The 72089-nt window shown below is 45.5% G+C and overlaps 2 protein-coding genes across 9 annotated transcripts in view; one reads left to right on the top strand and one right to left on the bottom strand.

The window, feature by feature from the left end:
* The first annotated feature begins 16141 nt into the window (after positions 1-16141).
* Positions 16142-64337, top strand: LOC132389960 (NACHT, LRR and PYD domains-containing protein 3-like). 3 transcript variants are annotated; one of them, XM_059962529.1, is made up of 15 exons: positions 16142-16242; positions 21037-21204; positions 38984-39076; positions 45297-45463; positions 46362-46533; positions 46632-46697; positions 50096-50259; positions 51149-51320; positions 51420-51485; positions 60053-61790; positions 62804-62890; positions 63038-63208; positions 63364-63534; positions 63690-63857; positions 64022-64337. In XM_059962529.1, the coding sequence occupies exons 3-15, from the start codon at positions 39016-39018 to the stop codon at positions 64107-64109; spliced, it is 3291 nt and encodes a 1096-aa protein (XP_059818512.1). In that variant the 5' UTR covers positions 16142-16242; positions 21037-21204; positions 38984-39015; the 3' UTR covers positions 64110-64337. The 3 variants fall into 3 exon arrangements, with proteins under 3 accessions (XP_059818512.1, XP_059818511.1, XP_059818513.1); XM_059962528.1 differs by lacking the exons at positions 16142-16242; positions 21037-21204 and adding exons at positions 28288-28355; positions 44826-44935; XM_059962530.1 differs by lacking the exons at positions 16142-16242; positions 21037-21204; positions 38984-39076 and adding an exon at positions 39965-40067.
* Positions 64338-71656: 7319 nt separating this feature from the next.
* Positions 71657-72089, bottom strand: part of LOC132389962 (zinc finger protein 239-like) — a 10549-nt gene continuing 10116 nt past the window's right edge. For all 6 annotated transcript variants that reach the window (XM_059962534.1, XM_059962536.1, XM_059962535.1 and 3 more), the window contains exon 2: positions 71657-72089. This exon is cut by the window's right edge. The gene's annotated coding sequence lies outside the window, so the exon portion shown is untranslated.

The following is a 72089-nucleotide window of genomic DNA, read 5'->3' as shown; positions in this document are numbered from 1 at the left end:
TGGGAACGAATTGATTGACCTGTCTGAGGCTCATTATAAACCGAACATTGTTTCAGCTAAACTAACGAACTCAAGTATATTGAATTCGATTGAAGAGAAATCTGCCGATTTACAGCAAGGCACTGACTGGAGATGAAACAGTTAGTTTTGAAGTTTAAGAATTTATCTCCCGATCGCCCAAAACGAACGGCAATAGCTTTCCTTGATGTCGATGTCGGTCATGCTAAACCGATTAAACAATATGCTTATCACATGACATGCAAAAATATAAACTTGCTGAACAAGAAATTGTGTATTTGCTGAAAAATTGTATTATTAGGCCTTCTAACTCAGAATGTTCGCCTTGTGTTATTGTGCCTAAACCAGGTGGTAGTGTTAGGTTTTGCATTGATAATAGAAAGGTGAATACTTTAACAAAAAAAATGCTTATCCTATCCCCAGAGTGGATGATTGCATATACAAGGTTGGAAAAGCTAAGTTTCATACAAAGATTTGTCTGTTTAAAGGGTACTAGTGTGTTCCATTAATGGATAGAGGTAAATAAATTTCAGCATTTGTAAGACCTTCTGCGTTGTATGAATACAATATTTTGCCGTTTGGAATGAAAAATGCACCTGGGACATTCCAGAGAACGACTCATTCAGTAATTCAAGGGTTAAAACACTCAGATGCCTATATTGATAATTTAATTACAGAAAGTAACACATGGGAAACACATCACCTGGACATGTTGGGATAATGGAACAGCAGAGAACAGGAACAAGCCCTTTGACTCACTACTTCTGCACAGAACAAGATACCGAACAAGACTAAACTCTGATGACTGTACATGACCCATCTCCCTTCATTCACTGGATGCTCATGTGCTTTGACTGAAAATTTACCGTTATGGGAATCGAGAGGTTATATCCCAATAAAAGGCAAACCTTTATTATCACATTGATGTGTTTACAAGGTGGAGGCTCACTTAACGACATCCCCGTAAGTGAGCAGGGGTGCTGGTGAATTAGCCAAACTATAATCACGTTAGATTGTGAAATGGAATCCAGATATAGAGGGAGGAATGACAGAAAAACCAGCAAACCGTACACATATGGACTTTGTCATGACCCAGCAACAGAATCAGGACTTAGCAAAGGCGCAAACAGGAGAGAATTCTGAAGATCATGGGACATATCGATGGATACAGGCACGGATTTGGATTATACTCGATAGTGGTAAATTTGAGGAGCGGAATTGTGAAACAAACCAGATGATGTATTGGCACCATGACATTTGTAGGTATCAAGGATCAGATAGAACTGTGGATCAGTTGAATAATCTGTGTTGGTGGACAAAACTGCGAGGAGATGTACATTAATGTAAGATTTGCTTGATTTGTGCCCAGTGAGGACCCAGATAATTCGGCTAGAAAAGCAGTTTCAGGATACGTCCCGTAGAAGCACCATGTGTTAACTTGCAGGGTTATTTTGTTGGATCGACCGCTCCATCCTCTGTAGGACTGAAATATATCTTCGAGATAGTGGATGCGTTCACCAAGTGGAGAGAGGCTTTCCCAGCTAGATAATGAAAACTGCTGTCGTTACAGCCAGGAGTTTGTTGGACAGTGTTCCTTCCAGTTGGGTATTGCAAAGCTCCCTAGCGACACAAGTTGGTATCCCTTATCGACCATAATAGAGTGCAATTGCTGAACTGGTGCTGAGAAATTTAAGGACAATATTATCTAAAATGATATGGTTAGAATCCCTCTTTGGGCTAGATTTATCACAGACCGTTTATGATGTTATTGCAAAAGACAAATGCAAGCAGCAATTAATTGCCTCTATTAACTAGGCTCATTATGATGCCGCCCATAATAAGGGACGGAAGCAATAGCAAAACAAAGCTTATTTCGAGGTGCGAACAAAACAGCGGGAATCGGAAATAGGACAGTAGTTTAGGAACTCACTACATCAGACAAACCCCTTTACAGCTTCGCAATTTGTAGGGACAAATGATGTCTCTGACAATTCAAGTCCATCATTATATTGAATCCAGACCAATCCAAACCAATTGGAGTGATATCATATTAACCAACTCAAGCCCAATGGAGAGACTCAATGTCCTCTCGTAGCTGAGTTTCAGAAAACATATTGTCAATAGGATGCCCTGGACCGAGATGAGATGATCCTCTTGGAGTTACGTCTCAGGTAATTGACGGTGATGTGGATGAAGGAGCTGGGTAACCACTTCCAGATTGCCCCCGGAGGATGAGGATAATTCACATCTTTACACTCGCGCGAGCTAAGGTGGAGTCAATGGAAGAGAGAAACGGATGGGAGAACGTGTTTGTTGCGTGGTCTTCTGGAAATAAAGTGGGGGATAATTGATCAGATGTTAATGGATTTTAACATGGCGTTAAGGTTAGCCGTGATAGGACCATTCATAACGTCAGAAGGTTTGGTATACAGGGATACAGAAGGCAAAGTAAAGGCAGGGGTGATACTTTCTCGAGTCAACCAATTGTTGCACAATAGTACGAGTTCCATAATGGAAACAGAGTGATGAGACTTTCTCCAATAAGCCGAGGGCCGCTCATCGGTACGAGAACCACAATCGGCACGGAGCTGTACCCTGTAGGAGCAGAAGGAAGTATGATTAACAGGTGAGCTTGACCACATCCGCTGTTCTGCACATACTCATAGTGACGCTCGAAAGGCAATTTACCTGACAGTAAATCAGGAGCAGAGAGAAAAAAAAACAACCTCGTGCAAATAATAGAACAGCCTGAGGACCTGCGGATTTAATTGAATTCAAACTGAGAATGGATAGAGAAATAATAGTAGAGTGTGGCAGGTTTGAGAAAGCAATTATGTTAAATAGACGGCATCTCACGTCACGGGAATGGGAGGTCCAGTCATACACCTCAAACGGCCATTCAAACGGCCCATTTGTGCGCTGGAAAACATTGTTCTTCCGTCTGTCCTCAGCCCTCGCTAATTTCCCGAGGACACGCTCCATTTTTGTTCAGAGGTCTCTGCAATATCGATGTGGATCTTTTACAGTGTTTGTAGGAATATGTGCAGTGTGTTTTATTGTAACATGTGTCAGCTGTCACTGTGATTTCCATCACTCAAAACCGCCCGGAATGTCTGGAACGAAAGAAGAAAGGATGATGATAATCTAAATAAAGACGTGTTCTCCATTCCCCCTCCCAGAACAAACTCCTTCCCTGAATTTCAGAAGCGAATGTGCTCCGTCAAGTGATACAAAATAAATCGACTTCAAGATGAATGTCTACTTTAAAAACAACAATGATATAAAAATGTCCTATTTGGATAGGTAAAGCCAGGTATCATGGAAAATAACATGGGGAATTCGTATCATATTTTGTTTTAAAGTACATAGATTGCAATATCCCTTGAGGAGTCAAATTCATGACGGGGACAATGAGTAAAGTTAGGTTAACGTAAGTGTTTGTGTATTTGGTTGACACTAATGTCCCTGACGTAATAGCCACGCTAATTGCCTCTCTGGAATTGCTCTCACCTCAATAAAAGTCTGCTAAACAGAATACCAGTCCATCTGAGCAGCTGAAAATTTCCGTACAACTGAACGCTGCTTCTGACGGAATATGGGATATCCGGCGATTTACTACATCGCGAGCATTTTCTATCCCACACTTGTAGCTGTTGGTGTCCCCGGTAAGATGCCGGAGCTGGTCACTTTATGTATGGTGCCGTCGTTACTCTGCTGTTGTATCCGCACTGGTACTTAGCACAGATGTTACCATCGGCCGTATTGTGTTTAAAGCATCTAATTGTTTTATTTTCAATTTTCGTACTTTGATCGAATTGTTTTTTTCTTTTGTCAGTTATGTATGTGCGGACATTGACATTGTTTCATTATTTCACCTCGCTAGGCTTTCTGACGTGATGCTGGTCTCTGCATTTCAAGGTCCGAGTCTCTATCAGTGCAGACACTTCGACCTTATAGCAATGTGGCAGCTTATTTAAATGACGGTGCAGTCTATTTCCGACACGTAGGTCTGTTCTTACATAAGTCAGTAAATGATAAATTGTGTTTTGTATCTTTTGGTTCAACTTTCTCACCGCTGCAAACAATCCCTTCAACTGTTTCACGCTGAATAATGGAAATGGTGTTGTTGACGATCTTTCTTTCTCCGGTCCGTGAGCAGTGGAACTCAGATTCTTAGCTCTAAACTGTCCAGCCGGAGTGCAGCGACGGAGACCGCACACACTGTTCTCCCGCTTTTCACTTCCAAACAAAACATACACATGGTCAGAGAGATCATATTTCTATTTTGCTTTTAAATTTCTTGCAGTTAATTTAACGGCGATTGTGATCCTGTCTCGGGGAAAATGCGGACTCTCCAAATGCATCACCCGTTACCTGGTTGGAATGGCAACAGCGGATCTAATGGTGGTTATCGTTGCTGCTTTAGTGGAACAAACCAACAATATCCACATTTATTCCAGATCCCTGCTCATCACTCCTGTATGTGCTCTGACACTTGTATTTGTCCAAGTAACGCGGGACTGTTCTGTTTGGTTCACGGTCAGTTTTACCTTCGATCGCTTCATCGCAATATGTTGCCGAAAGCTGCGGGAGCGATACTGCACCGAGAGAACAGCAACGGTGGTTATGGTGACCGTGGTTATAGTGAGCTGCGGGAAATGTGTCCCGTTATACTTTGCCATTGAACCTTACGTCATCATTGACAACACGCCGTGGCGGTGCACCGTCACATATGAGTACGTTACTTCACCCGTGTGGAGAGGATACCAATTACTGGACAGTATTTTAACACCATTGTTACCAATCGGCTTAGTCCTGATGTTTAATGGGTTAACCGTAAGACATATCGTTGTGGCAAATGGAGTCCGCAGAAGGCTTCGGCACAGCAGCGACAATCAGAAAGATGCCGAGGTGGAGAAACGCAGAAAATCGATGATTTTGTTGTTTTCTATATCAGTTAATTTTATATTATTTTGGCTGCCCAATGTAGCCCATTCCCTGAAATGGCAAGTGCAAAACTATTTTTACCAGGACAGATATTTGAGTTCCCCGGTATACATCCTACAACAATTTGGGTTCATGTTACAATTTCTCAGCATGTGCACCAATACCTGTATCTATACACTGACACAGAGGAAATTCAGAGAGGAGCTGAGGAATGGAATGAAGTATGTGTTTACATTAAATGGCCATCTGTGTAGTTAACGCCCGTGTCCAATTGCAATTATGCGGAATTTTCAAATAAAGCTGTTTTACAAAGAAACAGGTTCGGCATATATGTCATAAATTCAAATAATTATATGCCTGGTCATCCGGGAATTGGAGAATTGGCAGAAGACTGCTGACTTCATACAGTTCAGGTAGGTAGCAATACAAACGCTCAATGTTGCTGACGTGATTGTTACACTGGTTGAAGTATGTTCCAAACTATCACAGACAATCGACTGTCAAAGGGCAGGGATGGCTTCAAAACGTTCCGGGATTTAGTTGTTTCAAAATGGTCAGGGTCGGGTAACAGAGTGTAAATGGGGCGCAATAGGAAAACACGGATAGTATCGCAGCTGCAGAAAGGGAGGACAACTTGGAGCGTTTGCTTTTTAATAGATAGTGTGACGAAGACTCAAACATGAAGCTGATCATTCCGTTTGGAGTATTCTATACAGCCGCCCACCAGATCAACCAAATAAGTGCAACGGGAACGGTAAAGATCCGATCGGGAAGCCGATACATGACATCGGCCATGATATTGTCTCGGGTAACTGAAACTTCCAGAATATTCCCTGGCACCTCCCCAGGGTAAAAGTTCTTGGTATGGCATAATTTCTCAGTTGTGTCTAGGAAGGTTTCATCTCACTATATGAACACAGGCGGACTGGCGATCATTCCATACCGGATCAAATATTAGAAAAGGAAACGGATCAGGTGACAGATATCTGGGTGGGTCAGCATTTCAGAGCAATAGGGCAAATCTGCCCTCTATTTAACTTGCACATGGATAGGACCAGGGAGCATTGAATGTGTTTAGTTGCGGGTCTGCGGTGTATGGTGCTACCTGTCAGGAACATGGGAACGTACATTAGGAAATGATGTACTCTGGGAAATGTGCAACAGATATGTGGAGATTGTTTAGGGACCACTGACATGGGGTTCAGTAAGGGTTTGTCTCATTAACACAGGGCAAGGATGATAGCATAAAGTAACCCCAGGTGGCAATAAAGTTGGAACAACTCGTCAAGAGGAAGAAAGAAAGGTACTTAAGGTTTCGGAAAAAAAGGATCTGGCAGGGATATGGAAGGTCACAATGCACACAGAAGAGAATTTACTAATGGATTTCAACATTTAGAAGTGGGATTTGAGAAATCCTTGGCGAGTTGCACTGTGAAGAACAGGAGGAGACTGGAGACAGTGTGGGCAGATCAGAGGAAAAAGAGGAAATCTTGCGTCTGGAGTCCAAGCTCCTCACTGAATACATTAATGAATGTGAACACAGCGTCAAAAGGCAGACATGCTCGAAAGTGCCGGCGCTGAGAAAGAGGATGCGCTGCAAACTTGGAAAACACTATGATAGATGATTCCCCGGTGCCGGAATGGATACAGTTCAGCTGATTTGGGAAGGGAAACGAAGATATTGCTGAGATTCCGGACAGGATATTTCTTTTTTCCTTGACCACGGAAGAAGAACTAGAAGATTAGAAGGTGGCAAATGTTATGCAAATTGCAACAATGCATTCATATCTTCAAAATATTTCAGAAAGTGACATGCTCTTATTTGTTCAATGGTTAACAAACATCTGTAATTGCAATCGTAAACCATTTAATGAAGCCTTTCGACTCCAAGACAAAGAGGCGCAGAAGGTAACGTATCGTCCACGAGTTAATATTCAACACAATTAAAACATGACGTCTCCAAACCTCCAACGACTTGCAGGATTACTGACCTGCAATTTCTGACCAAGGATAGGATTCGGATTAAATGAACCTTCGTTGTATAGTATCGCGGCTAATCATCCCTTTTACCTACTAGCACCTCTGAAGCAACAGATCTGTTCACCGTACTGAGACCACTGTCACACCCACCTCCAAATCGGAACTACAATCTTCATTTGTTTTCTGTATTCTTTCAAACTTATTTACATCTTTCCTGCAGGTAGATGAGCCCAACAGCACACAGTATTCCAAATTAGGCAGCAATGAAATCTTAAACAGCATCAACATAACATCCTCACAACTGTACTCAGTACATTAGCCTATGAAGTCAAATGAAGTCAAAAGTTTATTTTTTTACGACCTGGACCGTGGCCATCCACAACTTCCAAAGCAAAAGGCCTCAGCACGTATTCTAAAGAACTTAGGAGAGTGAGACGTGGGAATCTGAGGCGAGCATACATCAGCACTTCAGAGAATTTCGGAAAGATATGCAGCCTTCGAATTTCCCATCAGTTCCTGCAAATCACTCTCATCCGTGTATTTCTCCAATCATCTCTTAAACATTAACATCGGTATCTCAGTTACCATTGGTGTTGTCAGCACTGTCTACACTCCGACCACCCTCTGGGTGAAGAAGCCTCCCCTCATGATTCCCTTAAACATTTCACATTTCACCCTTCACCCATGATCTCCAGTGGTATTCTCGCCCAACGTCAGTGGAGAAAGCCCGCTTGCATTTACACTCTCTGTTCGCCTCATAATGTTGTATACCTCTATCAAATCTCCCCTCCGTCTTCTACTAGCTCGGAGTAACCTTTCCTTTTAATTCAAAACATTCAGTCCCGGCAATGGCCGTGTAACTTGTTTTTCCTGCATTCTTTCAATCTTATTTGCATCTTCCCTGCAGGTAGTTGAGCCCAAGCGTAAACAATATTCCAAATTAAGCCCCAATAAAGCCTTAAACGACAGAAACGTAACATCCAAACTCCTGTTCTCCGTACTTTGGTCTAGGAAGGCCAATGTGCAAAAAGATCACGACGTTCTCTAACTGTGCCGCAAATTTCATTGAATTACGGACCTGCATTCCCAGATTCCTTTGTTCTATCGTACTCCTCAGTGCCCTATCTCTCATTGCGTCAGAGCGACCCTGGCTTGCCCTCCCAAAGGGCAACATCTAACAGTTGTGTGCGTTAAATTCGATCTGACAGTTTTCAACACATTTTCCCTGCTGGTCCAGATCCTGACTCATGCTCCGGTACTCTTTCCGCCGTCGACTACACCCGTAATGTTGTTGTCATCGGCAAACTTGCTGATCGATTTGATGACATGATTATCCAGATCGTTGATATAGATTACAAATAACAACGGACACAGGAAGGATCCCAATTTACTTCCTCATTGTGAAAGCCAAGCGACTGACCCATCCCGAGCATCCTCCCATGTAAAACCTTTCAAGTTCCTTCCATCCACTGCCTTGCCGTCAACACCATTGCTGGTCACTACCTCGTAAAGCTTTGTACGTTTCGTTAGACATGACCTAATACGCACTGGCCCATCCTGACTATCGCTAATATTCCTGTTTGTCCATATACTTCCCTTCATACCCCATGACCAGATTTAACACCGAGGACAATTCCTCCTTACGTAGAACTTGACGAGTCCTTTCTCGGCAAAACTATCATTATCATCCTGTGGCTGTCACTGATATTTATGGCCTATTGTTAAATGATCCTGCAATATTATCAGGCGCATTGAGAGTAGTCTGGAAACGGTGTCGTAGCTTTAAATAAATAATCGACTGGACTTAAATAATGAGATGCGGTACAGTAGATAGAGCACAGAACATAGAACATTACGGCATTGTACAACCCTTCGTCTCACGAGGTTGTGACATACTTTCAACTAATTCAGAATGACACATCCCCACTGCAAGTGAATCAGAATTAGAAACAAATTTAATATCACAGGCTTACGTCGTGAAATTTGTTAACTTTACAGTAGCAGTACAATTAATCTCCCTCCCGGTGGTAACACTGTGTCGAGGGCATGTCCTGTTGGTGCGCAACTTTAGTGATGGACGCCACTGTTACAGAAATCATCACTGTAATAATAATAAGTGTAGCACAGAGAATCTGCACTTATCAGCAAGTATATTTTATTATTTCAACTATAAAACACGAAGGTTCAAACGCCATCTTCACTCCACGACACTCCATGAGCAGTCAATGAACAGAAAAGTCATTACCCGGGAACCGATTCGAGGCTGGCCAGAGAGAGGGACTCGGGAGAAAGAGACGGGGACAGAGACTGGTGAGGTAGCGAGAGAAAGACGAGGGCAGAGGAAGACCCTAGGGAGGGGGCCGGGGAGGTCGAGGTATCTGGTGTGGAGAGAGATCAGTGTTTCGAGAGTGACACTAGATGTGGACTGAGATCGGAGTCGGGAGTTTGGTGGTAAAAAGCGGGAGAGAGATAGCCAGGAGAGAGAAACGCAACGGAGACGGGGACGGAGCAGAGACCGGAGGCCGATAGATTGACTGGATGAGAAACAGACTGGCGGAGTTAAAGTCCAGAGGAGGGCGAAGGGTTGGGGTAGGTAGAGAGAGAGAGAGAGAGAGAGAGAGAGAGAGAGAGAGAGAGAGAGAGAGAGAGAGAGAGAAGGAAAAAGCGGCCGAGGTTATGGAGAGATCAGATAGAGATAATGTGAGAGACGGGTGGGGGGAAAAAGAGACTGGGGAATGTAGAGAGACGGCGGCGAGTGTCTGAGAATAGAAGGACGGTGAAGGGGGGAGAAGAGAGATGCAGCCAAGATTCTAGGAGAGGAGAACTGCAGAGGGAGAGAGAAACTGAGCGAGACAGAGTGGGGCGGAGTAAAGGGAGAATTGTATGACAGAGCTAGTGTAGAGAGATGAGGCAGAGACTTGGGACGAAATGACTGAGGGGAGAGTCTGGGAGAGAGACCGGTGAAATAGAGAGAGATCGACGGGGAGGGGGCAGGGGAAGTCGAAAGTTCTGGGCTGAGGAGAGATACTTGGGAATCGGGGTGTGGAGGGAGATTGGAAGAGAACTCAGAAGGGGAGATTCCGAGACGCGGCTGTGTGATGGGTAGAGTAGGAGTGACGGCACGTAGAGAGAGAAACTTGTGGGAGGGAGAGGTGGGAGGGAGAAACCAGGATTGGGAAGTCAATGGAGAGAGAGAGAGAGAGAGAGAGAGGGAGAGAGAGGCGGGCTTAGGTACTGGTGGCCAGAGGAGTTGGGAAGATGGGTGAATACAGGGAGACGGGAGATTATAAGAGCTGGGGAGGGAACTAGACACTTAGGTTGAGAGAGAGTGTGAGAGAGAGACTAGGATGAGGTAGGGAAGTGTGAGTCAGAGAATACTGTCCAGAAATACACTGAGCGATTTTGACTTTCCTACCTGCGGGGTATTCTGGGATTACAGCGCTTACATTCTATAGTCCCTCTGACCATTTCTCTGACCTCTCCCACCCCGCCTGCTTGACCCGAGTCCTTCCCACACCGTATCCGCGATCTCACTTTCCTCAACCTGTCTTCGCGATATTCATCCTCCCTCCCCGTCTCTGTGACCACAAAATACTGCTGATGTAACGAAAGCGCAAAGTGGTATGATGAAACTCTCATACAGCGTCATGTTAGTAACGGAACACTCTGGGCAATTTCTAGCGTTTGAGGCAGGAACCGAACTCACCCGAGAAGAAAAATACGGAGACTCGAAAGCCGGCGCGGAGACAGCGCCTAGTACGCGCAAGAGGTCCAATCGACCATGGTGGTTCAACTCTGTTTTGCCTCAGGATTTAAATTTTGTTAATTTCATTAAAGAACAAATTGTATTTTTCTTTTCAACTAACTCAACGGAAGAAATTTCCAGTGGAACATTATGGGATACCTTTAAACTATATAGCCGTGGGCAATTTTTTTCTACTTTGCAGGAAGAAAGCAGAGGGTAGCAGTGGAAGGAAAGTATTCTGCCTGGAGGTCGGTGACTGGTGGAGTGCCGCAAGGATCTGTCCTGGGATGCCGGCTGTTTGTGATTATTATAAATGACCTGGATGAAGAGGTGGATGGAAGTTTGCAGATAACACGAAGATTGGAGGAGTTGTGGGTGGAGCTGTAGGTTATCGAATGTTACAGGATGCAGAATTGGTTGAATAGCGGCAGATGGAGTTCAATCCGGGGAAGTGTGAGGTGATGTATTTTGGAAGGACAAACCAGAAGGCTGAGTGCAGGGTTATTGGTCGGTTACTTAAGAGACTGGATGAACAGAGGGACTTTGTGGTTGAAATCCATATATTCCTCAATGTCGCTGCACAGGTTGATAGGATGGATAAGAAGGCCTATCGGATCATAGGGGGATTGAGTTCAAGAGTAGTGAGGACATGTTGTAAATCTACAAACCTCTGGCGAGAGCACACTTACAGTATTGTGTTCAGTTCTGGTCATCTCATTATAGGAAGGATGTGGAAGCTATGGAGACAGTACAGAGAAGATTTACCAGGATGTTGCCTTGATTTGAAATCAAGTCTTATGAGACAAGTTTAGCAGAGCTGGGACTTTTCACTTTGGTGCGTAGAAGAATGAGAGGGGACTTGCTAGAGGTCTACAAGACTATGAGAGGTATAGATCAGATGGATATTCAGCACCTGTTCCCCAGGGCACGAATAGCAAACACCAGAGGGCACGGGTACAAGGTTAAAGGAGGGAAGATTAGGGGAGACATCAGGGGTAAGTTTATTACACAGAGGTTTGTGAGTGCCTGGGATGTTGGCGGAGGCTAAAACATTAGGGGTATTTAAAAGCCCCTTGGACAGGCACATGGATGAAAGAAATATAGATTACGGGGTAATGTGTGTTTAGTACATTTTAAGGAACATATGGGTCGGCACAACATCGAAGGCTGAAGGGCTTGTACTATGCTGTAGTATTCGAGTGTCTAGTGTCTAGAAGTCCCACTCATAGCAGATAATTCAAAGGTTAATTTGTTATCAAAACATGTATCCATATACACCTCTGATTTTTTCTTCTCCAGACAGCCATGAAACAGAGAAAGAACATCAACGCCGTTCAGAGAGAAACATAAAATTCCTCCCCCCACACACACACACACAAACATAAATGGAATGGCAAGCCGATCGTCAACCTCAAAAAACTCCTCTCCCCGCACAAAACGCAACAACAACATCGACAACCCTCCCCGCAAAAATAAAACCTAACGCCGCAGAAATGTGGAGGAATTGGTGTCACCAGTGTAGAGGAGGCCACATCGAATTAGGCGACCCCAGGAGATTCACAGGTGAAGTGTCACCTCACCTGGAAGGATGTTTGGACAAAGGAGAGAGTTCATCCGTCAGGCCCTTTCACTGTGACACCCCGAACTCAAAACTAAATCCACCCAACCAAGTCTGGGCGAGGTTTTATGACCAATAAACTTAATTTCTTTCTGCTCTCAGCTGTCCAAAAGATTCACTGACTTTTAGATGAAGGGGTATCTATGGTCCACATGTTAAGGTTGTTGAGTTTACCAGGAGACAAAGGCTGCCGAGACGAGAGGTTTTCTGTTGACTAGTACACTGTGTGTGGACCCCGCTGACAATTCTGGTGTTGTGACCCGAATCGAGACAAACACCACGCTGCCCACTCCACCAACAACACGGCAGAGCCGGACACATAACAGAGGACATTACATCCCACAACACTGGATTCAGTGATGAAACCCATGATTAATGTTGTTGTCCCACTGAAATAATAAGAATCGTTCATTCCGGTGTTTTTAAATCCGAGCTCTCTCTCCACGGGTGACGTCACCCACAAACGGCCGTCAACAGAGGATTCTGGACCTGAGCTATCCCATTGGTGCGAAGTGATGTCAATCACTGGTGACACCCAATAGCGGATGGAGAGCATCCAAGAGGGCGGTAGCCCCGCTGAATCCGTCTCCCGCTCCCTCAGCGAGCACCCTGTCAAAGCGGTGCCAACCCCAAAGTAAATGTCCCTCTTTTTGATTTATTTCCATTTCCATCCGAGAGAATTTACGGCGCTTGTGAATTGTCTCCTGCGGCCGGATTTTGATGTATCGCTGATAGGTTGGAGGAAACTGCTCGGCCCATCGGCTTGAATCAGCTCCCAGGGGAGTTAGGGATCCCGGCAGAAGACGGAGGGGAGGGGGATATTATTGAAAAGATACCAGTGGTGTGAAAAGGAGCAAACACGATATTTGTCCCTGTGGGAATAGGAGGGGTTTAGCTTTGGAAATGCCTGAGACCATGGTGGTGGTGAGCTGGTGGACAAACACAGAAAGACTGTTTAACTCCGGGTCGGGCCAATGGTCTGGGAAAAGTGGGGATAGGAGTGGTGTTGGGGGGTAATGATGGACTGGCCCGGGATCTTATTGAATGAAAGTACAGGCTGGAAGGGCCGACTGGCTTGCTCCTGTTCCTGTTGTCTCTGTGTTTAAGGAGATGGAATAACCAAATCCTTCCTTGGTCTGCAAGATGTTTCACTATGTGTTGTAAGGACCGGTGGTAGGAGCCCAGTTTTTCCCAAACTGTATCAGCAATCTGACCGAGGGACCAAATCCAACATTTCTGAGTCTGTTGTAGACACGAAAGTATAGGTATATACTGATAATGACACAAATGTATATTAAGATATTGTTAAGGACATAAAACTTATATCTCTACATTGTTAATGAGATTTCTAAGTCTGCTATTGATACATAATATATATAATATCATTGCATACAACCTGTATTTAAAAACATAAAACACATTTCGATATTGTTAATGACGGAGAATCGTATAATTTGTGTTCCGTGTGTTATCTGAATGTACTTGCCTGTGATGCTGCCACAGGTCAGTGTTTCTCTGTACCTGTACCTTCCCGTACTTGTGCACTTCGTTATGAATTCCACAGGACCCCACAAAACTCAGTGAGATTTGATTATCATCTTGTCATCTCAGTGGGAGAAATGTAAAGAGACAGTACATTGTTAAACACAAGAGCCTGAACATTGTTGATGAGCAGAGGGAACCTGGAGTCCAAGTTCACCGCTCCCTGAAAGAGACTACTCAGATCGACAGAGTGGTTAAGAATGCAAATAGTATGCTTACCTTTATAATCAAGGCGTTGATTTCAAATGCCAGGAAGTTATGTTAAAGCTCGAGTTTGGCCACTTCTGGAGTATTTCATACAGTTTTAGTAACATCGTTCTCGGAAGAATGTCGGGGTTTTGGAGCGATTGCAGACGAGCATTACCAGGACATTTCCGGGATTACAAGGCATGCATAATTTCAAATGGCATATGCCAAAGTTTACATTGTTTCGTTCTAGCTTTTTCACTTTAGGATCATTTATATCATAATATAAACTGTTAATTCAGTAACTGTCTATTTCTGGAGGACCATCAGTGATTGTCCTTGATGTGTTCTTCCACCAAGTTCTATCTGCTCACTCCGTGCTATATTGTTCATATTTTGCCTGTACTTTATCAATAATTATATATCAGCAATCTTCCTCCTACTCTCACCTAATTGTGAAGTATTCTGCCTCACAGAGTTATTTCCGCGCTCAGTGCTTGTTACCTAGAACTAGAAGAGGATTTATTGAATGCAGCATGAGGTAGGGTAAAGGCAGCCATTTCAAATTTTAGTTTCAACGGTATGATATGGCAGCTGTGTTAATTTTATATAAAGGCACTTTACAGGACAATGTCAGGGTAGCAGACTGTCACCTGAAGTTTAATTGAAGTTGGATAACGCGACAAGAGAATGGTCCAAAAGACAAGAGAAAATAAATAAGACAATAATTTCAAAAGAAAATTTCGCGTTTTGGAATGGCCGAGCCAAAGCCCTAACGTTAATCCCATAAGAATGTTGTGGAATGGCCTGAAGCAACAGTTCAGGCAAGGAATCCCACCAACATCCCAGAGTTGAAGCGCGTTGAATGTGTGTACTGAATGAAGAGAAAACTAATGATGATCCCTTTTCCATTCTGGTTCCATCTGCCCATTCCCCACACATCTTGTTTAAACTCTGTCCAGCCTGTATCCCACCATCCCAATGATATACATCAACCATCTTCTTCAAAATCTGTCCAGTCTGTCTCCCAACACATCAATAATACATATCAGCTATCATGTTCAACCTCTGTACAGCACTTATCCCACCACCTCAATGATATACATTAAGCATCTTGTTCAACCCAGGTCCAACCTGTATCCAACCACCTCAATATGTATCAAGCATCTTGTTCAACCTCTGTCCAGTTTGTATGCCCTCACTTCAATGATATATATATATCAAATTTCTTGTCAATTTCTGATCAGTCTTTATCACATCAATAATTACAATTTTAGGCTCAACGTTACAAAATGGCGAAGTGTTAATCTTGACAGTATTTAAAGTGAGTCTGTTATTTCATTGTCATTTTTGGAGAGCTACTTTCTCTGTTGCCAGGGTAACAGCCCATGTGACTTGCAGGCAGTGGTGCACATTTTTATCGCTCTCTGGTCACGGTCACTCAGTGAGAGACAGCGGCCTCGGGAGCAGATGTGACAGACTGATAGTGGGGTGGGGAGAATTTTGTGAGCAGTGAATGTAACGACTGTATTAGCTGTGTGTTGGAATGAAGACGAAACTAATGAATGTGGGCATTACATTTCTGCAACTTTGTTCAGGCCGTCACAGACATCCCGTAACCAGTCAATAATTGTGGATCATTTAAAGTTAAAGGAGAAAAAGCTGGAAACGTTCAGCAGATCGGGCAGTAACTTGAACAGTCCCAGTCCTGATTCCGGATCTTCCACAGTTTCTCTTTCCACAAATCTAATCTGATGAAGCGAGTTTCCAGTACTATTATTTCAATTTTATATTAAAAACATTTTATTCCTGTTAGCCTACAGGAAATATGATGACCAATTGTGCTGGGCAAGACCTGATTTAACAAAAAGACCATAATAAATTGAATTCGGTTTGTTTGCAGGGGACAATGTGAAACGTATCCCCGGTATCTGGTGACTCACGCCCAGGTTTTCCAGCCCGATCATTGGTCCAGTCAGATGACCATCAGATTCCCATTCTGCCATAAGTTGACGCAGTGTTAGTTTTTGAGCCCTGATTGACCGAAACACTGCATCATATTACAGGTAGCAAGGAGTCCTGGGAGAGTTGCTGTTTGGACTGTAATCATTGAAACTACTACTGTCGCCTCATTGTGAATTATTTTGCCTCACTATCGGTGTTTATTAACTAGAAATATCAGACGATGTATTGAATGGAGCCTGAGGTAAGATAAAGGCAAACATTGCAATTTTAGTTTCAACGTTATAAAACTGCTGTGTGTTAATTTTATATCACTTTACGGGAGAATGTCAGTGTAGCACTCTGTCAACTGGACTTTAATTGCAGTTGGGTAATGCAAAAAGACAATGATCCAAAAGACAAGAGTAAATCAATAAGAGAATAATTTTAAAAGAAAATTAGAATGGCCTAGTCATAGTCCTAACGTTAAGCCCTTAGGAAGTTGCGGAATGGCCTGAAGCAGCAGTTCCGTCGAGGAATCCTACCAACACCGCAGAGTTGAAGCGGTTTTGTAAGGCGGAATGACATAAAATTCTTCCAAGCCGATGTGCAGGAAGATCAACAGTTAACGGAAGCATTTGGTTGAATTTATTGCTGTACGGGGGATTGGGGGCGCGGCGGAGTTGGGGGGGAGGGAAGGTCACACCAGTTAATGAAAGCCAAGGTTCACAGAATTATTTTGAACAAGTACATGCAATATTGAATGATGTTAATCTTGTCATAACGAGACTCACAGCGTTTGAAATTGACCCTGTTTACATTTTCGGTCATTTTTGGAGAGCCGCTTTCTGCATTGCCAGGATAACAGCCCACTTGACCGGTATGGAGTGGTAAACATTTTTATCGCGCTCTCGTCACCGTTGCTCAGTGAGAGTTAGTGGCGTCAGGAGCAGATGTAACAGACTGATAAAGGGGTGGTGGTGATGCTGTGAGCATTGACTGTGTGTACTGAATTATTCCTGTGTTGGAATGAAGAGAAAACTAATGATGGTCCCCTTTTCCATCTAGTTCCATCTGCTCATTCCCCGCGCATCTTGTTTAACCTCTCTCCGGGCTGTAACCCACCACCTCAATGATATATATCAATCATCTTGTTGAATATCTGTCCAGTCTGTATCCAACCAACTCAATGATATATATCAACCATTTTGTTCAATCTCCTGTCCATTCTGTATCCCACCACCTCAGTGATATATATCAACCATCTTGTTCAGCCCCTGTCCACTCTGTATCCCACCAGCTCAGTGATATATATCAACCATCTTGTTCAGCACCTGTCCGTTCTGTATCCCACCACCTCAATGACAATCTGTATCGCATCAATAATTACAATTTTATTTTCAACGTTACAAAATGGTGAAGCGTTAATCTTGACAACATTTAAAGTGAGTCTGTTATTTCATTTATTTTTTGTCACTTTTGGAGAGCCATTTTCTCTGTTGACAGGGTAACCGCCCATGGGACTTGCAGGGAGTGGTGCTCATTTTTATCTCTCTCTGGTCACGGTCCCTCAGTGAGAGACAGCGGCCTCGGGAGCAGATGTGACAGACTGATAGTGGGGTGGGGAGGATTTTGTGAGCAGTGAATGTAACGACTGTATTAGCTCTGTGTTGGAATGAAGGCGAAACTAATGAATGTGGGCATTACATTTGTGCAACTTTGTTCAGGCCGTCACAAACATCTTGTAATCAGTCAATAGTTGTGCATCATTTAAAGTAAAAAGAGAAAATGCTGAGACCGTTCAGCAGATCGGGCAGTAACTTGGACAGTCCCAATTCAGATACTGGCTCTTCCACAGTTTTTCTTTCCACACATCCTATCTGATGAAACAAGTTTCCAGCACTATTATTTCAATTTTGTATCAATAGCATTTTAATCCTGTTAGCCTACAGAAAATATGATGGCCAATTGTGCCGGACAACTCCTCACTTAACAATAAGATAACAATAAATTGTGTTCAGTTTAGCTGCAGGAGACAATGTGAAACGTATCGCTTGTATCTGGTGACTCATGCCCAGGCTTTCCAGCCCGGTCATTGGTCCAGTCAGATGATCGTCAGGTTCCCGTTCTGCCATAGGTTGATGGAGTGTTAGTTTCTGAACTCTGATCGACCGAAATACCGGTAACAAGGAGTCCTAGTGTTGAGGTCTGGGCTGTAATTCTTAGTACTTATACAGATGGGACACGATGTTCCTCCTTCCAAATGAATCAGAAGTCTCGGGCATCTGGACATTGGTTGTGGATATATCGCTGAATACACCATTTGCTGTGAGATGTGTGGACGATGTGCGAGGCTTCTGGCGTCGGTAAGTGACAGGATCATCTGTGTGACACTGTGAGGTTGTGTCATGGGATATCCTAGTTTCAGATCAAGTAAAATGGACCCGGGGGGTCAACTTGCCCAGGTTTATAAGGTGTTGAGCGAGTATTTCTGGTCTGTGTGTTCATTGTTCAAACCGTGTTTGTAAATTCCCCCTCACTGTCACACGTCCGCCAGGCAGTGGAAATCTAACAGAAACTAAAGATGCTGGAGAGCTGCAGTAAAAACTGAAAATGTTTGAAGTAATTGTGACGAACGGTGTAAACCTGAATCGTCAAATTTGTTCCTTTCCCCACAGCTGTTCCTTACCTGCTGAGTGTTCCTGGTAATTCCAGTTTCCCTTTACTACATTCACCCTGGACTGGTTTATATTTCCTGAAATTAACCTGATTTAACCTGGGAATGGAAATGGCACTAAATTGTTCTGGTATCCATTTGCCTGTTGTTCCTGGGAATCTGTTCAGTGTAGTTGTTAATAACAAGGTTCACATGAATAATCTCAGAAATGATCGGCTTTATGAATGAGGAGCATTTGATGGTTCTGGACCTGTGCTCGATGGAGTTTAGAGGGACGGTGAGGGTGGTGGAGGGATGTATGGTTAATAAACCTACCGAATGCTGAAAGGCCTGGATACAGTGGACATGGAGATGATGTTTCCATTAGACAGAGAGTCTGTGATCTGACAGCACACTCAGAATAAAGAAGCCTACCTTTAAAATTGTGTTGACAGAAAGGCAGACAGACAGACAGACAGACTTTACTGATCCCAAGGGAAATTAAGTTTCGTTCCAGTTGCACCAACCAAGAATAGAGTTGAAATATAGCAAAATAAAACCAGGAATAATTAAGTAATGATAAGTAAATTATGCCAGTGGAAATAAGTCCAGGACCAGCCTGTTGGCTTAGAGTGTCTGACACTCCAAGGGAGGAGTTGTAAAGTATGATGGCCACAGGCAGAATTGACTTCCTGTGACGCTCAGTGTTACATCTCGGTGGGATGAGTCTCTGGCTGAATGTACTCCTGTGCCGAACCAGTACATTATGGAGTGTTTGGAAGTCATTGTCCAAGATGGCATGCAACTTGGACAGCATCCTCTTTTCAGACACCACTGTCAGAGAGTCCGGTTCCACCCCCCCACAACATCACTGGCCTTACGAATGAGTTTGTTGATTCTGTTGGTGTCTGCTACCCTCAGCCCGCGGCCCCAGCACACAACAGCAAACATGATAACACTGGCCACCACAGCCTCGTAGAACAACCTCAGCATCGTCCAGCAGATGTTAAAGGGCCTCAGTCTCCTCAGGAAAATGAGACGGCTCTGACCTTTCTTGTAGACAGTCTCAGTGTTCTTTGACCAGTCCAGTTTATTATCAATTCGTATCCCCAGGTACTTGTAATCCTCCACCATGTCCACACTGACCCTTTGCATGGAAAGGGTTCACTGGTGCCTTGACGCTCCAGAGGTCCACCACCTGCTGTTTAGTTTTTTTTTTCCACAGTAAGCTGCAGATGATTCTGTACGCACCAGGTGAGAAAGTTTCCCACCGTAGCCGAGCTCAGCCTCACCTCCCTTGCTGATGCATCCAACTATGGCAGAATCATCAGAAAACTTCTGAAGATGGCAAGACTCTGTGCAGCAGTTGAAGTCTGAGCTGTAGAAGGTGAAGAGAAAGGGAGACAGGACAGTCCCCTGCGGAGCCCCAGTGCTGCTGACCACTCTGTCTGACACACGGTGTTGCAAGTGCACGTACTGTGGTCTGCCAGTCAGGTAATCAATAATCCATGACACCAGGGAATCATCCGCCTGCATCACTGTCAGCTTCTCACCCAGCAGAGCTGGGCGGACGGTGTTGAACGCACTGGAGAAGTCAGAAAACATGACCCTCACAGTGCTCGCCGGCTTGTCCAGGTGGGCGTAGACAAGGCTCTGCAGGTAGAAGAAGTCATTTTCAACTCCTCGTCGGGACTGCTAGGCGAACTAGAGGGGGTCTAAGTGTGGCATAACCATAGGCCGGAGCTGCTGCAGAACAAGACTGTCCAGCGTCTTCATGATGTGGGAGGTCAATGCCACCCAGTCTGTAGTCATTGGAGCCACTGAAGCGCGGCGTCGTCGGTACAGGGATGAGGCAGGACGTCTTTCACAGCCCAGGAACCCTCTGGAGACTCAGGCTCAGGTTGAAGACATGGTGAAGTACCCCACATAGCTGGGGGGAGGCACAGGCTTTGAGCACCCTGGGGCTGACACCATCCGGGCCTGCAGCCTTGCTTGAGAAAAATCTCTTCAGTTAAAGGATGGCTGCTGTGTGGAAACTGTTGCCGCAGAGGGTGGTGGAGACTGCCCTTTGAGTATATTTATGGCAGATTTTAATATGTTCACGATTGCTCAATAGCAGGGTGAAGGCAGGAATATGGTGTAAGAATAAAAATCATGTTTGAATGGTGGAGCAGACTCGATGGACAGAATCATCTAATTCTCCTCCTACATCTTGTGTCGGACCATAACTGAACGATAACTCCTTCGTATCCCGTATCAGACATTGGGAAGTGCGAGGGGAAATTTCAGATTTGTTCTTTGAGATCGTTATATTTGTCTTCAACATTTAAACTTCGATATACGGAAATAGTTTTTTTTTCTCATTTGTATTGTTCATGTGCTTTATTATCTCCCTAATTAAAGTTAGACCTGCGGTGAGAGATTTATTGGAAGAAAAACCCCAACTGGAAGGAAACCGAGACTGAAAACGAGGGAACAGCAACAAATGAACCAGCCCGAAGACTGAGAGCATCAACTGGACAGAACCCTCCTGACTCAGAGTTTCCATTGATTCGTTCAGCAGAAAGTCTGGTGAGTCTCCTTTAGTCAAACACTGGTCATTTAGACATTACATATCTATACAAAGGAAGGTAGGAAACAATTGGAATGAGACTGAATGTGCCAGTTATTCCTCTGCCAGACCCAGTTGCAATCACTCCAAGTTTGGTAATGTGTTGTCCGCAGCCCAGCTCTTTAAAGCCACTCACATTCCCTCAGTGTTTGCTCCTTTCAAACTTTTGCGTGTTTTGAAGCAGTTTTTGGTCAGTTCTGAGTGGGGAGAGGGAATGTCTGCGGTTTGTTTATACTTACTGTCTTTCAGAAATGTAATTGTTTGAACTTAATTTGTGCCGACTCACTAACCATATCCTGTACCTTCTGAACCAAATTATCGATTTACACGACAGGTAGGAATAGGTGTCACCCCGGGAACATCACTAAGCGCGTAACTCAAGTCCAAGAAACAGCTTCTCACCGTCAGCTTCTACTTCCTAACAACCACCTGTTTGCAGACTCTGGGGCCCTGTAACAAACTCAATGTTAACAACAAGATTAGACAGTATCTAATATAAAGAGGAACTTGTGCTTCCTGTGGGCAGGTCTGGCACATGTGACGCTCGCAAGGAAAACCTCAAGGAGGGCGATCAGCGGGAAAGGAAGAATGGACGAGGGTGTCGCGTAGGGTGCGGATGTGTGGGGTTGGGGGGTAAGGGAAAGATATGTTTGTTGCTACTATCCCGTTTGAGATGGCGAAAGTTACGGAGAATTGGGCGCTGGACGCAGAACCTGGTGGTGTGGTAGATGAGGACCAGAGGAAACCTCTCCCTTGTGGAGCCGCGGATGGATGGGCTGAGGGCAGACGGAAGATGGGCGGAGGAAATGCGGTTTAGGGCAGCATTGCTGGGGAAGAAAGGAAGAAGGAGGACATCTCATTAGTTCTGGAATGAAAAGCCTCATCCTGAGAGCAGATGCGGCGGGGACAGAGGAACTGAGAGAAGGGATGGAATAGGTATAGTGCAGGTAGCTGAGAGAATCAATGGGTTTATACAAGATGTCAGTGGATATACGACCTCCTGAGATGAAGAAAGATAGTTCGAGAAAAGGGTTCGACGAGTCAGTAAATGGACTAAGTAAACTTGAGAGCAGGCGCAGGAAGAAGCACCAATGCATTCTGAAGTGTTGTGTCAGAGGAGTAGGAAAGCGATACCGGTGCAGGCTTGGAACAAGGATTATTCCACATTCCCGGCAGTGGGTAGCGGTTAGGTCGAAGGTACATTGTGCTTATTGTAAATGTTATTGAGTAAGGGAGTGACATGACTTCACTTCTTTGTGCTTTGTTTAGATTGTACCTGTATTAAGGTGTAAAATCCCGCTCCCCATACTAACACTGGTTATCCAGACCAAAGAACAAACTGCCGCAGGAACTCAGTGGGTCGGGCAGCATCTGTGGAGGGAAATAGACCGTCAACATTCCGGGCCGAGACCCTCCCTCTGGAATGAGAGTGGACGGGAAATAGTCAGAGAAAAGAGGTGAGGGGTGGGGATGGGGCAAGAGCCGGGGAGTTAGAGGTGGATCCAAGTGAGGGGGGAGGTGGGAAAGTGGAAATAGTGAAAAGGGTGGGGGTGTGAGTGGTTGGGGCAATACGAGGCTGCAGAAGATGGAATTTAATTCCATAGAGGATTAACAAAGTGGTTAGAGAGTATTTGTTATAGAGAGTGCGATGAAGATTCGCCAGACTGATCCCTGGAGTGGTGGGTATCGGCAAAGTGAAAATTATTTGGGATTTGATGAGATTTTACCTGGAATATGGTGTAATATCCTGCTCCTCATAAAAACACGGGTTATACAGACCAAAGAACAAACTGCGGGAGTAACTCAGAGGGTCGTGCAGCATCTGTGGAGGGAAATGAACAGTCAACATTTCGGGCCGAGACCCTCCCTCTGGACTGAGAGTGGACGGGAAATAGTCAGAGAAAAGAGGTGAGGGGTGGGTATAAGGGTGGGCTGGGGAGAGAGAGGTTGATCATGGTGTGGGGGAGGCCGTGGGGTAGAAGTGGCGACAGTGGTTGGGAACTGAGTGGTGGAGTCAGAACAGAGCTGCAAATGATGGTGCCAAGATGAGGCCACCCTCGCGGTGGACGGTCAGCTCGTTAACTTCCGGCTGGGTTCCCTCACCTCATGGTATGAATATCGAATTCTCAATTTGGTGATCAACATTTCCAATTTCCACACTTACCCTATTCGCCAGTCTGACCTTTTACTGCTTTTCACCTGCCCACTACTTCTTTGTGGAACCCTCTTACTTATCTTCAGTCCAAAACGAGGGTCTTGGCCCGGAATGTCCACTGTTTGCACATTTCTATGAATGCTATCTGACCTGATGCCTGCCTGCTGCATTTTGAGGAAATTATTTTCATAGAGTATTGACAAAGAGGTTAGGGAGTATTTGCTACAGAGAGTGCGATAAAAATTCAGCAGACTAATTCCGAGGCTGTTGGAATTCTTAAATGAAGAGCGATCAAATTCGAAAACTCTTCCATTTGGGGAATTGAGGACTGACAAGTGAACACACTGAAATACCAAACATCTTTAACGAGTGAACTGAGGATCCGAGTCTCTGAGACCGGTGACGACTGTTCGAGACTGAGATGAGGAAATGTCTCCACTTGGAGGGTGGTAAATGTTTGCAAGTCCCCAGCACAGAGGGCGGTGAAGACTCAATGACCTTCTTTACATAAAACAGTGGCCGGCAGATGTGTGGAGCCGAAGGGATCGAGGAAATGAAGATCGGGCAGAAACATGTGGCTGAGATGGAAGAAAAGCCTCCATTTGTTGATGGTTAGACGGGCTGAATGGCCCCTGCTGGTGTTTCTGACTTGATGTTTCAGTGTTCCTGTACATTAAGGCCGGAGGATTGTGAATAGAAATTAGTGTTTATAAACATAGACTGATTTACATCAAACCTGCACAGTTCCATTCTGTGTATAAATTCTATGTGAGCCCGGCATGGGGATGAGCTCTTGACTCTATGACCAGGGAAAGTGGAAAGGGGAAGTGTACAGAGCAAAGCGTTGAAATGTATCTGCTGTCAATATGAAATACTGTGGAAAATGCAGCATGTGGGTCGGGCGGTATGTGATGGGCCATTCAGCGGAGTCACCGGTTCAGTAAGGAGAACCCCCACAAGTCACCTGATCCCGTTTCCCGCTCCCATTTTACCTCAGATCTGCAGCATCTGCGGATCACCCCCCCCCCCCCCCCGTGTATGTGTAGATTCATTTTCCGTCCGTTCAGACAAGGCAGTGAGATCCCGATCTGTCACGTTCACTCATTGAAGGCTTTTTTTTTCTTGACTCCACTCCACTATTATGACCTGCTAAGCGTAGCCAATGTTTCCCGATGTTTGATCGTATTTCTGAGAGAATTAAGCTTTTTCCAATCATCTGGGCTTCTCAAAAATTTTTAAACTTCTGTTAAGCCTCCCTCTAGAAGTTCAGAAATAGCAATCTAGGCCGAATACCATTTCCACACGATTAAAACGGGCTATCGGTTTATTAGTTTTCTGTTGTATTTTTGCGCTACTTAGTTAATTATATACTTATTGCATTTCATTGTGTCCGATATTGTTATGTATTGCATTCTGGTGCTGCCGCAGATTCATTTAAATGCATTTATCAGAAAATGAAGTTTCCCTCCTGAATTGCCAAAGGAAGACTCCAGCTGTCTTATACTTCCGCACAATTAAAATGGGGAAACAGTTTATTATTTTTGTCATGTACCGAGGTTCAGTGGAAGTCTTGTAATCGGTAAAATCCAGGCAGGTCAATACAGTATATTGAGGTGAAATCGGGTAAATCAATAACAGCGTAACAAATTATTGTGGTTAGAGAGAAAGTGCGGTGCAGGTATATATGTGGTGCAAAGTCACATCGAGGTACATTGTGGGGTCAGGAATCCATCTCGTCACACTGGGAACATTCAGTTCGCTTATAACAGCAGAATGGACACGGTCCTTGAGCCTAATGTTATGTTTCTGTTCTATTTTATCTTCGACCCGATGGGAGGTGAGAAGTGAGAATGTCCAGGTCTGTGGGGATCTTTGATTATGTTGCCTGCTTTACTGAGGCTGCGGGCAGGACAGAGGGAGTCCATGAAGGGGAGACTTGTTTCTCTGATCTGCTCAGCTGTGTCACAGTTCTCTGCTGTCTTCAGTCCAGCAGGTATCTCATCAGCTCAGTGCTATACTTATATCAACAACGTTTCTTCCAACAGTTGTCTTCATTGTGAAGTATTTTCTTCCGCCTTGTACCTCATTGAGTTTTCCAGGAATTGCTTTTTGTTGGCTAAAACTACCAGAGGTTTAACTGAATCAACACGCGGGGTAAATAGAGCCATTAAAATTTCAGTGTTTCTGTTACAAAATGGCTGCTTTGTTAATCTTTGTCACAATGTAACTCATAGCGGATGATGTGGATTTTGTTATTTCCTCTCTCAATTATCTTTTGGCGAGTTACTTCCTCCGTTTCCACGGTAACAACTGGCCAGAACTGCAACAGGAGTTGCACAATTTTATCGCTCTTTGGTCACTGCCTCTCAGCATCCTGTCAGTGGCCTCTGGAGCAAATGCAACAGAGTGACAGTGGGAGGAAAGGAGGCTGTGGGCATTGACTGTGTGGAATGTATTACACCAGGGTCAGAGTGGACTGAGAACTAACATATTAATGGTTGTGGCGATGGCATTTTCATCACACGGCCGAACAGTTTGGGGTGACACAAACATTTCTACAATCAGATTGTATCTGTGTGTTCAATAGAGAGGAAATACTACTGTTGCAGGGAACTTAAAGCAAGAAGAAGAAAATGCAGGATACGCCCAGCAGGTCGACAGCACCTTGAGCAGCCCCATTTATGAAACCGGGTCTTCGACTATTTCTACTTTCACAGATGTAGCTGAGATCCCAGCATTTTCTATTGCATAATTTTACATTATGAACATTTTGTTCCTGCCACACTGTGGAAAAAATGGCAGCTAACAGTGCAGGGTTAGATCCCACACAGCGATGACACAGGGATCAAATGTGCTCGGTTTAGCTGCTGTGGACAGGCTGAAGGACATCCTCATCCTCTGTACCGACCGGGGAACCAGCCTGAGCACCGGCACCGGCAGAGGGTCATTAGGTTCCAATTCACGATAGTTTGTGAATTGGAAATGTCCAGGAACACCACGGCAAATCGCTGGCACCAAACATCGCAGAGTTGTGTGTTATTATATTGGGACGAAGTCTCTGAGAAAATGGAATGGGCTGTTTGGGGCTTCAGTCCACTTGGTAATTATACAGGTGTTTATTGGGAACTTCTCAGTCTGCAGTGAAGCCGAGGATCCGGGCGTTTGGACATTGGTTGTACGGATATCACCGACTACAACACGTTTTATCTGTCAAGCCGACTCGATGACAGGAAGCAGAGAGTGAAGACTGAAGATTGATTTATTGAATGGAGGTTTGTGACGAGTGGCATGCAAGTGATAGCACTGAGGCCTCTATAATTCATTAATCAGGACATTTACTTGAATGTGAATGTGCATGGCATCGTCAGCAAGTTTGATATGAAATTCGGAAGTATGCTTGATATTACAACAGGATACAATGAATTTAAAGAGATCTTGATCAGTTATAGAGTTGGGATGTGGAATGGCAACTGTTTTTCAAATTGGACGAGTGACTGATGGTGCATGATGGACAGTCAGTCCATGGTGGGACTGAAATAGTGAATGGTGGGACACCGAGTGTGTGGAACAGAGAAACCGGGGAGTACAATTGTACGTTTTCCTGAAAGTTCAGCAAAGAAGGCTTTAACCATGCTGGCCTTCATCAGTTGTGGCATTGAGCTTTGGGTTATGGGCATTATATTGTGGTTACATAAATTACTGGTGAGGCTATTACAGGCCTATTCATAGCCAGAGGTTTGGCCAAGCTGGATCTTTATTCCGCTGAGCACAGGAGAATGAGGTGGTATTGTAGAAGTTTATAAAATCAGGAAGGGACATAGATAATTTGGTTGGTCGTGGTATATTCTCTCGGATTCAAGATCCAAGTTATTTAATGTCATTCCAGTACACAAGTGAAAAGGAGAATAACATACTCTGGATCTGACGCAGGAACAATAGAACAAACACAGGAAGATAAAGAGCACAATTATAAAAACACACACTACATATGATAGCTTTAAACATTGAACGTATGTCCATGAAATGATAATAGGAAGAGGAGTGTCTGGACATATGGTGACTGACAGGAAATTTTAAAATAGTGGTGATGGGGGTGTGGAGCGGTGAGTTAGTGGGTGGAGGTGTTGATTTCCTTCACTGTTTGAGAAAATAACTATTTTTGAGTCTACTGGACCTGGAGGTGATGCCACGTAGCCTTTCCTGTTGGGAGTGGGTCAAAGAGTCCATGCGCAAGACCGGGTGGGACTGTTGCCGGCCTCTTTCCCGCATGCACTGCACATAGTCCATTCTTTGCAGCCTTTTTAGAAAGTAGAGATGTTGGGGAGCGAGCATTGTGGAATGTGTTCTGGGACCATGAGGGGTTGTGTGAGATGTGCACGCCCAGGAGTTTGAAACTGCTTCGGGTTTCCACAGCTGCTGATGTAAAGACGTGTGTGAGTGGTGCAAGTTCTCCTGAAATGGACAACCATCTCCTTTGTCTCGTTGACGTTGAAGAAGAGGCTAACCAGTAGTCATTTGCTTCTGAAGGTATAGATTTGAAGACACATGAGTGAAGTGTTGACGATGGCCGTGAAGTCATCAGTGAGCTGGTGTCCACACTGACGGAGTACATGGACTGGGATGTTTTCTGGCCCGGCTGCCTCACAGGGGTTGAATCTCTGAACAGTCCTCTCATCTGCTGTTGTTACATTGTGTGGCTGTTCTCCTCGGAGAGTGCAGCTTTCGTGACTTGCTCGAGTTTCGAGCCTCGAAGCATTGTTTAGAGCGCACGGGAGGGGAACGTGACTCATGCAGTCAGCGCCATTTTTCCCAACGTAGTCTGTAATGCCGTTGATGCCCAGTCAAATATACCAAGGATTCTTCCCCAGGGTTGGGGAGTCCGAAGCCAAAGGCCACAGATACAATGGAGCGGAGAGACCAGAGACACCTGAGAGGCCATCTCAAAACACAGTGCGTGTGAGTATCTGGAACGATCTGCGCAGTGTTTGCATCGTTGGTTCTCTGCCTCTGGTTCAGCTTTCTCACCATGTTTGGAAATTCCCACTCATTTTCAGCTGTCTGTGACTCAAGTTGTAGGAGACCTGAAATCAAATCAGAAAATGTTTGAAGCCATTCCGACACAGCGAGTTGGAGCTGAAACATTAACTTTGTTTCACTTCACAGATATTCCTTATCTATTGACTGTTTCTCGCATTTTCATTTATTTTTAGAACATTACATTGGAATGATTTACGTCTCCTGGGAAATGGAATTGTATAGGACACACAACGTAATCATTCCCTTACAGAAACAGGGCTTTCAGACAATCTAGTCAGTGTCATTCTCCGCCTAGGCCCATATACGTGCACCCAGACCACAGCCCTCAATACCTCCCTTATCCATGTACCCATAGAAAATTCTCTTAAATTTTGCAATTTAACCTGAATTTGCATTCGTGAATTCTGATCGAAATAGTTCCTCCTCAGATTCCCCCTTAATATTCCACTTTTTGCCCTAAATCCATGACCTCACCAAACCTGAGGGGCAAAAAACTACATGAGTTCACGCTATCTATACCATCATAGTTTGTATACCTCAAGCAGGGGTATCCTTTGTAAACCTCTGGCAGGGGTTCGCAGTCTGGGAGCCACGGGCACCACGGTTAATGGTAGGGGTCTGTGGCATAAAACAAGTTTCATCACAATCTCTTGTGCTTCACAGATTTCTAACTTGTTCAATCTACCCCTGTGACTCAGCTCCTTAAATACTAACAACATCCGTGACTGCCAGGCCTCCTGCCATCTCTACACTTGCCTGCCAAGAGCTATTTAGAGTAAGCTGGTCCATCTCTGACGCATCCGTGCGCTTTCCTGATCTCTCCATCTCCAGAGACAGGTTGTTAACCAACATCTTTTATAAACTTACTGATTCCCGTGATAATCTCGACGATAACTCTTCCCAGCCTATCACCTGTAAATTTTCTCAGTTTCATTGCTCCCCCGGCATCTGTTCACAGGATCCGGCAGTCCTCCCCCCACTATTGATGCAGGCCTCAGTCACATTTACCGTACTTCCGTGCTCACCCCATCTTCCTACCACCGTAACAGTGATAGAGTTGCTCTTGTCCTTACCTACCGCCCCTTCAGCCTCTGCAACTTCCACCATCTCCAAAGAGATCTTACAGCTAAACATATTTTCAACTTCCTCGCCCACCCCAACCTCTTCTTTCAACAGGGATCACTCCCTCCATAATTCCCTTGTTCATTCATCCCTCCTCACTAATCTCCCTCCATCCACTTATCCCTACAAGTGGCCTAAGTGCTACAACTACCCGTACACCTCCTCCCTCCCCTCCATTCAGACACAAAACAGTCCTTCCAGCTGAAGCGACACTTCACCTGCGAATCTGCTGGTGTCATCTATTTTGTCGAGTGCCCCCGATGCGGCCTCGTTTACATTGGTGAGAACAGCCATAAATTGGGAGACCATTTTGCCGAGCATCCCTGTATCATCTGGCACAAGGGAGACTTTGCAGCGGCCAAACATTTTAATTCTGATCCCCATTCCGACGTCCCGGTCAATGGCCTCTTCTTGTGCCAAGATGAGACCGCCCTCAGGGTGGCGGATCAACATCTTATAATCCATCTGGGTCCCCTCCAACCTGATTGTATGAATAATGAATTCTCCTTCCAGTAAACAAAGCCCCCCCCTCCCCCCCCCATTCTGAACTTTCATTTCTCCCTGGGTCCCCTCATTCCCTTTCTCCTATTGACAACGCTCTGATTCTTTCCTCTCCAGCCCTTGAACTGACCATCACTTGACTTCACCTATCACCTTCCAGCTCCCCACTTTATCCCCACACCCCCCCCCCCGACCTTTGTATTCAGATCACTTCCCCCTCCTGCTCAGGAATGAAAAAGGCTCGTGGTCCAAACTGTGGACAGTTTACTCTTTTCCATAGCCACTGTCTGCTGTGGTGAATTTCTCCAGAATTTTGTCTGTGTTACTCTGGATTTCCAGCGTTTGCAAGCTTTCTCGTGTTTAAGTGTGGCAATGACCGTAAGAATTATTTGGGCTTTGTTAAGATTGTACCTGGAATATGATGTAAAATCCCGCTCCCCATACTAACACGGGTTATACAGACAACAGAACAAACTGCCGGAGGAACTCAGTGGGTTGGGCAGCGTCTGTGGAGGGAAATGGTCCGTCAGCATTTCGGGCCGAGCCCCTCCCACTGGACTGAGAGTGGACGGAAATAGTCAGAGAAAAGAGGTGAGGGGTGGGGATGGGGCAAGAGCTGGGGAGTGAGAGGTGTATCCAGGTGAGGGGGGAGGTGGGAAGGTGGAAATAGTGATAGGCGTGGGAGGTGAGTGATTGGGACAACACGGGGCTGCAGAAATGGAATCAAATTCTGTGGAAGATTATCTAACAAGTAAGAGAGAGTTTGTTTTAGAGATTCACCAGATTGATTCCTGGAGGACGTTGAAGTCTCAGTGATCGTCTTCACATAAAACAGAGGCCGGCAGTTGTGTGGAGACCGAAGGGATCGAGGAAATGAGGATAGGGTATAAACATTTTGCTGAGATGGGAGAGCAGCCGCCATCTTGTTGATGGTTTGATGGGCTGAATGGCCACCTCCTCCTGTTTCTCACTTGATGTTTCAGTGTTACTGTCCAGTGAGGCTCCGGGGGAATGTGAATAGAAATTAGTGTTTATAAACGGAAAAGTGATTTCAATGAAACCTGCACAATTCTTCTTCGGGTGGGAATTCAGTGTCGGACCGGGATGAGAATTGATCCAGTAACTCTGAGAACCGGGTGGTGGAGCGATGGGGACGGCGAAGATGCAGAGGGAGATATTAAAAATGTAGCTGGGCTAAATATGAAATAATATGTAAAATGCGGCCTGTAGATCGGGCAGTGTGTGAGGGGCGAGGAGCAGAGTCACCGGTTCAGACGGGAAACCCTCCACCCGTCACGTGATCCAGGTTCTCACTCCCATTTCAAACGCAGATCTGCAGCATCTGAGGGTTTCGCTTCCGAAGCCCCGCCCCCACTCTCACAGTCTCCGGATGGGCGGGGGTTTTCGTTCCGTTCTCTGTTGAAGCGGATCATCGTTTGGGAACCGGAGGACCGATCGCTTTCTGCGGGAACAATTGATCAAGTTCTCATCGGTGGGTATTGATAACCGGTCACTACGGGTAAACGTGACCTACATTTTCCCATCGGTGAGTACGGAAGTCGATCCCGGGGGAAGTTGGGCACCTGATGATGGGCAGGGAGTCCCGTTAACATCCTCGAACCGGTGGTCTCGTCCCGCTTCCAGGACACAACCTGTCGTGGTCGGTCCAGGTTATGGGACCTTTACACCGAACCGCCTGAGATGAGCCGCCGCTCAGCCCCTGGTGTTCTGCGTCCCGGGAGCGGGATGAGGTGGTGATGCCGAGACTGAACCCATCCATTAAGATGTACCTGGTGAACTTTACCTCCATCACCCGGGCCGGTACTGGATCCAAACTTCATTTGTATGGATGCCTGGGGTCGATAATTGTTTTACATATTTGCAGCACACTGGAAGCGGCCGTTCGGCCTATTGTGTTCTTGCAGACCGCGAGGGTTAACCAGAGTAATCGCACCCTCGGGAAACTCCTCCACGTGTATGAGTAGTTTCATCTTTCCCAGTTCAGACAGGACAGAGAAATCCAGATCTCTCACGTCCTCTCGGGGGACTGGGAAGTTTATTTCCATCTTCTTTCCATTACCACAACTTGCCGAAATGCTGACAGTGTTTCCCGATATCTGGCCCTATTAATGAGAGAATTAAGTCTTGTTCATTTATCTGGGTTTCTCGGAAAAGTGTCCACTCCCTCCAAAATTTCCAAAGGAGCAACCCAGGCTGTCTAATATTTCCACACGATTGAAATGTGGAATGTTTTCCATGTACCGAGGTGGAATAAAAATCATGTCTTTGGTATCATCCACAGAAATCAATACATTGCAGCAGTACATTGAGGTAAAACAAATCATTCTGGTTACAGAGAAAGTGCAGTGCTGGTAGTTATGTGGTGCAAGGTCACATCGATTTAGACTGTGAGGTCAGGAGTCCACTCGTCACGCTGTTCGCTTCTAACAGCAGAATGGACACCGTCCTTGAGCCCAGTGGCATGTTTCTGTGTTATTTTATCTTCGCCCCGATGGGAGGGTGAGAAGTGAGAATGTTCAGGGTTGTGGGGATCTTTCATTATGTTGTCTGTTTTACTGAGGCAGTGGGAAGTATAGACAGAGTCCATGGAGGGAGGGTTGGTTTCTATTACGTACTCAGCTCAATCACTGTTCTCCGCTATTTCATTCAATTAAAGGAAGAGCAGTATCCATATGAAGATGTGAAGTATCGAATGGGATACTTTCTGCGGTGAATTGATAAAGTGTGTCGAGTAGAAAATGACATATACCAAAATTCTTATTGTTTGTTCTGGCTTTGTTATATTGGAATCTGTTATCTACCAGTGTGTACTATTATTATCTATTATCTGTGTATTGCGGGAGGAACATCAGAGACCGCCCTTGATCCCATTCTCCCATCTGGCTCCATCTGCTCATCACCTGCCGATCTGGTTCAACCTCTGTCCAGCCTCTGTCCCACCAAGTCAGTGTTATATATCAGCCATCTTGTTCAACCTCTGCCCAGTCTGTATCCCACCACCTCAATGATATATATCAAACATCTTGTTCAACCTCTGTCCAACCTGTATCCCATCACCTCAGTGATATATATCAACCATCTTGTTAATCCTCTGCCCAGCCTGTATCCCACCACCTCAATGATAAATATCAACCATCTTGTTCAACGTCTGTCCAGTCTGTATGCCATCACCTCAATAATATATATCAACCATCTTGTTTAACCTCTGCCCAGACTGTTCCTATTGCTACAATGATATATTTCTACAAACTCTCTTTTAAACTTTGTCTTCACAATCAAGTTTTGCTTTCCATCTTTTCCAGAATTGTTTTTTTTTTGACAGTTAGGACTACCAGTGGTTTAACTGAACACAGCACGTGGCAGGGTAAAAAGCAGTCATTTCTATTTTAGTTTCACCTTTACAAAATGGCTACAGTGTTAACCTTTGCCATAATGTAACCCATAGCATCTGAAGTTGTGTTTGTTATTTCATTTTTTGTTTATTTTCAGTGAACCATTTCCTCCGTTTCCAGGGTAACGGCCCGTCAGAGCTGCAGCAAGTGTTGGACTTTTTATCGCTCTGTGGTCACCGCCTCTCAGCGTAGAGACAGTGACCTCAGGAGCAAATGTAACAGAGTGATTGATAGTGGGAGAAAAGGATGCTGCGATCATTGACCGTACGAAATGTGTTACACCAGGGTCAGAATGAACTCAGAACTAACAGAGTGGTTGGGGTGGGATGGTATTTACAGTTTAGGATGGCAATCAGTTACTATCTGTGCATTAAAATGAAGAGGGAGAAAATACTACAGTTGCAGGAAATTTAAAGTAAGGAGGAGAAAATACTGGAGACGCTCAGCAGATCGGCAGCATCTCGGACAGTCTCAGTTCTGGAACTGGGTCTTCCACCATTTTTCCTTTCAGAGATGTATTCTGATGTACTGAGTTCTCAGCATTTTCTACTGTATAATTTTACATTTTGTTCCTGCTACACTGCAGGAAACGTGGCAGCCAGCTGTGCTGGGCAAGATCCCACACAGCAGGAAGATTGTGATCAAATGTGCTCGGTTTAGCTGCTGGGATCAGGCTGAAGTGTATCCGCATCCTCTATACAGACCGGGGAACCAGCCTGAGCACCGGCCCCGGCAGCATTAGGTTCCAATTCCAACTCAGTTTGTGAATCGGAAATGGCAGGAACTCCACGGCAAATCACCGGCACCAAAGCGTCTTTGTATGGGTGATGATATTGGGCTGGTGACTCTGAGGATATGGAACTGGCAGTATACAGGCTTCAGTCCAGGTTGGTATTTCAACAGCTGGGATCGGAATTTTCTGTCTGCAGTGAAGCTGAAATCCCGGGATGTTGGACATTGGCTAACGGAAGATCACCGTCTAAATTGCCCACTAGGACATCATCAGTCAAGTAATTTGGAGATTATTTAAGAGTTAACTAGGGAGTTAGGTGAAGTTGGGCAGTGACTTTGTTCATCTGAACTTTGTTAAAGTCTGTAACAAGATTCCGCATGGCAGCTGATCGGGAAGGTTCGGTCACGTGGGAGTCACGGGGAGCTGGCGAGGTGGATTCACACCGAGCTCGAGAACAAGAAGCAGAGGGAGATGATTGAAAATGGTTTTATCGAATGGAGGCATGTGACCGGTGGGATGTGTGTGTCAGTGTCGAGACCTCTGTAATTAATTCATGACATTGATTTATATATGAACGTACATGGCACGGTGAGCAGGTTTGAATTGAATTAAAATGAATTGATTTCCTAAATCCTTCACATACATGTGGAGTAGAAATCTTTACGTTACGTCTCGATCAAAATGTGCAATGAAAGTAATTTATAATATATTGAACAGTCCATATAATACAGAGTACACTCAATTGAGCGTGAGTTAACTAGTCTGATGGCCTGGTGGAGGAAGCTGTTCCGGAGCCTTTTGGTCCTGGCTTTTATGCTGCGGTACCGTTTCCCGGATGGTAGCAGCTGGAATAGATTGTGGTTGGGGTGACTCTGGTCCCCAGTGATCCGTCGGGCCCTTTTTACACACCTGTCCTTTTAAAGGTCCTGAATCATGGGAAGTTCACAACTGCAGATACGCCGGGCTCTCCGCACCACTCTCTGCAGAGTCCTGCAATTGAGTGAAGTAAAGTTCCCATACCAGATAGTGATGAAGCCAGTCAGGATGCTCTCAGTTATGCCCCTGTAGAAAGTTCTTAGGATTTGGGGGCCGATACCGAACTTCCTCAACCGTCTGAGGTGAAAGACGTGTTCTTGTGCCTTTTTCACCGCACAGCTGATGTGAACAGACCACGTGAGATCCTCGGTGATGTGGATGCCGAGGAACTTAAAACTGTTCACCCTCTCAACCCCAGATCCATTGATGTCAATAGGGGTTAGTCTGTCTCCATTCCTCCTGTAATTCACAACCAGCTCCTTTGTTTTTGCGACATTGAGAGGAAGGTTGTTACTTTGCCACCACTGTGTCAGAGAGATGACCTCTTCCCTGTAGGCCACCTCGTTATTGCTTGAGAGGAGGCCAATCTATGCGGTGTCGTCGACAAACTTAATTAGCAGATGAGAGCTGTGGGTGGCGACACAGTCATGTGCAGACAGGGAGACTAAATTCGGGAGACCGGCTTATCAGGCAACAGGTGACAATGAATTTCAAAGACATCTTGGTCAGTTATGGAGATGGGCTGAGCAATGCCAAATGGTTTTCAACTTGGACAAGTGAGCGATGGTGCATTTTGGACAGTCAAACTAGGTGAGACTGGTGTAGTGAATGGGAACACAACAAGTGTTGTGGAACAGAGCAACCTGGGAGTACAAGAGTACAGTCACTGAAACTGGACGTGCAAGTATAGAGGGTGGAAAAGAAGGATTTAGTCATGCTGGCCTTCATCAGTTAGGGCATTGAATTCCGGATTATGGGCATTATATTGTTGGTGTGGCGACACAGAGTATTCTGTACAGTTGTGTTGACCCTGCTGCAGGAAAGATACTATCAAGTTGGATCGGGTGCAGACGAGATTGCTGAAGATGCTGCCTGGACTAGAGGGCCGAGTCATAGGAAGAGGTTGGCCGAGTTGGATCTTTATTCCAGAGGAGAATGAGGGTGACATTGTAGGAGTTGATGAAATCAAGTGGCATAGATAATATGGTTAGTCGTGTTATTATCCCCAAGGTTCAGGATTCAAGATTGTTTACAAATGTAAAGGAGAACAAAATAATTGTTATTCTGGATCCAAAGCAAGTCCTTGTAAATTTCCTCTGTGCTCCCTCTATCGTTTCCTGTGGTGAGGTGACCAGAACTGAACACAGTACTCCCAAGTGGGGTCTAATCAAGGTCTTATATTTCTGTAACATTACCTCATGCCCTTGAACTCAATTCCATGGTTGATAAATGTCAACACAATATGCTTTCTTATCAACACTGTCAACGTGTGCAGCAGCTTTGAGTGTTCAATCGTCACGAACCCCAAGATCTCACTGATCCTCCAAATTGACAGGAGTATTACCATTAATATTATATTATCTTGAAATTTGACCGAAAAGAACCACTTCACGCTTATCTGTATTGAAATTCTTCTGCCACTTCTCTGCCCAGTTCTGTATCCTATCGATGTTGACCTGTAACATCTGACAACCCTGCAGACGATCCACAACACTCCCAACTTTTGTGTCTTCAGCAAACTTACTAACCCATCCTTCAACTTCCTCATCCGGGTCAGTTGTAAAAATCACAAAGAGAAGGGGTCACAGAACAGACCCAACGGAACACTATCGGTCATCATCATCCACGCAGAATACAAAATATCTACAACCGCCCTTTGTCTTCTGTCGGCATGCCAATTCTGGATCCACAAAGCAAGGTCTCCTTGGATCCCATCCCTCATTATTTTCTAAATGAGCTTTCCATGGGGAACCTTAGCTAAACTCTTACTGAAATGCATAGACAGTACTTCCACTGCTCTACCTTCATCAGTGTGTTTTGGTACATTTCAAAAAATTCAATCAGGATCATAAGGTGTGACCTGCCTTCGACAAAGCCGTGCTGACTACCCCTAATCAGATTATGTCTCTCCAAATGCTTACTGGTCTATAATTTTCTCAGTTATCTACTCCCTTTCTTAAACAAGCGAACAACATTTGCAAACTTCCAATCCTCTGGCACACCTCCCCACCTCATTGATGATGTGAAGATCGTCGTCAGGGGATTAGCAATCTCCTCCCTCGATTCATACAGTAGCATGGGATTATCTCGTTCAGTCCCAGCGACTTATCTAACTTAAAACCTCTCAAAGGATCCAGTGCATGCTCGTTCTTAAAGTCCATACACTCATGTGTTTCAGTCTGCTGTAAGTCATCCCCACAATTGCCAGGGTCCTTTTCACTGGTGAAAACTGAAGCAAAATACTCAGCATCTCAGAATAATCAAATGATCGGCAGGTTGAGAAACATCTGTTGAGAATGTAGCGGTGAAATGTAACCAAGCTAATTTGCCATTGCTGGCGACCCCCCACAAATTTGTTCTACTTACATGACGTGCCCTCAAATCCAATAATGATTGTTACAAATGTCAGTGATAAGTATTCGATCCTTTATTAGAAATCAGTAAACATACAATCTTGAAGCGATGAAACTGATCTGAACCCAAGTTTAAGTTCAGCGTATTTGAGTGGATAATAACAAAATATATGACATCCGTCAGTCCCCAGCTGGGTAGTGTAGTTGGCCTCCGTTAGTCTCCATAGACATGGATTTGCACCTTGGGAAGTTTCCAGGGCGCAAGCCTGGGCAAGGTATTTTTCTTATGGAAGACCGGCAGTTGCCCAAGCTGTAAGTCTCCCCTCTCCACGCCACCGATGTTGTCCAAAGGAAGGGCGTTAGGGCTGTGTACTGCATGGAACAAAGCACAAATATATAACTGACTCCCTTTGCGTGTACTACACCCCTACTGATGCAACTAGTTACCATAAAAACATCATAAATACACAACGCAGGATGCAATGCTGATAGAGAACAGATACATGGCTCCTACACACAAGTTCAGCTCTGATACAGGGTCTGCCACCTGAAATATTAACATACTCTCTGTCTTGTTGAATAACTCCAGCATCTTATTTTACTTATTTTAATGATTTTTCCCAACTTGTTGTTCTGGATGTATGGCATGTTGACATTGTGTTTACCAAGGTGTTTAACTAACTATCTGAGAATAGCCAGGTGATATGCTCAAAGAAATATTAACCGAGTTTTGGTGCTAATAATGGCCTTAAAAGTCCTGCCGGAAAAAAAAAAAAACTATAGTGGTTCAGGACAAAATGTTACGATGCTATAGGTAATATTGCATTGTTCAGGATGTCACTCTGTAGACTCAAATCCTATATTGCTGTAGGTGTCAATGCCAGACGATGTTAACCTGAAAGGAGACAGTGAGAATCAGGAGTGACTGAGAAATCTGTATAATCCAGTGACGAGAGGAATCGTCAGCATCGTCTCATCATCAGCAGAAATGTTTCAGCTCACACTGTTGTAACACTTGTCCATTACTCACCACAGCGCCACCAGTGGTAGGAGGACCAAAGCAATGGGCGCTGTCTGCTCAATCTGCCTTGCCATTCCGTAGAAGCAACAGTCCTGGTCCGGGACACAAGATTGGTTCCAAAAAGGGAATTGCCTGCAATGCAGAGAGTAGATACCCTGGAGAATCCTGGTCCAGTGTACAATCCATGGAGAGATCGGAAATGGACATTGTGTGACTGTGGGTGAATGGGCACAGGTGGATCCGGCCATGCCAAGGCTTCAGTAGATCGGCCCAAGATGTTTGGAAGTGTTCGCATCCGTTTAAAAACAATACAGTATTCTCCTGTAATTAATGTCTGACCCTCCTGTTGTTGTTTTGTTTTGTTACAGAACAGTAAAAACTGATCACACCTGTCCCCAAAATGCATCAAGGTTCGAGCAGTGGAGGAGCTCCAGTGACGTCAACATCAGGAAAGGACACGGGTATGTTGGCGAATTATTTAAATTTATAAATACTCTGCGGATTCTGCGTCTGAGTTTAATGCAATATAGGCAATTCACAAAGTATTTGTGAAAACTGAGCAGGGAGATTAGAGAGAGAAAAAGAGAGTTAACATCTCTGGGGGAAACTCAGTCACACATGGAAGGAATACAGTTACCGTCTGCTCCTGCTCCTCTAACAGATTGTGATGCACATTAAAATAGCGAGTTACACCAGGAGACAAGACATTCTGCAGATGCTGAAAGTTTTGGGCAACAAAAAGACACACAAAATATTGGCAGAATTCAGCAGGTTAGGTAGCATCCATGGACAGGAATAAACGGTCAACATTTCAGATCAGGACCACAAGGAATAGAAAGTAATGTGACAATATCTAGAATTTCTGTCTCCTCATTTCCAGTCCGATGAAGGGCCTTGGCCCGAAACATTAATTGTTTATTCTCCTCCATAGACGCTGCCTGACCTGCTGAGTACCTGCAGCATTTTGTGAGAAATCCCAGAGATTTGCTGAGGAAGGGGTTGACCAGGCAGGCAGACAGTAACCCAGAGCAAAGCGGTGGTGATGGACAATACCAGGAGAGTGATGGTGATGGGTTACTATATTCTCAGCAATCAGCAGAGTCCTTTCCAAACAGAGAGGTGTATTCCTGGGGTCACGAAAGAGCAGACTTCAACAGATGGAACTATACTACCTCCTGCACCCCGGCGACCCCTACCCTCTGACCCAAACCTGTTCTCTCCCATATATATATCTCGGACTGTGTTTTGTTTTTTTAAAAAAAATATTGAGTTTTCAAATGATTACAGAAAGAAAAAAATATCTACCCTTTCCCCCTCCCCTTAACCCCTCCCCCCTAACATCCCTATAGAAGAAAAGAAAAAGAAAAAGAAGAAAAAAGAAAAAAAAAAGAAAGAAAGAATGCCTGGATATTGGAAGATCCCACATGCTCCACGGAGTTCATAATAACTTTAGTATATATATTTATTTATTTCCCCAAATAACCAATGTTTTTTATCTTCGGAGCACCTATATAGTTAATCCTGTCTTTTGTAAATAAGGGCGCCAAATGTTCAAAAATGTTTCATATTTATCTCTTAAATTATATGTAATTTTTTCAAGTGGAATACAGCTGGAAATTTCATTCTTCCGACGATCTATACTTAAGTATGAATCCGATTTCCAAGTAACTGCAATAGCCTTTTTGGCTACTGACAGTGCAATTTTTATGAATTCTTGATATTTATTCAATTTGGGTTTTGGTTTTAACCCGTCAATATCGCCGAATAAAAATAATATAGGGTTATGTGGAAGTTGTGTTCCAATAATTTTTTTTCCAGTAAAACTCTTAAATTTGTCCAAAAAGTTGAATTTTAGAACAAGACCAGGTAGAATGTAAAAAAAGTACCAATTTCTTGGTTACATCGGAAACACTGAGCTGATAAATTTGGGTTTAATTAATTTATTTTTTTTGTGGTGTAATATATAATTGATGTAAAAATTACATTGCACTAATCTTAACCAGACACTTATTGTATTTGTCATACTATCAAAACATAGTCTTGACCAATTTGTTTCTTCAATTTTAATATTCAAGTCACTTTCCCATTTTTGTCTTGACTTATGGATGCCTTGTTTAATTGCCTGTTTTTGAATCAAACTATACATACGAAAAATATTTTTTTTAGTTTTTCCTTTTTGAACTAAAGTTTCTATTTCATTAGATTTCGGCAATAACGTTGTTTGACCCAATTTTTCTCTTAAAAATGCCCTTAATTGGAAGTAACAAAAAAGAGTGTTGTTTGATATTTTATATCTATTCTTTAATTGATCAAATGACATTAATATACCTCCTTCAAAACAATCTCCTATTTATCTAATCCCTTTCTGAAAACAATTATATAAAAGTTGATTATCCATTGTAAAAGGAATAAGTCTATTTTGAATTAAAGATCTCTTTGCTAATAAAGATTTCTTTATCTCATCATCAACATTTATCTTATTCCAGCAATCAATCAAATGTTTTCATATAGGAGATTCTTTCTTTTCCCGTATCCATTTAGATTCCCATTTATATATAATATCTTCTGGTGTATTTGCTCCTATTTTAGCTAGTTCTATTCTAATCCATGCCGGTCTATCTTTCTCAAAAAAAGATGCAATAAATCTAAGTTGATTTGCTTTATAATAATTCTTAAAATTTGGAAGTTGTAACCCTCCTAGATCGAATTTCCATGTCAATTTTTCCAAAGATATTCTTGACATCATACCTTTCCAAAGGAACCTCCTCACATATTTATTTAACTCTTGAAAAAACTTCTGGGGTAATTGTATTGGTAGTGATTGGAACAAGTACTGTAATCTAGGGAATATATTCATTTTTATGGTATTTACTCTACCTACTAATGTTATTAGTAATGTCATCCATTTATCAAGATTTCTTGAATTTTTATCAATAATGGTAAATAATTTAATTTATATAAGTTCTTTATATCATTATCAACTCTTATACCTAAATATTTTATACCATTTATCGGCCATCTAAATTGATTTATTAATCGACATTGACTATAATTTCCTTTAGTAAGAGGTAAAATTTCACTTTTATCCCAATTTATTTTGTAGCCTTGTAGCGGTGTGCTACACGCAGCACTACAATAACGACACGGAGTCGGTAAACTTTCCCATATTCTTCTAATCTAGAGGATAATTTACGCAACGAGTACAATGGGTTTGTTAAATAAAACAGAACATCATCAGCAAATAAGTTAATCTTGTATTCCTCCTGGTTAACTCGGAAACCCTTAATATCTGGGTCCATTCTAATTAATTCAGCTAATGGCTCTATCGCCAACACAAATAAAGCAGGTGATAATGGACAACCTTGCCTCGTTGACCTTGTTAACTGAAATGGTGTTGAAAATTGACCATTTGTCACTACTTTAGCTTTGGGATTAGTATTGAAGGTTTTAATCCATTTTATAAAGGACATTCCTAATCCATATTTTTCCAATACCTTAAATAAAAAATCCCATTCCAATCTATCAAATGCTTTCTCTGCATCTAAAGCAACTGCCACACTCATTTCCTCCCACTTTTGAGCCAAATGAATTATGCTAAATAACTGAGTTACATTATCTGCCTATTGTCTATTTTTAACAAATCCTGTTTGATCCATATGTATTAATTTTGGTAAGCATTTAGATAATCTGTTAGGTAAGATTTTTGCTATTATTTTATAGTCAGTGTTTAACAAAGAAATAGGTCTATATGATGTTGGCTTTCAAAGATCTCTATATTTTTTTGGCAATACTATTAAAATAGCTGTCGAAAAAGATTCTGGAAGTTTATGCATTCTTTCCGCTTGGTGTATTAACTCCATAAAAGCAGGAATTAATAAATCTTAAAATTTTTAATAAAATTGAGGTGGAAAACCATCCTTTCCTGGGGATTTATTACTTTGAAATGATCGTAGAGCTTCTTCGACCTCTTTTAATGCAAAAGGCACATCAAATCGCTTCTGTTTTTCTGAACTCAATTTTGGAAGAGTTATTTGTGATAAAAACCTTTCTATCTTGACATTATCATGTTTTGGTTCTGACTTACACAGCTCAAAATAAAAATTCTTAAAAGTTTCATTAATTTCTAATGGTTTATAAGAAATTTCATTTACTCTTGTTCGAATTGCATTCATCATTTTAGAAGTCTGGTCTGTTTTTAACTGCCAAGCAAGAAACTTATGTGATCTTTCACCTAGTTCATAATATCTGTTTAGTTCTCATAATTGCGTTTTCTGTTCCATATGCCTGAAGTGTATTATATTGTAACTTCTTGTTAACAAGTTGTCTTCATTTTTCTTCTGTCATATATCTTTGAGATTCTTTTTCTAATTTTGTAATCTCTTTTTCCAATTGATCTATTTCTATCATATATTCCTTCTTAGTTTTAGAAGTATAACATTATTTGATCTCTCCAATATGCCTTCTTTGATTCCTCTTTATCTATTATCAATGTCATTATCAAAGGAGAATGATCTGACAATATTCTTGCTTTATATTCCATATTTTTCACTCTGTCTTGAATATTCATTGTTAGTAGGAAAAAATCTATCCTTGAATAAGTTTTATGTCTATTTTAATAAAATGAATAATCTCTTACTTTTGGACTAATACTTCTCCATATTTCAATCTTTTATCAATGATAAAGTTAATTTTGCTACTTTTGATTTTGTGACAACCTTTGTTGATCTATCGAAAACTGGATCTAGACAAAAGTTAAAATCTCCGCCTATTAATATTTTGTCATGTGCGTTAGCTAAATTCAAAAAGACCTCGTATAAATTTTACATCATTTTCATTTGGTGCATAAATATTCATGAGTCCATATTTCTGAAAAAAAATGGCAATGTATAATTACATATCTCCTCGTCAAATCAATTAATACATTTTGTATTTTAATTGGTAATTTTTTATTATCCAAAATTGCAACTCCTCTCGCCTTTGAGTTAAATGAAGCTGCAATAACATTTTCAACCCAATCTCTTTTTAATTTCTGATGTCCTTTCTCTATTAAGTGTGCTTCTTGTAAAAAAGCTATATATATTTTCATTTTTTTAATGTGTGTTAAGATTATTTTTCTTTTCACCGGTCCATTAAGCCCATTAACATTAAAACATTAAAAATATAGTAAATTAGTCATTATTTTTAATTGGGTTACTCCAATCTATAATAATACCTAATCTTTCAACTTTCGTGGAACCTTGGGGAATCTTTTTAAAATTCTCCATGCTGCTATGTGTGTCCCCACCAAACATCCAGGCAAAAAAAGATAGAAGAAAAATAGAATATAAAGAAAAAAACAAAATTCCCCCCTTCAAATGTTGTGGGTAAAAAAGAACACAACATTACCCCTATCTGTTGTACGGGTCATGGCAATCTCCATGATTACACACGTCAATCCCGTAGCAATCGATCCAAAGCTCCTCCAGCTCCCCCGCGACATAGAAAAGTATATACTTAAGAAGAAAAAAAAATTCACTGGGTTAAATTCCTTTTTTCTCTTCAGAAGGTTATAACTTATATCAGGATAGAAAAGAACTGCTTTCCCTTCTATCATCAATGTCCCTTTACTCTTTCTGGCACAGTGGGCAGCCTTTATCTTGGTATCTTAAGCATTTTATCAAATTTGATTGCGGATTTTGATCAGCTTGAGGTCTTGATCTTAAGGCTCTATGAGTCCTTTCAATTTCATTTAGACTTTCTTCCATTTCCAAGTTTTCAGGGGTCCATTTTTGAAAAAAAACTATTGGATCTTCTCCTTCTATATCTTCTTTAAGTCCAACAATCTTAATATTGTTTCGTCTACTAAAATTTTCTAGCTTATCCACTTTTTCCAACAATGGTTTTCTTTCTGATGTCCAGGCAGAGATATTATCTTCCGTTTTGTTCATTCTTTCAACCACGTCTTCGGTTGTGGCTTCCAAGTCTGTAATTCTCTTTCCATTTTCCTGTCTTTTTATCATTTTATCAAACATAATCTCCATATTTACCTTTTTCTGATTTCTTTTAATGCGTTTATTTTTTCTAATTTACGCATTATTTGCATCAAAGTTTTTTCTATATTTCCAGAAAAACTTTTACCTCCATCTTCGTCTGATTTATCCAGAGAATCTGAATCTGCCGCAGATTCACTTTCACTTCCGGTTTCAATCGTAACTTGGATTTGTATTTCAGGTTGTTCGCGTTTGCGCATGTTCCTTCCTTCACGTTTGCGCAGTTCTTGTTGGACTTTTTCTTTGGAAATGGTCGATGTGGCCGCAGTTTCCTGGTCTGTATCACCGCAGGTAAAATGTACCTGAGCCGCGGTTCTCTGGCAGCAGCGGGCCTTGATTCTGTTCCAACTTGCGTTGTCTTCACGGTAGTAGTTTTCTTCATCTTCTGTTTGTGAGACACAGTTTGAAACAATCCGGAGTAGTTTATAAGTAACTTTTAGAAAGTATTTACTAACTTTTCTTCACGTAAGCATTAATTTACTGATTTTTTACGGGAGAGCTGGTTTCCCGCGTCTCGATCCTACGTCATCACGTGTTCCCCCCTCCCCCGGACTGTGTTTTGTTGTGATCTTTATGTCTTTATGTTCCAGAGAGAAAGTTACCACCCAGTATGGTGTTGAAATTTCTTTAATGCTCCCCATTTTCCCCACAGGTCCGAGCTCAGTGATCACCAAGCTCCTGGCAAGTTGTAACGATTCCCAGCTGCTGCAGTTGACGGATTTCTACAGGGACAGGCTGGAGCAGGCGATGGAAGGAGGGGGGCACGAAGTGAGCCTGGCGTTAATGGCCAAGAATCAGTTCAGTGTACAGGAACATCGGGTGAGTGAGAGAGATAATGTGTTTGAATTTTTGCAAATCACAGGACTGATGGGTGCCGGAACTCTGACTCATCGGATATTATATTAGATAAAGGAACAACTGGGAAATAAATAATGTACATACAATCCCAGACATGTGAATCTGAACCAGTGATAGAAAGGGGTGAAAAGACCCCGCGGAATGGTGGGTATCCCCTCAATGTTCAGAGTGAGTTGAGTTGTGTGGGCTTACAGTATTAAATTGAAATATTACGGGAAGTTTTGGTTTGGGAAGAACGTGCAGCGTGATGGCAGGATGACAGTGAGAACTGGGACATCATCTGTGGGTGTTACAAGAGCTTGAATGTGTTCTGTTCTGAGTGGAGATGATAGTGTTTCAATCCGTAACTGCAGACAGTGTGGATCGGGGAATACTGCCATGTTGTAATGTGTAATCACTGAATAAACCTCCACTGGAAAAGGCAAAGGAAAGGCATCAGGTGTCAGCCGGTAATCCGCTGTCATGTTGGACCCTGGCGGACTGAGGAGATGAATCACATCATCTTTTCTGAAACTTCCCAGAGACTGTTCACGCTGATACAAAAACCCTCCTGACTTCTTTCTTCATCTGTGATCGTTATTTTCTGATTTCTGTTTTACACGGTCAAATCCGGTGAGGAATTATTTATGGATTTGGAGCCACGTTAACAAAGCGGTCACAGACCAGCCAGGATCTCATTGACTGGTGGACCAGGTTCACGGTGAATGTCCCTCTGTGTGCTCTGCACTCAGAATGTACAGTCCATGTCCAGACAGGATCAGCACCCGTCCGGGTGATCCCGTTACAGAGCACATCATTTACTTCTCATTCTCTGTGTGAATCTGTCAGTCCCCAATATGTTCACTGTTACTCTTCACAGAAAATCTCTGATCTCGCTGATAAGGGAGAGCGGGCGGACAGTTCTAAACTCCTCCTGAGCCTGGTGATGGAGAAAGGCTCCCGCGCCCGGAGGGTGATGTGGGAAACCTTTGTGAAAATGCGGATTGGTGTCCCAGAGATGGACAAAATACTGAAGGAAATACAGGAACATGGTGAGATAATATCAGCGATTAATTCAAATTTGGATTGAATACCATACATGTTACAATTTGACAAAAATGATTTCCTCAATTTGTTTAAATTCAAACAGGTTGTGATCCTTCCCATCAACCAATTCCCGCTCAACATTTACTAAAGGTTCTCAGTGAGCTGGAAGGTAAGTGACCATGCATTGAACATTGAAGAGTATAACACAGGAACAGGCCATTAGGCAAATAATATTCTGCCAAAACAGCTAAGAAATAAATCAAACACACCCAAACTCTAATCTCTCCTTCCTTCACCGTGTCTATCTGCCTCCATCTTCCTTACATCCATGTGCCTGTCCAAACGTCTCTTAGAAGTCTCTAAAAATTTGTCTCTACCACCTTTCCAGGCAGTGTGTTCCAGGCATCCACGACTCTCTGATTTAAAAAAAAACTACCCTCACATCCCCCTTAATCCAACCCCCGCTCACCTTCACTGCACACCCTCTAGTAACAGATATTTCAAACCCAGGAGACTGATTCTCTCTGCCCTCTCTAACTAAGTCTCATAATTTCGGATAGTTGTCAGAGCTCCCTCAATCTCTGATGACCCAGAGAAAACATTCCAATTTTATCCAGGCTCTCATGATAGCACATGCCCTCTGAACCGGCAGCATCCTGGTAAACCTCTTCTGCCCCCTCTCTAAAGCCTCAACATCCCTCCGGTAGTGCGGTGATCGGAACGGTACGCAATGGCCCAGATGAGGCTGAAGCAGAGTTCATCAAGTCGAATCTTGTCCTCTGTTTCCACCAACGGTTGTAATTTGCGTCGGGCGGTTCAGTTGTTGAGCCACAAGGAAATGAGCAGGTAAATGTTGACACTGTGACAGAGAACACAGTGAGACACAGGGAAACGTGTTTGCTAGAGGGAGAGTTTTCAAAGGACATTTTGAGGAAAGAGGCAGAGAGCTGGCGAGTTTGAGGAAAGTGGTCACAGCACTCTGAGTCCTGCAACTACAGATCCCCACCGGAGTCTGAGTGGAGAAGTGGTGATCTGGAGAATGGAAAAATAATCTTATATTTCTTCACACCAAAAAGTCAAAACCTTCTCTTGCCAACCACTGCCCCTTCCTGAACAGCCTCATCCTGAACCATTTTCCAAACTCCCCCAGTTCCCGCAGATGATCTTTTCTCAGAGTTGGGCGTCCACTGAAGTTCCAGTCACAGAATAGTAATAATAGCATCACTTTAATTAGAAAAGCAGGGAACATCCCAACTGGTCTGTTCAACCACAGAGCAGCAGATGAACCCGCTGTGTTCACATCTGCACTCACTAGTGCAAACACTGCTACAGTGTTAGAGAGGGTGAGACTGGGGGACGTATTCCTCAGCTCAATCCACAGAAGCTGAGATTCCTGTCTGCCGGTGTTGTGTGATGGACACTGTGGAAGGATGAGAGATGGGAATTAGGACAGGGAAACCGAGGGTTCTGGGATTGCGGCAAGGAAGGTGCAAAGGACTGGAAATATCTATAAATAATATTGCAATTAGTTAAATTGTGACCATCTGGATGGGAAGCTGACTACATCCATAAGCCCATCATGTCTGTGAAAATGGAGCCCGGGCCAGTGCATGAGCTCAAGAGATTGTAAGACATCTTCAGCGCAGACTGAGTTGGATTACTCAACTGCACATATAACAGAGGAGAGAGCGTAGGAAAGACAAATATCACAAAACTTATTAATATTGCATCAGACCATGTCCTATCTGATTATTCGAAGCTCTCAACAGAAATATAAGGAATCTCGGCCAGAACCTTGGTTTAGGGTCTCTCATTTACAGGAACAAATCCCAAAGATGATAATTTAAACTCGGGACCAGAGATAGACGAATCAGGAAATTTACAGACTACTCATGCCTCTGTCACTTCTGTCAATGCTGTTCCAGTCCACATCTGCTCAAAGAAACCCCACACTTTCCCAGCAACATGGATTTGGTAAATCACTACAAGCTTGTTCGTCACTATTCCTCATGTTGTTTGTCAAGGGAACAGGCACAGCAGTGAAATTCTCACACCCTTTTCTGAATATGAAGCAGAAACACTTCCCGATTATTGAAGAACATCATTTCTACCACTATCACATTCTCTAAAGTAAATATGTCCACAATCAATGTTTTCCTACGCTCCCTATCACAACCGAGTACATTGAATGGAGACCCCACACTCCCCTGACAGGGTCCTGACACACTGTGAGACCTCACACACCCCTGACAGGGTCCTGACACACAGTGAGACCCCACACACCCCTGACAGGGTCCTGACACACTGTGAGACCTCACACACCCCTGACAGGGTCCTGACACACAGTGAGACCCCACACACCCCTGACAGGATCCTGACACACTGTGAGACCCCACACACCCCTGACAGGGTCCTGACACACTGTGAGACTCCACACACCCCTGACAGGATCCTGACACACTGTGAGACCCCACACACCACTGACAGGGTCCTGACACACTGTGAGACCCCACACACCCCTGACAAGGTCCTGACACACTGTGAGATACCACACACCCCTGACAGGGTCCTGACACACTGTGAGATACCACACACCCCTGACAGGGTCCTGACTCACTGTGAGACCCCACACACCCCTGACTGGGTCCTGACACACTGTGAGACCCCACACACCCCTGACAGGGTCCTGACACACTGTGAGATCCCACACACCCCTGACAGGGTCCTGACTCACTGTGAGACCCCACACACCCCTGACAGGGTCCTGACTCACTGTGAGACCCCACACACCCCTGACAGGGTCCTGACTCAGTGTGAGACCCCACACACCCCTGACAGGGTCCTGACACCCTGTGAGACCCCACACACACCTGACAGGGTCCTGACTCACTGTGAGACCCCACACCCCCCTGACAGGATCCTGACACACTGTGAGACCCCACACACCCCTGACAGGGTCCTGACTCACTGTGAGACCCCACACACACCTGACAGGGTCCTGACACACTGTGTAACCCCACAGACACCTGACAGGTTTCTGACACATTGTGAGATGAGAAAATCTGTAGTATCGGGAATTCTAACCATCAGACACAAAATGCTTGAGGAACTCAGTGGCCAGACATCAGCTATGGGAAAGAGTAAAGAGTCGACGTTTTGCAAAGGATCTCGGCCCGTAACATCGACTGTATACACATTTCCATGGTTGCTGCGTGAACTGTTGAATTCTTACAGCAGCTTGTGTATGTCTCTACTCACGTTTGGATTTATAACATCCAATGTATCAAATATTTATTTACACCCCTAACTCCACGTGACACCACTTTCAATCATTTAAAATCCATGGGGTCATATCCATGTTCCTCAGTTCACTACTCACTGCCCTGTCTTTCGCTGTGAAATTCCTTCTCTGATCTGTCCTTCCAGATTGTAACACTTCTGTGTGTCTATTTCTGATTCTGTTTGGCAACGTGCTGCACAGAATCCCCGTCTTTAGGCTCCAGAGATAAATTTGTGGTCCATTAGGTGTTCGATAATGTCTTTAATTTTCCCCATTTTCCTTCACAGATCTGAGAGTGATCACCGAGCTCCTGGCAAGCTGGGACGATTCCCAGCTGCTGCGGTTGATGGACTTCTACCGGGACAGGCTGGAGCAGGCGATGGAAGGAGGGGTGCACGGAGTGAGCCTGGCGTTAACGGCCGAGAATCAGTTCAGCGGAGAGGAACATCGGGTGAGTGGGAGAGAGAAAGGGTTTGAATTTTCACACGTCACAGGACTGATGGGTGTCATAACTCTCACTCATCGGATCATAAAGCTTAAAACAAATCAGAAATAAAGAAATTCTTAAAAATGTGAATCTCAAGCGATGGTTGAAAAAGTTGTAAATACCCCTGCTGGTGGCTCAATGTTCAGAGCGAGGGGAGTAGGCAACAGTTCTATGATGTTGCAATTAAAGAGCTTAAATGGAAGTACGGCAGGAATCTTTATTTTGGGAAGAGTGTACAGAGTGACGGCAGGATTCACTGAGAACCGGGGCATTACGACTGGATGCCACAGGAGCTCGAGTGTGTTCTGTTCCCGCTGGAGATCATTCTGTGACAATCTGTAACTGCAAACAGTGTGGATCGGGGAATACTGCCATGTTGTAATGTGTAATCACTGAATAAACCTCCACTGGAAAAGGCAAAGGAAAGGCATCAGGTGCCAGCGGGAAATCCGCTGTCATGTTGGGCACTGGCGGACTGAGGAGATGAATCACATCATCTTTTCTGCAAATTCCCAGAGACTGTTCACGCTGATACAAAAACCCTCCTGACTTCTTTCTTCATCTGTGATCGTTATTTTCTGATTTTGTTTTACACCGTCAAATCCGGTGAGGAAATATTTATGGATTTGGAGCCACATCAATGAAGCGGTCACAGACCAGCCAGGATCTCATTGACTGGTGGACCAGGTTCATGGTGAATGTCCCTCCGTGTGCTCTGCACTCAGAATGTACAGTCCATGTCCAGACAGGATCAGCACCCGTCCGGGTGATCCCGTTACAGAGCACATCATTTAATTCCCATTCTCTGTGTGAATCTGTCAGTCCCCAATATGTTCACTGTTACTCTTCACAGAAAATCTCTGATCTCGCTGATAAGGGAGAGCGGGCGGACAGTTCTAAACTCCTCCTGAGCCTGGTGATGGAGAAAGGCTCCCGCGCCCGGAGGGTGATGTGGGAAACCTTTGTGAAAATGAGGATTGGTGTCCCAAAGTTGGACAAAATACTGAAGGAAATCCAGATTTATGGTGAGATAATATCAGAGATTAATTTAAATTTGGATTTAATACAGCACACTTTAAAATGCTACGAAAATGATTTCCCTCAATTTGTTGATATTTAAACAGGTTGTGATCCTTCCCATCGACCAATTCCCGCTCAACTTTTACTAAAGGTTCTCAGTGAGCTGAAAGGTAAGTGAACGTACATTGAACACTGAAGAGTATAACACAGGAACAGGCCATTACACAAATTATATTGTGCCGAAACAGCTAAGAAATAAATCAAACAAACCTGAAGACTAATCTCTCCTTCCTTCACCATGTCCACGTGCTTCCATCTTCCTTACATCCATGTGACTGTCCAAAAGTCCTTTAAAAGCTTCTAATAATTTGCCTCGACCACCTTACCAGGCAGTGCATTCCAGGCAGCCACGATTGTCTAATTTAAAAAATAAGCTGTCCTTCACATCCCCCTTCATTCTACACCCTCTCACCTTCAATATATCCCCTCTGGTAATAGACATTTCAACCACTTCAATATATTCCCTCTGGTAATAGACATTTCAACCGCGGGAAACTGATTCTCTCTGTCCACTCTATCTAAGCCTCTCGTAATCTTGTGAACCTGTGTCAGAGCTCCTCTCAGCCTCTGATGAACCAGAGCAAACAACCTAATTTCATCCAGCCTCTCATGGTAGCACATGCCTTCTAAACCAGGCAGCATTCCGGTAAATCTCTTCTGCTCCCTCTCTAAAGCCTCAACATCCCTCCGGTAGTGGGGTGATCGGAACGGTACGCAATGGCCCAGATGAGGCTGAAGCAAATTTCATTAAGTTGAAACTTGACCTCTGTTTCCACCAACGGTTGTAATTTGCGTCGGGCGGTTCAGTTGATGAGCCAACAGGATCTGACCAGGTAAATGTTGACACTGTGACAGAGAACACAGTGAGACACAGGGAAACGTGTTTGCTAGAGGGAGAGTTTTCAAAGGACATTTTGAGGAAAGAGGCAGAGAGCTGGCGAGTTTGAGGAAGGTGGTCACACCGCTCTGGGGCCTGCAACTACAGATCCCCACCGGAGTCTGAGTGGAGAAGGGGCGATCTGGAGAATGGAAAAATAATCTTATATTTCTTCACACCAATAAGTCAAAACCTTCTCTTGCCAGGCACTGCCCCTCCCTGAACAGCCTCATCCTTAACCATTTTCTAAACTCCCCCAGTTCCCGCAGATTATCTTTTCTCAGAGCTGGGCGTCCACTGAAGTTCCAGTCACAGAATAGTAATAATAGCATCACTTTAATTAGAAAAGCAGGGAACATCCCAACTGGTCTGTTCAACTACAGAGCAGCTCTTACCAGAAATACAAGGAATCTTGGCCAGAACCCTGGTTCAGTCTCTCTCATTTACAATAACAAATCCCAAAGATGATAATTTAAATATGGGAGCAGAGATAGACGAATCAGGAAGTTTGCAAACTACTGACGTTTCTGGGACCTCTGTAAATATTGCTCCAGTCCAGACCCGGTCAATGAAACCCCTCAGTGTCCCTGAACACGGGTTTAGTAAATCGCTACAAGCTTGATCATCATTGTCCTTCATCCTGGTTGCAGAGGGAACAGACAAGACAGAGAAATTCCCAAACCCATTTCTGAATATGAAACTGATACACTCCCTGATTGTTGAAGAACATCATTTCTGCCACTGTCACATTCTCAAAAGTGAATATATCCAGGATCAGTGTATTCCTACGCTCCCTATGACAGCCCAACACATTGAATAGTCACACCACACAATCCTGACAGGGTCCTGTCACACTGAGAAACCACACAACTCTGGCAGGGTCCTGACACACCATGAGACCACACACAACTCTGAGAGGCTCCTGAAACACTTTGAGACACCACACACCCCTGACGTCCTGACACACAGTGAGACACCACACACCCCTGACAGGGTCCTAACGCACTGTGAGACTCCACACACTCCTGACAGGATCCTGACACACTGTGAGACTCCACACACTCCTGACAGGGTCCTGACACACTGTGAGACTCCACACACTCCTGACAGGGTCCTGACACACTGTGAGATCCCACACACCACCGACAGGGTCCTGACACACCATGAGACCCCACACAACTCTGGCAGGGTCCTGACACACCATGAGACCACACACACTCCTGACAGGGTCCTGACACACTGTGAGACCCCACACACCCCGGACAAGGTCCTGACACACTGTGAGACCCCACACATCCCTAACAGGGTCCTGACACACTGTGAGACCACACACATCCCTGCCAGGTTCCTGACACACTGTGAGACCCCACACACCCCTGACAGGTTCTTGTCACACTGTGAGACCCCACACACCCCTGACAGGGTCTTGTCACACTGTGAGACCCCACACACCCCTGACAGGGTCTTGTCACACTGTGAGACCCCACACACCCCTGACAGTGTCCTGAGATACTGTGAGACACCACACAACCCGACAGGGTCCTGACACACAGTGAGACGCCACACACCCCTGACAGGGTCCTGACACACTGTGAGACCCCACACATCCCTGCCAGGTTCCTGACACACTGTGAGACCCCACACACCCCTGACAGGGTCTTGTCACACTGTGAGAACCCACATACCCCTGGCAGGGTCCTGACACACTGTGAGACCCTACACACCCCTGACAGGGTCCTGAGATACTGTGAGACACCACACAACCCGACAGGGTCCTGACACACTGTGAGACCCCACACACCCCTGACAGGGTCCTGAGATACAGTGGGACACCACACAACCCTGGCAGGGACCTGACACACTGTGAGACCTCACACATCCCTGACAGGGTCCTGACACACTGTGAGACCCCACACACCCCTGACAGGGTCCTGACACACTGCGAGACCCCACACACCCCTGACAGGGTCCTGACACACTGTGAGACCCCACACATCCCTGACAGGGTCCTGACACACTCTGAGACCCCACACACCCCTGGCAGGGACCTGACACACTGTGATGCCCCACAAACTCATTTTAGGTTCCTGACACACAGTGCGAGGCCACGCACCCTGCCAGGGTCCGGATGCACTGTGAGATCCCACACACCCCTGGCCATGTCTTGACACACTGTGAGACACCACACACACCTGACAGTGTCCTGACACACTGTGAGACCCCACACACCCCTGGCAGGGACCTGACACACCGTGATGCCCCACAAACTCATTTTAGGTTCCTGACACACAGTGCGAGGCCACGCACGCCTGCCAGGGTCCGGATGCACTGTGAGATCCCACACACCCCTGGCCATGTCTTGACACACTGTGAGACACCACACACACCTGACAGGGTCCTGACACACTGTGAGACCCCACACACTCCTGGCAGCATCCTGACAAACTGTGAGACACCACACATGCCTGACAGGGTCCTGAAACACTGAGACCCCACACACCGCTGGTACTGTCCTGACAGGATGTGAGACCACACACTCCTAACCGGATACTGACACATGCTGAGACCCTCACACCCCTAAACAGGTTGACACACTACGAGACTCCACATATTTCTGACAGGGTCCTGACACACCGTGAAACACCACACATGCCGGTTAGGGCGCTGACAACCTTTACGACCCCACACTCCCTTGACAGTGTCCTGATACACTGTGGGACCCCATATGCCCCTGACAGGATACTGACACACTGTGAGACCCCACACATCTGACAGGGTCCTGACACACTGTGAGACCCCACACCCCTGACAGGGTCCTGACACACTGTGAGACCCCACACCCCTGACAGGATACTGACACACTGAGACCCCACACACCTGACAGGATACTGACACACTGTGAGACCCCACACCCCTGACAGGATACTGACACACTGAGACCCCACACACCTGACAGGGTCCTGACACACTCTGAGACCCCACACACCCCTGGCAGGGACCTGACACACTGTGATGCCCCACAAACTCATTTTAGGTTCCTGACACACAGTGCGAGGCCACGCACGCCTGCCAGGGTCCGGATGCACTGTGAGATCCCACACACCCCTGGCCATGTCTTGACACACTGTGAGACACCACACACACCTGACAGGGTCCTGACACACTGTGAGACCCCACACACCCCTGGCAGGGACCTGACACACCGTGATGCCCCACAAACTCATTTTAGGTTCCTGACACACAGTGAGAAGCCACACATGCCTGCCAGGGTCCGGACGCACTGTGAGACCCCACACACCCCTGGCCGTGTCCTAACATACTGTGAGACACCACACACCCCTGACAGGGTCCTGACACACTGTGAGACCCCACACATCCCTGACAGGATCCTGACACACTGTGAGACACCACACACCCTTGTCAGGATCCTGACACACTGTGAGACCCCACACACCCCTGACAGGATCCTGACACACTGTGAGACCCCACACACCCCTGACAGGATCCTGTCACACTGTGAGACCCCACACACCCCTGACAGGGTCCTGGCACACTGTCAGACGCGACACTCCCCTGACAGGTTCGTGATACACCATGAGATGCCACACACGCCAGATAGGGTCCTGATACTCTGGAATTTAGAAGGATGCGAGGGGATCTGATTGAAATATATAAGATTTTTAAGCGATTGTACACACTAGAGGCAGGAAACATGGTCCTGATGTTGGGGGAGTCCAGAACAAGAGGCCACAGCTAACAATAAGGGGTAGGTCATTTAGAATGGAATTCAGGAAAAACTTTTCACCCAGAGAGTTGTGGATCTATGGAATGCTCTGCTTCAGAAGGCAGTGGAGACCAATTCTCCAGATGGTTTCAAGAAACAGTTAGATAGAGTTGTTAAAGATTGCGGAGTCAAGGGATATGGGGAGAAGGCAGGAACGGGGTACTGATTGTGTCTGATCAGCCATGATCACATTGAATGGCGGTGCTGGCTCAAAAGGCTGAATTGCCTGCACCTGCACCTATCGTCTATTATCAATTGACAAACCGTGAGACCCCACACTCCTGGCAGGATCCTGACAAACTGTGAGACACCACACATGCCTGACAGGGTCCTGAAACACTGAGACCCCACACACCGCTGGTACTGTCCTGACAGGATGTGAGACCACACACTCCTAACCGGATACTGACACATGCTGAGACCCTCACACCCCTAAACAGGTTGACACACTACGAGACCCCACATATTTCTGACAGGGTCCTGACACACCGTGAAACACCACACATGCCGGTTAGGGCGCTGACAACCTTTACGACCCCACACTCCCTTGACAGTGTCCTGATACACTGTGGGACCCCATATGCCCCTGACAGGATACTGACACACTGTGAGACCCCACACACCCCTGACAGGGTCCTGAGATACAGTGGGACACCACACAACCCTGGCAGGGACCTGACACACTGTGAGACCTCACACATCCCTGACAGGGTCCTGACACACTGTGAGACCCCACACACCCCTGACAGGGTCCTGACACACTGCGAGACCCCACACACCCCTGACAGGGTCCTGACACACTGTGAGACCCCACACATCCCTGACAGGGTCCTGACACACTCTGAGACCCCACACACCCCTGGCAGGGACCTGACACACTGTGATGCCCCACAAACTCATTTTAGGTTCCTGACACACAGTGCGAGGCCACGCACCCTGCCAGGGTCCGGATGCACTGTGAGATCCCACACACCCCTGGCCATGTCTTGACACACTGTGAGACACCACACACACCTGACAGTGTCCTGACACACTGTGAGACCCCACACACCCCTGGCAGGGACCTGACACACCGTGATGCCCCACAAACTCATTTTAGGTTCCTGACACACAGTGCGAGGCCACGCACGCCTGCCAGGGTCCGGATGCACTGTGAGATCCCACACACCCCTGGCCATGTCTTGACACACTGTGAGACACCACACACACCTGACAGGGTCCTGACACACTGTGAGACCCCACACACTCCTGGCAGCATCCTGACAAACTGTGAGACACCACACATGCCTGACAGGGTCCTGAAACACTGAGACCCCACACACCGCTGGTACTGTCCTGACAGGATGTGAGACCACACACTCCTAACCGGATACTGACACATGCTGAGACCCTCACACCCCTAAACAGGTTGACACACTACGAGACTCCACATATTTCTGACAGGGTCCTGACACACCGTGAAACACCACACATGCCGGTTAGGGCGCTGACAACCTTTACGACCCCACACTCCCTTGACAGTGTCCTGATACACTGTGGGACCCCATATGCCCCTGACAGGATACTGACACACTGTGAGACCCCACACATCTGACAGGGTCCTGACACACTGTGAGACCCCACACCCCTGACAGGGTCCTGACACACTGTGAGACCCCACACCCCTGACAGGATACTGACACACTGAGACCCCACACACCTGACAGGATACTGACACACTGTGAGACCCCACACCCCTGACAGGATACTGACACACTGAGACCCCACACACCTGACAGGGTCCTGACACACTCTGAGACCCCACACACCCCTGGCAGGGACCTGACACACTGTGATGCCCCACAAACTCATTTTAGGTTCCTGACACACAGTGCGAGGCCACGCACGCCTGCCAGGGTCCGGATGCACTGTGAGATCCCACACACCCCTGGCCATGTCTTGACACACTGTGAGACACCACACACACCTGACAGGGTCCTGACACACTGTGAGACCCCACACACCCCTGGCAGGGACCTGACACACCGTGATGCCCCACAAACTCATTTTAGGTTCCTGACACACAGTGAGAAGCCACACATGCCTGCCAGGGTCCGGACGCACTGTGAGACCCCACACACCCCTGGCCGTGTCCTAACATACTGTGAGACACCACACACCCCTGACAGGGTCCTGACACACTGTGAGACCCCACACATCCCTGACAGGATCCTGACACACTGTGAGACACCACACACCCTTGTCAGGATCCTGACACACTGTGAGACCCCACACACCCCTGACAGGATCCTGACACACTGTGAGACCCCACACACCCCTGACAGGATCCTGTCACACTGTGAGACCCCACACACCCCTGACAGGGTCCTGGCACACTGTCAGACGCGACACTCCCCTGACAGGTTCGTGATACACCATGAGATGCCACACACGCCAGATAGGGTCCTGATACTCTGGAATTTAGAAGGATGCGAGGGGATCTGATTGAAATATATAAGATTTTTAAGCGATTGTACACACTAGAGGCAGGAAACATGGTCCTGATGTTGGGGGAGTCCAGAACAAGAGGCCACAGCTAACAATAAGGGGTAGGTCATTTAGAATGGAATTCAGGAAAAACTTTTCACCCAGAGAGTTGTGGATCTATGGAATGCTCTGCTTCAGAAGGCAGTGGAGACCAATTCTCCAGATGGTTTCAAGAAACAGTTAGATAGAGTTGTTAAAGATTGCGGAGTCAAGGGATATGGGGAGAAGGCAGGAACGGGGTACTGATTGTGTCTGATCAGCCATGATCACATTGAATGGCGGTGCTGGCTCAAAAGGCTGAATTGCCTGCACCTGCACCTATCGTCTATTATCAATTGACAAACCGTGAGACCCCACACTCCTGGCAGGATCCTGACAAACTGTGAGACACCACACATGCCTGACAGGGTCCTGAAACACTGAGACCCCACACACCGCTGGTACTGTCCTGACAGGATGTGAGACCACACACTCCTAACCGGATACTGACACATGCTGAGACCCTCACACCCCTAAACAGGTTGACACACTACGAGACCCCACATATTTCTGACAGGGTCCTGACACACCGTGAAACACCACACATGCCGGTTAGGGCGCTGACAACCTTTACGACCCCACACTCACTTGACAGTGTCCTGATACACTGTGGGACCCCATATGCCCCTGACAGGATACTGACACACTGTGAGACCCCACACCCCTGACAGGATACTGACACACTGAGACCACACACACCTGACAGGATACTGACACACTGTGAGACCCCACACACCACTGACAGGGCCCTGACACACTGTGAGACCCCACACCCCTGACAGGATCCTGACACACTGTGAGACCCCACACCCCTGACAGGATACTGACACACTGAGACCCCACACACCTGACAGGGTCCTGACACACTGTGCTCTCCCCATACATCCCTGGCAGAGGCCGGACACAGTGCATAACCCCACACACCCGACAGGTTTCGAACACAGTTTGAGATCCGACGCACCCCACCCACCCACCCACAGTTCATGTTCTGATCAGCAAATCTGCTGCTTTGTATTTTGATTCAGTGATGGTGGAAGGGGAGGGTGAGCTGTATTTCCCCGACCTGTTCCTTTGACAGAATGACCACCACCTTCTTCTCTATCTCCATACGCCACATCAACACAAGGGATTAAAAGATACTTCCTTAGGAGCAATGATATCTGTGGCAGTAGTGAGATGTTGTCCAGTACGGGACAGTTGGGGGTCAGTAAACTACCAGCGAAATACTCACCTTCACAGCACAGTTAATGTGGAAATGTGATGATCTGGTATTTATCTGGAACAGGCCTCTCTGTCCAGTCAGAGGTCTGTTAATCAAATTTACTTTACTGTACGAACAACCATTGATGAATCCATCAATGCAACAGCTCTGAGCTAACTCTTGTGTGCTTAAATACTGAGTTCTGAGCTGAGGCATCTAACAGTTTGTCCACTGTCTGTTCCCATGGAAGATGTCCAACAGAAACACAAGGAGACTCTGCGGGCACAAACTGAAACACTGAGAGTGAACACGATCCTGATGAGGGAGAAGGTGAAGGTTTTCCAGCTGGTTGATCGATACGCTGAGCTCACGGTCATTTCTACTGTTCGAGACCGGCTAATGGTGGAACATGAGCTGCTGGCAAGAGGCAGAGACCACGAGGAGTGGAGAGAAAAACATCTCTGCGGAGAGCTGGAGAAACTCCAGATGGATCAGTTGTTCCAGAGCAGCTTTTCCCAAACTAACTCCAAATCTGGGAGTTCAGCAGCAGTGGCCGGAGTCCCAGGGATCGGGAAAACAACAATGGTACAAAAGATTGTTCATGACTGGGCCACAGGGAAAATATACCAACAGTTCCAGTTTGTCTTCAGTTTCAAATTCCGCGATTTAAACACCATTAACTGCAGAATAAACCTGAAGGAACTGATCCTGAATCAGTATCCTTACTTTGGGAATATCCTGAGAGAGGTCTGGAAGAACCCAGAGGGATCGCTGTTTATATTCGATGGTTTGGATGAATTCAATGACCAAATTAATTTTTCTGACAGTCGGAGAGACACGGAAACTCGGTGCACGTGCACAGATCCTGAATACAAGTGCAAGGTGTCTGACATTCTGTACAGTTTAATCCAGCACAAGCTGCTCCCAGGGTGTTCAGTGCTGGTGACCACCCGTCCCACTGCGTTACATTTATTGGAAAAGGCTGAGATCGGTACCGAAGCTGAAATCCTGGGATTTTCAGGTGAGGAACGGAAGGAATATTTCATCAAACATTTTGAAGATCAGACGGTGGCGGAAGCTGTTTACAAACACGTGGAGGAGAATGAGATCCTGTACACCATGAGCTACAACCCCTCCTACTGCTGGATCCTCGCTCTGGCACTGGGCCCCTTTTTCACACAAAGAGTCAGGGACCCACAGCGAGTTCCCAAGACCATTACCCAACTGTACTCCTACTACATTTACAACATCCTGAAAAACCATGGCCGTGAGATTGAGAACCCCCGTGATGTGTTACTCAGGGTTGGTCAGTTGGCCTTCAGAGGAGTGTCCGAGAGGAAGATTGTGTTTACAGATGGAGATTTGATCAACTACAATCTGCAGCCTTCCCGGTTCCTGTCCGGGTTCCTGATGGAGCTTTTGGAGAGAGAGGATTCTGCCCGGAGCGTGGTGTACACATTCCCACACCTCACCATCCAAGAGTTTGTAGCTGCAGTCGCACAATTCCTGATCCCAGATGGCAGAGATATCATGAAACTCCTCACTGAAGCCCACTGTGTGAAGGATGGGCGATTTGAGGTATTTCTCCGTTTTGTTGCTGGTCTCTCCAACCCTGTGACAGCTCGGGGCCTGGAGGAGTTTCTGGGTCCATTTCCCAATGAAACAACCTGCCGGGTGATTGACTGGGTGAAGGAGGAGGTTAAACGCCAGAGTGGAAACACAGAGAGTAAAGCTGGTAAAAGGAGCCTCCTGAACACATTGCACTACCTGTTTGAGTTTCATAATCGTGGACTGGCTCAGGCCGCACTGGAATCTATGGAAACACTTTCATTCTGTGGAATAACACTGACCCCGATTGACTGCGCGGTCCTGTCTCATGTCATCGGACTCTGTGATACAATAAAACACCTCGACCTGGAGTACTGCCTCATTCAAAGTGAAGGAAGCCAGCGACTGGGACCCGGGCTGCACAAGTGCCAGGATTTGAGGTAACGACTTATCTCTCACTCTGATCTGTGAAACTGTTCCATTTTGCTCTTTCAATGTCAAGGGATTTGGTTAAAACTATAGTAAATGAGCTTCTGAAGAATTGTGACAAATGCCCTTGTGATTGGCCACTAATTCCCCAAGTACAGGAGGTTACTGTGATTCCTTGTGAAGGGCTGTTAGAGACTTTGTCAGTTCAGAGAACACCGGCCTTTGGTTTAATGATAATAAATCACAGGACTGGCCGTGTTTTTCTCAGCCTGTGACACGTCCATTGACAATGTTCCTTCTCACTGCTACTGACACCCAGACCGACACTGACTGCAGCAGGTGGGTCAGAGCTTCACACCCCCTTCCCGGTGAGGGACAAGAGACCGTCAGCAGACTGCCCCAGTGAGAAGTAAAGAAATACCATTGTGAGATTGTCCTCCCCTGCCCGTCCCCTTGTGTGACTATCACCATCAGTCCACCTGTGTGACTGTGCTCACTACCAGATACCCCGACACCATGGGCACATCTTCTCTCCCGACTGTGGCCCTCAGTTCAAACCCACCTCTTCCTTGCAATCTTTTTCTGCATCCTCTCGTCTTGTAGGATTAACTTTTCCCATCCTCCTTCCTCCTGTGGGATCTCTCTTCCCATCGAGTTTTCCTCAGGTGCGGGCTCTTCCACCATTCCCATCGACAGTCTCCCAATCATAAATTTTCCTCACTGTGGGACTTTCTTCCATCATTCATCCCTGCCCTTTCTGATGCTCTCAGGCCAATAACACTTTTCTAACTGCCAGAAATGAGACAGAATATGTGTATTTTACAGGGTCACAACAACAGATTAAATTACTGATATTCGGTGAATACCCTGGAGCTGGGCAGAGAGGGACGTTGACAGTGATGGGAACACCGATCAGTGATTTACTGAAGGGTATCGTGGTTCCTGAAATACCTGATTGAGAGTAATTCCTTCAGACCCTCATCAATTCATCCATTTGTTCAGCAATCTGTCTGTTTGTGTTTAGACTTGCGGGGAATGAACTGGGAGATTCAGGAGTGAAACTGGTTTCTGCGGCTCTGAGGAACCCGGAGTGTAAAATACGGAAACTGGGGTAAGTACCAGTCTGTGGGAGATTGTGTTTACAGTCACTGGGTGTCTGACACTGAACATTAATGTGATCAGTAATTGAGATACAGGTAAACTCTGGGAATTTGTACTACCTCCTCTCTCAGTGTCCTTCACTTTCTCTCATCTCCAGGTTGGACAATGTCGATCTTACAGTTTCTGGCGCTGAGAATCTTGCCTCCGCTCTCGGAACAAACCGATCACTGATGGATTTGAACATGGATCGTAATAAACTGGGAGATACAGGAGTGAAACTGGTGTCTGTGGCTCTGAGGAACCCGGAGTGTAAAATACAGAAACTGGGGTAAATACCAGACTGTGGGAGATTGTATTTACAGTCACTGGGTGTCTGACACTGAACATTAATGTTATCAGTAATTGTGTTACTGATAAACACTGGGGATTTGTACCGTCTCGTATCTCACTGTGTACTTCACCCTCACTCTCTGTCATCTGCAGGCTGAGAGATATCAGTCTCTCAGATTCTGGTGTCGAGGATCTCGTCTCCGCTCTCAGAACAAACCCATCACTGACGGAGCTGGATCTGAGTGAAAATAAACTGGGAGATTCAGGAGTGAAACTGGTTTCTGCGGCTCTGAGGAACCCGGAGTGTAAAATACAGAAACTGCTGTAAGTACCAGACTGTGGGAGATTGTGTTTACAGTCACTGGGTGTCTGACACTGAACACTAATGTGATCAGTAATTGTGTTACTGATAAACACTGGGGATTTGTACCATCTCCTGTCTCTCTGTGTCCTTCACCCTCACTCTCTCTCATCTCCAGGCTGTACAATGTCGGTCTCAGGGATTCTGGCGCCGAGGATCTCGCTTCCGCTCTCATTACAAACCCATCACTGACGGAGCTGGACCTGGGATTAAACTCACTGACAGACCGATCTGTCCCCGCTCTCCGCCGCCTCATATTGACCCTCCCGAGTCTGGAGCGGATCTGGTGAGTGTTTGTGTTAATGTTCAATGTGATGAAATATCAGCGGATCCGCGGGTTTTCTGGTGATATTTGTCTGTGAGTGTTGTTGAAACATTAACCCCGGTCCCCTGTTACTGACACTGTTGTGTAATCAGTTTATTTCATCTTTATTCTCCCATCTGTTTCAGGCTGCACTGGAATCGGTTCAGTCCAACAGGAGAGAGGGAACTGAGATCACTGCAGGAACCCAGACCAGGACTGAGAGTGGAGTTGTGAAGATCTGAATGTGTGAACAGCCCTGCTCGCTGGATGAGGACATGTTGGCCGATTTCCTGCAATACACGTTTACTTTCTAACTGTTCTAACAGATCCTGGCTTCAGCCGAGCTCTCTGTGATCTCAGAGGCGGTGCCGCAGTGACATGATTCCGCGTCCTATCCAGTTCACACATTCCTTAATTTGCATTTGTCATGATGAAATCAATAAACCGCTGTAACTTCCTGCATTCCTGAGTCTCACTAGAGGAGACCTGGAGTTACTGCTGCCCCCCGCATTCGGTGAACTGCAATAATGGTTCTGAGCTCCTCACACTGGTACAGCAGCGTCTCAGAGATTAGGCGCCCACAGACAGTTAATGCCTGTAATGTCTGTAATTCTGTAATGTCAGACGTGATTTCACTGGGTTCCCAAGTACGAATGGGATGCGGGATGGAATACCGGCATTCAGCACAGGGTGAAGCTCCAACCGCATCGTCCCATCACACGCTCCCGGGGTCAGACCCAGAGTGAAGCTCCCTCCACACCGTCCCATCACACCACAGGGAACCACACACACATTGAAACACACACACACACACACACACACACACACACACATACAGAGGGAACCACACACTCACAATGAAGTGGTACAGCTGCGCCTCAGTTCCAGGCTGAGATTGTCCAGTCCCCTGGATCTCTTCAGTCCCCATCCCCATCAAGGCTGACCACCGCTTCCTCGCACCCGAGATACACCCACTCTCCGGACCCCAACCTTAATGAGCACTCTCCTGGCTTTGCAGACAAAATCAACAAAAGAGACTGGAAGCTCATATACGGTATACTATCAGACTTGCGTCCACAACGGTCAGAAATAGCAGAGGGTCAGACACAGAGTGTATGCCCCTCCGCAGGGCCACATCACGCTCTCCACGGATCAGATAAACAGTGAAGATCCCTCTGCAATGTCGCATCACACAGTCTCTGTGTCAGACGCAGAGTGAAGCTCCCTCCGCATCGTACCATCACACAATCTCTGTGTCAGACAGAGAGTGTGGTTTACTCCACATCGTTCCATCAGAACCCTCCAGGGTCAGACACTGAGTGAAGCTCCTTTTATATCCTCCCATTACATACACCTGGGGGTCAGAAACACAGTAAATCTCCCTCTCCACCATCCCATCACACACTCCCGGGTTCTGAGACAGTGAAGTTCCCTCCGCACCATCCCATCGCACACTACCGGTGTCAGACACAGAGTGAACCTACCTACACCTCGTCCCATTACACACTCCCAGCGTCAGACATTGAGAATCTCTGTCCACACCATGAAATCACCCACTACCCGGGTCAGATACCAAGAGAATTCCCTCCACACTGTATAATAACACAATCGCAGGTCAGACATTGAGAAAATCTCCCTCCAGACTGTCCCATCGCACAATTCCTCTGTCAGACACAGAGTGAGGCTCCCTCCACATCACCCATCACACACTCCCGGGGTCAGACACAGAGTGAATCTCCGTCCACATCATCCAAACACACACTCGCAGGGTCAGACACAGCGTGGAGCTGTTCTGAATGAGCTGGGAGAAATCGGGGAAAATCTGCTGTATAAGTTCGTGAGAAACTTTGGAGATGTTTCGAATTGTCTCTTGGACATATAAGTGAGCGGCTGTTTTAGCGTGGAAGCTTCGCTTGGAGTTTTTCTGCCAGTTTGGACTGGGTTCGTTGACGGCTGCTAAATGCCGGGCTCCCAGCTGCAGCTGCTGGCAATTCGCCAGGAGACCGGTTTGCTCCAAACAACGGAGACAAACGCCATTGTTCTCCCATTAACATCGGGACAACGTCCCTCCTCTTTTATTGTCGTGATTCTCGTTCGGTGTTGGAGCCGGAGCATCTGTTGAGAAGTCTTGACTCCTCACGGCCTGAAGTTCTGTAGGACTAACGGAGCCTTTCCTGGCGTTGAAATTTCTGGCGCCGAGCCTGCAAGATACTGTCGAGTACAAACTTTTCCGGCCAGTTACTCCACTCGCTCCAGGACTTTATAACCGGCACATCCGTATATCTCTAGATTTGGACGTAGTGTCAGCATGCCGGTCCGTTCTCCACGGAGTTGCAGGCCTTCGGGGAGTTGGACAAAGGCGGCTGCAACTCCAGCCTCGGACAACGCCTTGTTTTGGTCGGTGAAAGGGGAACGCGAGTGCAATGTATTTTGAATCTAAGAACCGCCCTGCAAAAAATATGTGGCGTCTATGGAGGACTTGTTTGGGAAAGGTGGTATTTTGGCCACAGAGAATGAGTTCGGGAAGGTAGTGTTTTATCTAGAGAATGATGAGTTAGTACACCGGGATCTTAGTTGGGGGGATCACGGTGGAAAACATCCTTTTAAACATGAAGCTGGTGACATTTCCACGCAGCTTAACGGACACGTTTAATCCCCAACGAGGTCCTGCTTCCCGCACTAGACAGCTTGGGACAAGTGCGGTCAGATATAACTGACATCAGACTCAAATTTAAGAGACGCACCCTCCGTAACGTAATCTCTTTCCGGCGTCAGGTGTTCATGCAGCTGGAAATGGAGGACGACGTTGAGGGCCGGTTTACTGTCCGGCCCGAGGGGGTAGACTATCAGGTGTATTGGAACTCTGAGTGCCCACGGTACCATGCGTGCGGGGAGGTGGGGCACTTTCGGAGGGACTGTCCTAGCACTCGAAAACCCAGGGAGTCCACTTCGGGAACTAGTGCCTCAGCTATCTCTGCCCCTGATCCCATCCCTGCTCCTACACCTGTGCCGGCCCCTGCTCCTGCCCTTGACCCTGTCTCTAACCCTGTCCCTGTTCCTACGTCTATTCCAGTCTCTGCTACTACCCCTGTGATTCAGGCGGGTGCTTCTGGGGCTACGTGCAGGAAGGTGGGGCACATTCGGAGGGACTGTCCTAACACCCGAAACCTTAGGATGTCCACTTCGGGCACCAGAGCCCCAGCTACCTCTGCCCCGATCCTATTCCTGTGCCTGCACCTGAGCCGACTCCTGCTTCCTGCTCCTATTCCTACGTCTGTTTCAGTCCCTGCTCCTGCCCCGTGGGTCAGGTGGGGCACTTTCGGAGGGACTGTCCTAACACCCGAAACCCTAGGGTGTCCACTTCGGGCACCAGTGCCCCAGCTACCTCTGCCCCGATCCTATTCCTGTGCCTGCACCTGACCCGACCTGCTTCCTGCTCCTATTCCTACGTCTGTTTCAGTCCTCATCTGCTCTGAACTGGGATCCAGGCACTGGCGCTGTGAGAACCAGCTGCTGGAGGAAAGCCGACTCCGAGCGTTCTTGGTCGCCTGGAGGGAAAGACAGGGTTAATTGTTTTTATGTCGGGAGTACACTGAGACTGAACGGTTTGAGAGAACATTTCCTGACCCAGTGTATCGGAGGGGTCGTGACTGTCACGTGACATCACTGCCCACTACCCGGTCGGAAGGCACGTCACCTGCCAATCAAGGTTTGACCCCTCCTCGCCCATCAATGCACCGTTACGGACCCGCAGGTTTCGTTCACTGTGGACTGTCACTTTAACAGAGCGCTTCAGTGAGGCAGGACTATGATGTTGTTCACTGACCGACTCGCAGCTTGTTTACCTTTAAAACAAGGACGCAGACAGTCACGGTCAGGAGTCGGAAGAAGAGAGAGAGAGAGAGAGAGAGAGAGGAGCGAACCTGGAAAAGGCAGCAGTTCCAGCTTGTCGAGGCTGGGGATTTGGAACTCTGCTAAACCCACAAGGGTGCGGTGATCATCGATCCGGAGCACTTCGGATGTGTGGCTGTCACTCTGCATAATCCAAAGGAGTGGATCTGGGAATGTCCTGTGGGGCCACTCGAAGTTACCCCTTGCCTGGGTGTGTGATGTGGGAACCCCTTGAAGACGGCATCCCTGTGACAGATCACTCTGGTGGTAATTCGTGTGTGGATTTGGAACGGCTCGACGGAGGATCTTCCACCACTGATATTTATTAATTACCACCGTGGAATTCGGCGTGATTGCCTTCTCTCTACGTTTTACCTCTCGTTATCATCGCTGTGTGTATGTTATGCTGTGCTTGCCAAACCATTCCGAGCACGTCTGCCTTTCTTTAGTTCTGGACAGTCACATACAGCGTTAACCTTAGAAATAGTTAGTGTAAGACTTCCATTAAGATATATCACTTTCCTTCTCACTCTGTTACATGTAATGCTTGGCGAGTGGCGTGGATCCGAGGGGTAGACTGTATTGGAGGGGTCGTGACTTTCACGTGACAAACCTACGCACTACCTGGTCAAGGCACACCACCTGCCAAATACACACCTCACCATTGGCCCCTTTAATTAGCCTTGTACTTGGCCTCGAGCAATTGGCCTTTGTAATCTGCTTAACTCTGCTGGCACGGAGCCTTTGGCCCCTCTATAGATTACCTGGGCTGGACCCTCCATCCCTGTGCACTATAAAGGGTGCCGCGTGTGCTTTCCCTTTGCCATCTCCGAGAGACCACCCTGCTTCACTCCAGGCTGAGAACCGTGGAACGGCGCTGGAGAAATTGTTAGTGAGCTGTGCATTGTAGGATGGGAGCGTTGATTACTCTCTTTAATAACACAGAGCTGTGCCTGCACAGGGTCAAGGGCTGGCGGATATCGTATAGAATTTTCCTTTGTGTGTTTGCGTGTGTGCGCGCGTCCACTTTGTTCCCAGGCGATTTTCCCACGTTCGTTAGTAATTGTCCGTGTGTGTTTTATTGCCGAACCGACTTTCCCCACGACTGCTGTAAATTGTGCGTGTTGCTTCTGTTGCCGTTTTCCCACGTTTGCCTTCTGTAAATAAAATCATTTTCTGTCCAAAGTCCTTGCTTCTGAGACGTATCGAATCTGTTTCCCCACTTACAACACTTGCTCAGCCAATTTACATTTTTTTACGTTCATGCAATATGGGTGTTGTTTAATCGGTTTGGCTTGACCAATATCTACGTCATGTACTGCAACCGCGGTTTGCTTGGGAACATCGGGAAATAAATCCTTAAACTTCAGAATTAATTCTTTCAGCTGTTGTTGCTTTGGCTGCAGATGAGCCAACTTGTTATCAATGTTTTCCAGAACAACCGAGTTCATTAGCCTAACTGGGACCACGTTTGGCTTGTGAAAAGTCTCAGACGAGTCGATTGTTTCATTCTCAGGGTTGCCAGATTCATTTGTTTTGACAACAACACTCACAGACGGTGCCTGCTTGTCAAAATTAGGCTTTATCATATTTATGTGTACCAACTGTGTTAGTTTATGTCAGTCGGGCGTTTTAATAACATAATTCACATCATTAATCTGAGAGACTATTTCATACGGTCTGTTGAATTTCGCCTGAAGTGGATTTGTCAACATTGGAGATAAGGTAAGCACCTTATCTCCCACCTGGTATTTTCTTTTGCAAGCCCGCTTATCAAACCAACACTTCATTTTGTTTTGAGAAATCATTAGGTTTTGTCTCAATAGACTACAGGCTTGATGTAGTTTATTTCTGAACTTCAAAACATAGTCTAACAAGTTAACAGGTACATCCCCATCAATCCACTGTTCCTTTAACAAGGTCAAAGGTCCCCTCACTCTCTGAACAAATACAAGTTCAAATGGACTAAAGCCCAGTGATCTCTGTACCGACTCTCTTACTGCGAACAAAAGCAAATGTATTCCTTCATCCCAGTCTTTTCCATTTTCAACATTTTAATGTCATAATCATTGTTTTGAGGGTAGAATGAAATTTTTCTAAAGCCCCTTGTGATTCTGGATGGTATGCAGATGTTGCAATTTGTTCAGCTCCCTGCTGATAAACTACCTGCTGGAATAATCCAGATGTAAAATCACGTCCTTGATCAGACTGGATTTCTTTAGGCAAACCAGAAAATGTAGAAAACTTGGTAAGAGCCTTCACCACAGTTTTAGCTTTAACATTTCTGAGAGGTATTCCTCTGGGAATCCGGATGCAGTACACATAATAGTTAGTAGATACTGATGGCCAGCTTTAGTCTTTGGCAATGGGTCAACACAATCCACTATAAATTTTGAAAAGGGTTCACCGAAAGCAGGTATAGACCACAGTGGGGCACTGGGGTGACCTGATTAGGTTTAGCCACAACTTGACAAGTGTGACTGGTTCTGCAAAAGCTCATAACATCTTTCCACAGATTAGGCCAGTAGAATTATTTCGTAATCCTGTTTACCGTTTTATTCACTCCAAAATGGCCACCTAAGGGTATACTGTGGGCCAAAGTTAAAATTTCAGCCCTATAAACTTAAGGAACTATAACTTGGTGAACAATTGCCCATTCCTCACTCGCTGGTATAGCAGGTGGCCTCCACTTCCGCATTAACACACCATCCTTGAAATAATACCCTGCTGGCACTTTGATAATCTCATCATCTGAGAGAGCTGTTTCTTTTAAAGCTTCAATCTCAGGGTCTTGGTTCTGTTCTGCTATCAGCTCGTCTACATCGGCAGACAATTTAGCCAAACTTCGAGTTCCTGTGCAGGAAGGAAAAATGTTAAAATCCATCTGTGGGTCGTCAGTGGTTGGGTTAGTTGTTAACTGCACTGCAGGAACAACTTTACCATCTGCCAGTTCATTCCCTAACAGCAAACTAACATCTTCCACCAGTAAACTGGAGCATAATCTGATCTTAACAGGTCCTGAAACGAACCCTGACAGTAAAGTTACCTTGTGCAATGGCACGGAAACCATGTCGCCCCCAATGACTTTAATAAGACTTACCTCACCAGTGTTAGAATCATCACCAAACTTTAGAACACTGTCTGATATAAGTGACTGAGAAGCCCCAGTAACTCAAAAAATGTTCACTGTTACCGGGGTTGACACTTCCTTTACTAATATAAACCCATCTGACATAAAATGATCTAATCCCTTCTTAACTCGGTCAGACCTCTCAGACCTTAACTGAACCTCAACAGCATGTTCAGAACCCAGTGGGTTGATAGCTGCTTCAACATACTGACCACGGGCATTTGGGACTGCCTCCTTTTCCTTTTTCATCTTCAGGACAGAACAGTCAGCCATCACATGACCAGCTTTCTTACAATAGTAAGAAGTAACCAGAATATTTCTCCTTCAACTGTTTCCCAGACTCCTGCGAAGTGGCAGCATCCTTTTCATCTAAATATGTCTTTATGTCATCAGGGACGCACCTTTTGAATTCTTCAATTAAAGCCAACTCTTTCAAGCTGTTAAAATCATCATTCACATTTTTATATGTGCACCAGCGGTCAAAACACACAATCTTCTCATAAGCAAATTCCATAAAAGTCTGGTTCACGGATTTCCTCAAATTTCTAAACTTTTGCCTGTATGATTCTGGGACCAACTCGTAGCTTTGAGCACAGCCTGTTTCACTATGTCATAATCAGCTGCTTCATCAACTGTCAAAGCAGAATAGGCTTGCTGAGCCTCCCCCTTAATTACACTTTGTAAGAGAATAAGCCAAACCTCTTCTGGCCACTTTAAACTCTGAGCAACCTTCTCAAAATGATGAAAGTATTTATCAATCTCTGCCTCGTCAAATGTAGGGACCAATTTAACTTCCCAACTGGCCTCAAATTTATCACCAGAGAAAAACGCTGGACTCCTTTGCTGCAACCTCTTTATCTTTTCCAGCTCGAACAGCCTCTGTCTTTCTGTTTCCTCCCTCTATTTTTCTGCCTCTTCTCTGTTTTTCTGCTTCTCTAGCCTCAAACTGCCTCTGCCTTTCCGCAGCCTCCAGTTTAATTTTTCTCACTTGTACTGGAGCTCAAGCTCACGAGGTTTACTTTCAGGAAACACCTCCAACTCCTCCACTTTAAACACACCCTCAGATACATAATGTTCAGCTATTATCCTCTGCATCTGTGCCCTCCTCATTGTCAATTTCACCTTAGCAAGTTTTACCCTTCTAGCAAGGCTCAACAACTCAACCCTTCTGGCATCCTCTAATGCCTCACAGG

This window comes from Hypanus sabinus, unplaced genomic scaffold (genome assembly GCF_030144855.1).
Source record: "Hypanus sabinus isolate sHypSab1 unplaced genomic scaffold, sHypSab1.hap1 scaffold_721, whole genome shotgun sequence".
NCBI classification, from domain to species: domain Eukaryota; kingdom Metazoa; phylum Chordata; class Chondrichthyes; order Myliobatiformes; family Dasyatidae; genus Hypanus; species Hypanus sabinus.
Note: the sequence above shows the minus strand (reverse complement) of the source record. Positions and strands in the feature narration are given on the sequence as shown.

Bases quoted from the DNA above. Each gene is read 5' to 3' on its own strand.
- LOC132389960 (XM_059962528.1), top strand. From the start codon at position 28,303: ATGGAGCGGAGAGACCAGAGACACCTGAGAGGCCATCTCAAAACACAG. The intron at 63,209-63,363 runs GTAAATACCAGA...TGTCATCTGCAG, and splicing joins TGTAAAATACAGAAACTGGG to GCTGAGAGATATCAGTCTCT. The intron at 63,858-64,021 runs GTGAGTGTTTGT...CATCTGTTTCAG, and splicing joins CCGAGTCTGGAGCGGATCTG to GCTGCACTGGAATCGGTTCA.